At 36.5% G+C, this 72,089-nt stretch overlaps 1 protein-coding gene across 5 annotated transcripts; it reads right to left on the bottom strand.

Moving 5' to 3' along the window:
• Nucleotides 1-22,987: 22,987 nt before the first annotated feature.
• U2SURP (U2 snRNP associated SURP domain containing) lies at nt 22,988-68,355 on the bottom strand (the record flags this gene model as incomplete). 5 transcript variants are annotated; one of them, XM_084231176.1, is made up of 28 exons in its annotated part: nt 22,988-23,126; nt 24,273-24,449; nt 25,616-25,734; nt 27,642-27,752; nt 30,999-31,158; nt 34,635-34,701; nt 35,358-35,453; nt 36,664-36,820; nt 38,191-38,313; nt 39,301-39,388; nt 40,249-40,328; nt 40,715-40,877; nt 42,162-42,325; nt 42,434-42,500; nt 43,868-43,972; nt 47,076-47,119; nt 48,053-48,264; nt 48,445-48,610; nt 49,588-49,670; nt 49,759-49,794; nt 49,874-49,968; nt 50,843-50,910; nt 52,605-52,738; nt 53,169-53,283; nt 55,421-55,519; nt 57,890-58,021; nt 59,541-59,585; nt 68,296-68,355. In XM_084231176.1, the coding sequence occupies 28 exons, from the start codon at nt 68,338-68,340 to the stop codon at nt 22,988-22,990; spliced, it is 3,090 nt and encodes a 1,029-aa protein (XP_084087302.1). The 5 variants fall into 5 exon arrangements, with proteins under 5 accessions (XP_084087302.1, XP_084087299.1, XP_084087300.1 ...); XM_084231173.1 differs by having other exon boundaries at nt 49,762-49,794; nt 68,296-68,340; XM_084231174.1 differs by lacking the exon at nt 57,890-58,021 and having other exon boundaries at nt 68,296-68,340.
• Between the last annotated feature and the right edge of the window lie 3,734 nt (nt 68,356-72,089).

Here is a 72,089-nt window from a genome sequence, read left to right as displayed (position 1 = left end):
GAGGATACACACCTGACTGTTAAAAATAATTATTACCTTGGGGATAGAGGATCTCGAGATGAGATTGTCTTGGATTGGGTAGGCCCATTGCAATCACAGTGTCTTTTTTTTTTTTTTGATTTTTTAAAGATTTATTTATTTATGCATATAAGAACAGGGGTACAGGCCAGAGTTGTGGGGGGTGAGAGGAGTCACCAGAGACAGAGCAAGGAACAGAACAGGCAGACTGACTGAAATACACGCTGAGGGGAGCAGCGGGAAAGACAAGAGAGGTCTGCTCCTCCTTGTGCAATCACAGTGTCTTAATGACAGCACTGCATGAAAGTCAGTCAGAGAAGAAGATGTGAGGATAGAAGCAGAAGGTGTAGGCATGTGGGCCTCCCTGGTGGCGCAGGCGGTTGAGCCACACTGTGAAGCTGTCCGCAGCCTCTGGAGTGCAGGGTTCGATCCCGGCCAGCTGGTGAGAATGCCACATGACGAAGCCCGCTGCTCCTCTCTGTATTTTGTCAGTCTGCTTGTTGTGTTCCCCACTCTGTCTCTGGTGAATCCTCTCACCCTCCCACGAATCTGGCCTGTACCCCGGTTCTTGTATAAAAATAAATAAATCTTTAAAAAACAACAAAAAAGGTGGAGCCATGTGCTTGAATATGGAGGAAGAAGACCACACCAAGGAATGTAGGTGGCCCTTAGAAGCTGGTAAAGGCAGGAATTCAGAAGTCTCCCAGAAGCCCTCCCTAAGGAAAGAAGCCTTGCTAACACCTTAGATTTCTCACATCCGGAACAAATTTGTTGTTTTAAAGTCACTAAATTTGTGGCAATGTAGTACAGCAACAATGGAACTACTACAAGTGGCTCAGCCGTTTGCCATGGAGGAAAAGGCAACAGCATTTGGTAAATAGCAGCAGCCTTTTCCTCAGAGCCCACATCCAGCCCACCCTCTCTGCTGCTGCCATCTTTGTTCATGGTCCTGTGGCCTTTCACCTACCATGGCCTTGGCCATTTTCCCACTGATCTGATCTGATCTGATCTCCCAACACCTTTCCTACTGAGTTGCCTGAGAGGTTCCTCTAAATTAGAGGTCAGACTGTATCACTCCTTGTTTAAAATCCCCTGTAGTTCCTACAGAAGAAAATCCAGAATTCTCAGCCTGGTATCTAAAGTCTATATTAGTGGTTCTTATTTTTCCACCCTTACCCCTCACAAGGTTCTCTGTTCTTTGAGAGGAAGTGCTGGGGGCCTTGAGGGCCATTGAGTAAATGGCAAGAGATGTAGGTCAAGGAGGCGCAGTTAGGTGCTAGCAGATGGCCTGCACCTTACCCCTTCCTCACCTTCAGCTCCTTCTCAGGCACCACCTCCTCTCCCAAGAAAGCCAAGGAACAGCCTTCCAGATGTGAACAGGGAGCTGAGAAAAGATGCCTCACATCTCTATCACTTCAACCCAAAGGAGCTGATTCTAATTCAAGGGCAAAGGCCCAAACACATCTTCGCTGACTCCTTCAGTTACCTGAATATATTAAAGCCAAATTCCACAGCATGCCAGGCTACCCATCATCCCTGCCATCAGACCACATTCATTGGAGTCCTCAGAGTGAACAATGATCCACAGTTTTCAGTGATGAAAAACCTGTGGTGTTCAACAAGATGAAGGCGTCCATATGATGCCAAGCCCATGCTTGTAGCTGAACTGTTGTGAGCAAAATGAAGACAAAGTCCAGTTAAGATTAAGGGGAGCAGAGTCATGGTCACTGTCACTCCCTCACTCCAGACCTCACATCTCCTTGCCCTGCTCCTCCTCCCCAGCCTCTGGGTTGTGCTTGTGCTCTGGGCCCCTTTCCTCTAAACGCAAAGGGACTGCAAGTCAGTTAATCATGTATTATCACAAACTCACAGAATTTAAAAATACTGCTTAGGTAACTTGGGGGAAAAATTGGAAAAGGGAAGGGGTAGAGAGTCTACTCTTACCATTTTTATTGTTTCTGTTTTAAACATTTCATATATGTATTTTAACAAAATGTCATTAAGTGCAATGTTGCATCTGGCTGCATAGACCTCCCAGGCATTAAAGGCCTCATAATATTCCTTTCAGTAAATTCTTAACAATCTACCAGTCCCAGGTGCTCCCTGGTGGCGCAAGGGGTTAAGACTCAACCTATGAAGCTGTCCGCAGCCTCTGCAGCACGAGTTTGATCCCCGGCCAAGGAGTTACCCACATGGCGCCAGCGACCTCTCCTGCTGCACCAGCTGCTCCCCTCAGCAGTGTATTTCAGTGGATCTGCCTGTTCTGTTCCCCACTCTGTCTCTGGTGAATCCTCTCACCCCCCACACCTCTGGCCTGTACCCCAGTTCTTGTATGCAAATAAATCTTTAAAAAAATTCTACCAGTCCCCCACCTCCTTTGATAGATGTTCAAGCTGTATTTTTTTAAGCTTTCAAATAAAGCTTGATGTATGCATCTTTTTCCATATTTTTTCATTTCCTTATGCCATATTTCTAAAAGAGGTATTTCTGGATCAAAGTATATGAAAATATTTAGGGCTTAACAGTTGGTCAAACTGGGTTTTAAAAAACTGCATTTTAGGCAGCAGTCCCACTGCCCACCTGTGCCTACGCAGGTGCTACTTTTCACCAACTCTCTCCCTCTGCAGGGCAGCAGTCCCCCTGCCTGCTCATGACCTGTACCACGCCGGGGCTTCCCGTCGCTGACCTCCCTTGGCGGAGGCAGCTCTCCTCAAGGCCGCCCGCCTGCAACCATGCAGGCTTCTCTCAGCAAACCTGTCTGCTGTGTCTATGCAAGTGTCCTCTACTCTCCTGTCCCCTTTCCCTAAACCTGCTCTTTAAATATAAATAATAATAATAAAATAAAAAACTGCATTTTAAAAAGTTTTACCCATTTAAAGTGCAATGAGCAAAGAAAAGAAAGTCAGTTATTGAAATAAATTTTTATTTCATATAAATATTTAAAAATCACTTCAAATATATTTCTGGGGAGATGACATAAAGCTTAGCATTTTGGAGGCAGAAGGAACCTTCACTCCAACCCAGTGGTTCCCAAACCCAGCTGTACATCAGAGTTACCTGAGGAGTCTTTTGGTAATGAGTTTCACTAAAGTTTAAATAATGACTTTCAGGTCCAGAGTAAAAAATGTACAGAATGACCCTAGAGAATCTGTCATTTCAGACAACAAGGAAACTGAAAAACCAATGTTGCATGTCAAAGGGACTCAGGAGCCAATTTAAAGAAGCGCCCACTGGAAAAAGAGAGAAATTCCAAGGATAAGAATTATAATGAATTAAAATACATCAAATCTGTTAAAATCCACAAAGTTATAATCATAGAAAAATAGTAAAACTTCATCAGCCACTCTGGAGGGTGGTAGTGATATCACAGCATCAAAATGATTTTGAAAATTGGAAAATAAAGGAAAGAGACAGCATTTAGACTGTCTTTCCAATTTGAACTAAGCTTTAAACTATCAATAGACCAGTTGATGAAGTAAGGTTTCTTTCTGTCTGTTATCCCAGATAATAAGTGGAGGAAGAACGATAAGTTGAGGATAGCACCACTTATAACCATAGTGAATTATTAGAACACAGGCAATGACTATGGATGGCTACTAAATATCACAAAGAGACACGGCCAGATATTATGTGCACTTCCTCTTAATGTAGTATTGCCAACATTTTTGAATCCAAATCAGATCAGGCCTCTAGATCAGTTTACAGAAAATAAACATGGTGGGGATCCGGGGGACAGTCAGAAAAATCAGACTATAGCGAAATCTTCAGGACAAACACTTCAGTCTCTTCAACAAAATAAAGGGGAAAGAAAATGAAATTGAGGGAAACCAATGGACTTAATGCTACTTAAGAGATTTACTAACCAATTTTAATGTACGGGCCATATTTGGATTTCAATTTGAAGAAACTGGGAGAAAAGGTATTTTTTTTTTTTATATTCCCCATACAATTGCAACCCCCTTGTTTTGACTCCAATCCCTCCCCTCCCGCCCCCTAACCCCCCATAGAGTGTCTCTGGTTCATAGTTTTTGTTGATTTTGATTTTCACTTTCTTATAGTTATTCATTTTCCTGGTCCCTTATTTAAGTTTTCTAGATTCCTGCTATGAGTGAGACCATCCGGTATTTTTCTTTTTCTTTTTGGCTTATTTCGCTGAGCATGATCCCTTCCAGCGCCATCCATGTTGCTGCAAATGGCATGTGTTTATCTTTTTTGAATGCTGAGTAATATTCCATGGTGTATATGTACCACATCTTCTTGATCCAGTCATCTATTTTTGGGCATTTGGGTTGTTTCCAAAGCTTAGCTATTGTAAACAGTGCTGCTATAAACATAGGGGTGCAGGTGCTCTTTGGAATTGATGTTTCTGTGTCCTTTGGGTAAATACCTAGGAGTGGAATTGCTGGGTCATATGGAAGCTCTATGTTTAGTAGGTCCAGAAATCTCCACACAGCTCTCCACAGTGGTTGGACCAGTTTGCACTCCCACCAACAGTGCAGAAGAGTTCCTTTTTCTCCACACCCTCGCCAACATTTGTTGTTGCTAGTTTTTTTAATATGTGCCATTCTCACTGGTGTAAGGTGGTATCTCATGGTAGTTTTGATTTGCATTTCCCTGATTACAAGTATTGTTGAACATTTTTTCATATGCCTGTTGGCCATCTGCATGAGAAAAGGTATTTTTTAAAGACAATTATGGATATGCTAATATGGATAGGATTTTTGATGAGGGGATTATAGTGATTTTTTTCTGGTGTATAATGGTATTGTGGACATTCTTATAGAGAAACATACTAAAATATTTACAATGAAAATATTTTATCTGGGATGTATGGAGATTAAAGTGGCAGTGAAGTGTGATTGTGAAGCTAGGTGATACAAATACCAGGGGGCTCATTATACTATTTTCTCTACTTTTGTATATTTGGATTTTTCATAATTAAAAGTAAATACACAAATATCAGGTCCCAGGCAGCCCCTGACCTACACCACCCAGACCTGCTGAACCAGGATCTCAGTACAGCCTAGAATCTGAATTCTGAAGCTCCCATGTAAATCTGATGCAGCTTGCCTGTGGACTGGTGACTGGGAAATAGTGATTTGTTCACAAGAAAATTGAGGCTCATGGGCAGTACATTTCTGGCCTACGCTTACATAGCCCATTCGTGGAAGAACCAAAGCTGCCGAATTCTAGCCTGCTACTTTTCAAGATAACAGACCTCTTGCATATAAATGCCAAAGCTCCCAAATGTATTCCCCTCTTAGATAACATGATGTTTTGACCCAGTTTAAAAGCATCTGTCCAGAAGCTGCCCAGGGAGTTGTCTAGGATCTTATGTCACCCTGAAACCATAGTCCCATGGAGCTATCTGATCACAGAGGCCTTCAGTGTCTATTATGGAAAAGAAGGGGGTCTTTTGAGCCACACCTGTACACAGGAACTCAAATGTAAGACTTCCTGTATTATTTCCACATGAGGTTATTCACAGAGGTCACAAACTTCCTCAATTGTCCTCCAGAGTTCATAGCCCAACATAAGCAAAATCTCCCATATCCTCAATCTCTTTTCTGAATGTTCTTACTGCCTTCTGTTCTTTTGGAAATCTGAAATCAATAGCAACATTTGTTTTTCCCCTTCACCAAACCACCCGTGCCCATACCCCACCTGCCTCTGACCCATCCCCTTCACCATTTCCTCTATTCACTCTGGTAACCATCTGGTTACCATTATCTTTTTTTTTTTTTTTTTTTGGCCAAGTTCAAATTTGTATTTCTTCTATTATTTGTGTATAATTGTTTTTTAGACTTTTACATAGTATTTTTTTTTCACAACAGCTTTATTGAGGTCTAATGCACACACCATAAAATTCACTCTTTGTAAGTGTACAATGCAGTGACTTTTAGTATATTTACAGACTTGTACAACCATTACCATTACTATTTTTTATTTATTTATATATATTTTACATCATTTTTTTTTACAGCGTTTGCTTTCTTTTCTCAGGTGTAGTACCTTTATATAGCAATATTTTAATACCAAGTTACAATTGATTCAAATCAGGAGCCTTTGGCCTTAGCTGTCAGAGAAAATCAGTGTGGATCTAAGGACATGGCTGCCATTCAGTGTGGGTTTATGCTGCGGTGCTGCTTTATACAAGATGTTTCTTCAGATGACTAGACCAGTTCCCTCATTCATTTAGATAACCTGTTTAATAAATTTGAAATGTCTTCCCAGCTGGGAGCAAGTAATTTCACCCAATTTGAATTCCTTTTTAAAATAGCATGTCACAAATTCCCAAGATTGGCAAAGGTGTGATGAAATACCTAACCCCCAACATTATAGAAAATGGTACATTTTTGGAAACAAAGTTGGCAACATGTATCCTGAGTTTTAAATGTTTATATTCGTTGACCCAATAATTTTATATCTAGGAATAATTCAAAATTCTTCTTAAAAATCAAAACAAAATGTTATACACAGTGATAGTCATCACAGCATTACGTAGAATAGGAAAAACTGGTAACAACCAACTTACTAAGAACAGGGTGTTGGCAAACTACAGTAAATGACTGTAGCCATTAAAACTGTATTTGCATTTTTAAAAGTTTACAACCCGGAAGGCTAGGTCCATCAAGTGCCCACTTCCTGGAATCCAATACTCCAGCAGAAGAACAAAGAGGCTGAAGGAGAGAACTGCAATCCTTCCAGTTGGGAGATTGGCCTGACTGCCCACCACTTCTGAATGCTCCCTTAACCTGCTGCTCTCATGTCCTGCTGACACACACATCTGGCTTTCCAGCTGCATGTCAATACTTTGAGTACCCATAGGCTTTGAGTGAATTTCTTTTTGCTTAATTTAGCTAGAGAATGTCTCTGTTGTTTGTGCTAAAGGACCCTGATACATCTAACCAACTCTAACCAGATCATCAGACTCAGAAAATACTTTGGAAAGTGCTTTCCAAAGTAGGTTCAATGGAACTTTAGTCCTCTGAATTGGGACAGATCCTAGGAAATAAGATATAAGTTCTGCCAAACTCCTTTTTCAAAGTAACACCTATTAACACCCTGTAAGGATGAATGGGTGGCCAGGAACTGAAAATATGAAAGAATGCTTATTTATATAGTCTACACAATTTATAATGTCCTCATACACTAGTCCGGGAGCAACAGGAATGCTATGTCCAGATCAGGTAGGATTTATTTAAGAGTTCAAAGTGAAGTTAACCTTAGAATGGATATTTAGCCTGTTGGGGAGAAAGGAATCATACGATCCAAGGAAATGAGAGGAGGGGCTTAATTATTTATTAGGGAGCTGCTACGGGCCTGGAGAAATGCTAGGTACTTTACTTACGTAATCTGAACTAATCTTCAGGGCCAAGACCCTCCTAACTGGCTTAACCTTACTTCTCTTGCCCTCCAGCATTCTCTGTGCTAGAGTGATCCTCTGAAACTACATCGGGTCCCTCTCTAGCTCAAAATCATTCTACCTAATCTTGTAACGCCTCCCTTTCTTCTGCACACTTGAGCTGCACTGATTTTTATTCAACATACCTACATCTACACTTGCAGCTCCCTTGGCACGGAGCACCCAGTGCCCTCTCTTCACATAGCCAGCTCCACCTCTGGTCTCAGTTCACATATAAGTGAAACCCTTTGACAATTCTATCTGAAACAGGTATCTTTCACTCATTTCTGTCTCACCACCCTACTTTCTGTTTTTCGGTAACTTTTGATCCCCGAAAGGATCTGATTTGTTTTGTCTGGTTCCTCCCATTATGTAAATTGCATGATAAAGACCCTTGTCCGTCCTATTCATCAGCATATATCCCAGCACCTAGTGCCTAGCAGATGACAACTTTTTGGTGAATCCTGTAAAGTGGATGGCACACACATGTTGCAGAAGGGGAAATGGGCATCTTGAGCATCTTGACCAAGGCTACATAGCTGGAAAGTGATTAGAGCCCATGCTTTGCAATCGTGGAAGATTAAAGTGGTCTATTGGAGTCCGGGCATTATACTGTACTGTTGACCAAGACTTGTTGGGTCACAAAATAACTAGATTTTCAAGGAGACACTCAGCTTTGTAAACCTTCTGCCTACCAAGCCCTATAGGTGCCAATCTGGATTTACTAGAAATCAAGTTTAGAAATTTATCTTTAAAAATTACACTCCATCCAAAATATCCAGAGTTCTAAGGTTCTGAGTTTTGACTAGACTCATTCACACATGAGATTATGAAAGTGATTACATCTAATGTTTCATACCCTTGTCTCAGACTTTCTTCTTCATTGGACAGTGTTTTGATCAAAGGTGAGGATCTCTACAAATTAACCAGAGAGAAATACCATTTTAGACAAGATCAGATCATTTATCATACCCACCTTGTTGTCTACAATATATTCTGCAAGGAAAGAATTAAGTTTCAGAGAAAGTGGTGAAGGGAACAAGAAGAGGTAAGGAGGGCAAGGAAAGTTCTCTATTTCCTTCAAAATTTTATCAAAAGGTTGTTTTAACAGAGGTAGTAAACCATCTTCCATGCAGGCAAAGGAGCTTTACTATATTCTGAAGGGCCTCTGGATCCCCAGTGGGTGTATATAAAAATTTAAGATCAACTGACCAAAGGTCAAGGTTGGGATAAAGAGTGGGAGGCATTATTTATTATAGTTGGGCATAAGAAGAGATGGAAGGTTTTGCCCCCACACTCCAAGTTATATAAGGGTAGGTGAGGTAAAAGATATGAGGTGATCTCTGTAGCTAAGCATTACAAATTCCATTGTGGTAGGCTATGGCACTTGAAGAGAATCATTTGAGCTCTTCACTGGGTAGGACATATCAGTGTATGTGCTGAGATCATTTAATCATGAATATTAGAGGCTATTCCACAAATATTCCAAATAGATCTAGACAGTTGAATTCTGCAATTTATCATGAATGATACTATCTGTTCTGAAATACACAAGTCAGAGTAATTCTTATCTTAGCACCAAACCTCTTATTCTTCATACATTGACAGGTTAGGCTTTATTACATAATAAGCAAAATAAAGTACACTAGGTTTCATTGCAAAATAAATGCAAATAAAGAATATTCTCGGAGGTTTTGACAAGTTCCATGTCGGGAGAACAAACTAAAAACATCATTCTCTGCTTGGAGGCTTTCCTTAACATATGCCTGCTATTTAAGTCAAATTAAACATGTTGTTAGGGCCATCAATACATAATTAAACCAGTATTTTTGGATGTTGATATTTCTTGAAAAGTACTTAATAAGTGATACTTGTGTTTTGTGGCACTTACATACATACATATGGCACTTACATATTTGGCACAGAGTTGAATATGTTGCGCATTTTTCTAGGAAGATACATTCTTAAAATAAGACAGGCTTATTAGGAGTTCAGGACCAGTGCCCTAGCGCCACAGGAGGTATACTTATGATCTTGAAATTCACATTATCTAAGTGTTTTTGTGATTGGAGAATAAAGATTTTTTTTTTTTTTGGTAAAGCCTATTCAGAACATCTTTTAGGTTTTAATACACTTTAATTTGCCACACTTTGTGAGAAAGGCCTGTATTAGGCCCCAGACAGTTTACTTCCCTAAAAGTAAGTGAAGGGTTTGACGGATGCTTTATTAAACTGTTAGCATGTCCAAAAGCCATCTGAAAAGCATTTTCCTAAATGCTCTTAATAATCTGCTTACACCCAATAGCTACTGCAGTGCAATAAAACAAAACCTGCTGAAATAAGAAAAATCATCTAATAGCACTTCATGTAATAGGACTATTTAGAGGCTACAGTAGCCAAAGTATAGTGAGGTGCTTATTCTTTTCAATTTCAATGTTTCAGCTATATGGAGGACCAAATAGTGTTTTTAATCAATTTTTTGCTCTTCCAGATTCAGTTTGTACAGTTGCAAGAACTCAAAAGAGCTTTATAAATGTCCTGAGGACATTACTACAAAGTTATTATTTCTGAGGAGAATTTAAAGTGTAATTTCCTTTCAAAATTCAATGTCGTTTCAGCTCTCTATTCTAAAAGTACTTTAAGGGTACATTTCTTATTTCTGCATAATCTGAAAATACAATCTGTAATTTATAAATATACACACAATACAGTAGTTCACATTACTTTATAGCCTTCTCTCAGGATACTGCTGGCTGCCCACTCATTTTGTGAAAAATTTCACATTGCTGCTCAATTCAGATTATTTACTTTGAACTTCAACAAAGAATTCAGTTCATTATATTCATAGTGTTCTCCAGGCTCTTTCCACACATACCCTATTTCAGCTGTTTACATTTAGATTTTCCTTTATGGGCTTCCTTTCAGGAACTGTGGTTAGTTGATTTCTACAATGATAAATGATAATGGAAAGTAGTTTTAAAAATCTACTTAATAAAAAGAGCTTCTTCAAAGGAGATTAAGAATTAAATGTCATCTGTAAGAATGGGATAGCAGATTATGAAGTGATAGTGTACAATAAACCTACATATCCTCAAGTGTTATAAAATCTGTTAACTAAATACAAATCAAGAACAAAATTGTATACTTCAAAGTTACTGGTGAACAGAGGGGACAGGTGAGGGGGAAGAAGACCATAGGTGTCTTAGAGATGAGTGTGGTGTGGTAATACACACCTGAGGGGTATGATCCTGTACCTCTAAACCATATACAATGTTGCAAACCAATGTTACCTCAATGAAAAATTAAAGTTACTAGTGAAAAAATAAATAGTAAAGATTCTGGTGTTGCGTAATAGTACTACTACTACTTACCTTGTTTTTGTTCTCAGGAATACTGAATGTTTATTAAATAGCACCACATGCCAGTGATAGACACGTGACTTCATCCTTATATAAAACTACGCTCAAAGTTACTACCCCCTTTACACAGGTGAAAAGACAAGATTCCCAAAGACGATACAGCTGGTAGAGGGGAGGAGCATGTGTAGCCAAACTATCACTATTGCAGATAACAGAAAATATACATAGAAAACCCTAAAGACACCACTAAAAAACTATCAGAAACAAAAAATCAATACAGCGAAGTGGCAGCCTACAAAATCAATAAACCGAAGTCTGTTGTATTTCTATATGCAAATGATGAAATGAGAAAGTAATCAAGAAAACAATCCTATTTACAGTAACATCAAAAAGTATTAAATAACCTAACAAAAGATGTGAAACACCTATTCAATAAAAACTCCAAGACACCACTAAAAGCAATAAAAGACACAAGAAAATGGAAAGATATTTCATGTTCATAGATTAGAATTTACATTATTAAAATGGCCATTTTCCCAAATAGATTCAATGCAATGGCTTTCTTCAAAGAAATAAAGCAAGCATTACTGAAATTTATACAGAACCACAAAAGATCCCAATTAACCAAAGCAATCATGACCAAACAAAGGAATAGAGGTATCACACTCATTCCCAGACTTCAAACTACACTATAAGGTTATAGTTATCAAAACAGTATAATCTTGAAATAAAAGTTTACACAGACCAACAGAATGTAATTTAGAGCCCTGAAATAAACCTACAGTTCAACTATGACAATCTATGACAAAGGAGCCAAGAGCATACAATCAATGGAGAATGTCTCTTCAATGAATGTTGGGAAAACTGCACATCCACATGCAGAAAAATGAAACTAGGCTGCTCTCTCACACCATCCACAAAAAATCAACTCAAAATGGATAAAAGACTTCTAAGTCAGACACCATAAAATACATAAAAGAAAACATAGGCAGGGGCCTTTCTGGTGGCGCAAGGGGTTAAGCACCACACTATGAAGCAATCCACAGCCTCTGCAGCATGAGTTCAATTCCCGGCCGGCCAGGGAGAAACCCACATGGCGAGGCAGACCTCTCCTGTCTTGCCTGCTGCTCCCCTCGGCAGTGTGTTTTGGTCAACCTGCCTGTTCTGTTCCCCACTCTGTCTCTGGTGGATCCTCTCACCCCCGGCACCTCTGGCCTGTACCCCAGCTCTTGTACGCATAAATAAATAAATAAATAAATGTTTTGTTTTGTTTTTTTAAAAGAAAGCATAGGCAAATACTCTAGAACATTTGGTTTCAGGGATATGTTTAGGGACTCATCTCCAATAGCAAGAAAACAAAAGCAAAACCAAACAATTGGAACTGCATCAAACTGAAATGTTTCTGTACAGCTAAAGAAACTATCATTAAAATAAAGACAGCCTACTGAGTGAGAGAAAATACTTGCATGTCATTCATCCAACAAAGGAGTAATATTCAAGAACCACAAAGAACTCATACAACTAAGTAAAATGAAAACAAAGAACCCAATCAAAAAAGGGCAGATGAGCTAAATAGATACTTCTTCAAGGAGGACATAAAAATAGCCTGCAGTATTCAACATTACTGACAAGGGAAATGTAAATCAAAACCACAATGCAGAAGGACTCCAGGAAGAGACCTACAAATAGCCATTTCTGTGGACACTGAACTGGGCTACTGCCCTTATCCCGGATCTGGTGTGGGACATGCCATAACAGTGGGCACTGCACAGGGTGACAGCTGTCTTTTTGGGTCTGAGACCCTGAGATTGGAACTAGAGCACAGAATTCAGGACACAGGATCCACACAACAGCAGGCACAGCACCAGTGAACACAGAGCAGAGACAGCACCCAGGGTGAGCAACAGCCCCTGTGTGAAGGTGCTCCCTACCCTCCTCCATTTCTCAGAGTACTGGGGAAAAGCTCAGGTCAGCAAGTACAGGTCTCTAGCGCCACCTAGTGACCAGAGCAAAATCTCCAACTAACTGATTTCCTGCTGGAACTGAGTAAATAGAGGGAGGGAACTGTAAGACACAGTGCCCAGCAACACAGCCACAGCATCAACACCCTGGAGTAGTATTGGCCTACCAGTGCTGGTCTGTCTGGTAAACAGTTTCCAACACCCCTGAAAGAAGAATCCAAGAGATGCCCACCAACACCAGTGGCACAACATCCCACCAACACATTAGAAAGCAAACAGCAGGGAAAAGGAAAAATACAAATAACCAAGCCTGCAGGAAAGGACACACCACAAAAAGAAAATCTGTCACCAGAACTCAACAATGGCATGGAAGAACTTTCCTGTCTGTCAGATAAGAGAATTAATAATAATCATGATTAAAAAGTATAATGAGATGAGACAAATAATCAATGAACTGAAGAATAAAAATGAGACCTTAAGAAAGGAAATAAAAGGAGGAGACTAAAAGATTACTAGAGACAAAGAGCTCTTGGAAAAGCATTGAAAACAGAACTGAGGAAGTGGGAGAACGGATCAGTACTCTTGAAGATACAGAAATAAAAAGAACCAAAAGAGAGAGGAGAGAGAAAAGTGCCAAGGAAGAAGAATGAGAATACCCTTAGACAATTATCAGACTTCATAAGGAAATATAAGAGTTATAGGCATTCCAGAAGGTGAGGAGACAAAGGATCCGAGAAATTATTCAAGGAGATAATTAAAGAAAACTTCCCAAGTATGAAAAAGGAGACAAATGTAGACATGCAAGAAGCGAGAACACCCAATTACCACAATGAAAAGAAAACTTTAGCAAGACACATAATAGTAAAGTTTGCAAGAGTCCAAGACTAAGAAAAAATGAAACTGGCAAGGGGGAAGAAACAGGTAACTTATAAGGGAAAATCAATCAGGTTAACCTCAGACTTCTCCAAAGAAACACACTATAGGCAAGAAGAGAATAGAGTAATATATTCAACAAACATCAAGACAGCAAAGGCTAACCAAGAATACTTCACCCTGCAAAGCTCTCCTTCCTCTATAAAGAAAAAATATGGACCTTCTGAGACAAACAGAAACTCCAGAAATTCATTACAACTAAACCCCCACTCCAAAAAATTCTACAAGAAGTCCTAAAGCCAAAACCAACAGAGGAATGATCAAGAAGACCAGGCTTCTATGATCTTAAAGGCATCACTAGAAATAAATCATGAAAAGAAAACGAGGACCGTCTCACATCATGGACATTGAAATCCACATTACTGAAGACAACCGGACTAATGAGGAGATCAAAGAAGACAATAAAAAATACTTTGAGTTGAACTACAAAGAGGACACCCCACTTTCCAGAATATATGGGATGCAGCAAAAACAGTAATAAGAGGAAAATAAATAGCAATACAGGCTCACATCAAGAAACAAGAAATCTTGAACTCAAAGAAACAACCTAATCTCACATCTCAAAGAGCTAGAAAAAGAACAACAGAAAAACCCTAAAGCCAGTAGAAGGAAATAATAAAAATCAAAGCAGAAATAAATGAAATGGAAATTTAAAAAAAATTCAAAAGATCAATGAAACCAAAAGTTTGTTCTTTGAAAAAATAAACAAAATAGACAAACCTCTACCCAGGCTCACAAAGAAAAAACAGCAGAAAACACAAAAACATATGATTATAAATGAAAGAGGAGAAATCACAACAGACTCAGTAGACATCAAAAGAATAATCAGAAATAACTAAGAACACTTATATACAAACAAATTCAACAACCTAGAAGAGATGGACAAATGCTTAGAACAATATAATCATCCAAAGCTGGACAAAGAAGAAACAGAACACCTAAACAGACCAATTACAAGCAGTGAAATTGAGGCAGTAATCAAAGCACTCCCCCAAAACAAAAGCCCAGGCCCAGACAGCTTCATAAATAAATTCTACCAAACGTTCAGCAGTGCATTAGTGCCTAGCCTACACAAACTCTTTCAAAAAATTGAAAAAGAAGGAATACTACCAAATACATTATATGAAGCCAACATTACACTAATACCAAAACCAAACAAAGACAGAACAAAAAAAGAAAATTCCAGGCCAATCTCCCTAATGAACACTGATGCAAAAATTCTCAACAAAATCCTTGCCAACAGAATCCAACAGTGCATCAAAGGGATAATACACCATGATCAAGTGGGATTCCTCCCAGGGGCACAAGGATGGTTCAGCATACGAAAATCGATCAGTGTAATTCAACACATCAACAAAAAGAAAAATAAAAACCATATGATCTTATCAATAGATGCTGAGAAAGCATCTGACAAAGTCCAACATCCATTTATGATGAAGGCCCTTGAAATTCTCGGGATAGAAGGAACATACCTTAACATGATAAAAGCCATATACAACAAACCCACCGCCAATATTATTCTCAATGGCAAAATGCTGAAGGCCTTTCCTTTAAGATCAGGAACAAGACAAGGATGCCCCCTCTCACCACTGCTCTTCAGTATAAAACTAGAGGTCCTAGCCAGGGCAGTAAGACAAGAGAAAGACATACAAGAAATCCAGACAAGGGAAAAAGAACTATCACTATTTGCAGATGATATAATATACGTAGAGGACCCTAAAAACTCCACAGAAAAACTACTCGAAATAATCAACCAGTTCAGTAAAGTAGCAGGATACAAAATCAATACACAAAAATCAGTAGCCTTCCTATACACAATCAAACTGAAGAAGAAACCAAGAAAACCATCCCTTTTATAACTGAAACAAAAAAGATCAAATACTTGGGAATAAACTTAACGAAAGAGATGAAAGACCTATACAAAGAAAATTATAAAACACTGTTAAAAGAAAGAGAAGACACAAAGAAATGGAAAGACATCCACTACTCATGGATTGGAAGAATTAACATTATTAAAATGTCCATCCTACCAAACGCAATATACAGATTCAATGCTATTCCAATGAAAATCTCAATGACTTTCTTCAAAGAAATAGAACAAATACTGATGAAATTTATATGGAACCACAAAAAAAAATATGAATAGCCAAAGCCCTATTGATGAAAACAAAGGAGAAAGGAGGTATCACACTTCCAATCTTCAATCTATACTGCAAAGCCATAATAATTAAGTTTGGAATTGGAACAAAAACAGACACACAAACCAATGGAACCGAATAGAGCGCCCAGAAATAAAGCCACACTTATATGAACAACTAATCTTTGACAAAGGAGCAAAGAATATGCAATGGAACACAGACAATTTGTTCAATAAATGGTGCTGGGAAAACTGGACTTCCACATGCAAAAAAATGAAACTAGACCACTATCTTTCACTGTGCACAAAAATCAACTCAAAATGGATAAAAGAACTGGACATAAGACCTGAAACCATAAAATGTATAGAAGAAAATATAGGTAAAACACTACAAAACATACATCACAATACCATCTTTTTTTTTTTTAAGATTTATTTATTATTTATACAAGCACTGGGTACAGTCAGAAGTGTAGGAGGGTGAGAGAACTCACCAGAGCCAGAGCGGGGAGCAGAGCAGGCAGAAGGATCAAAGGAGAGCAGCTGAGGGGAGCAGCGGGCGGCAGGAGAGGTCTGCGCGCCATGTGGGATCCTCCTCCGGGTGGTCGGGGAGCAGCCGGGGATCAAACCGGCACTGCAGAGGCTGCGGGCAGCTTCGCAACCCAGTGCTCAACCGCTGCGCCACCAGGGAGGCCCCACAATAACATCTTTAAAGACTCATAACTCAAAGCAAAGAAAGTCAAGGAAAAGATAAATACCTGGGATTACATCAAACTGAAAAGCTTCTGCACAGCCAAAGAGACATTAACCAAAACAGAGAGACACCCCACTGAGTGGGAAAAAATTTTTGCACTCCAGTCAACTGATAAGAGACTTATCACAAAGATATACAAAGAATGCACACAAAAACCAAACAATCCAGTCAAAAAATGGGCAGAAGAACTTAACAGACATTTCTCCAAAGAGGAAATGCAAATGGCCAACTGGCATATGAACAAATATTCAACATCCCTTATCATCAGGGAAATGCAAATCAAAAACACATTGAGATACCCCCTTACACCAGTAAGAATGGCACATATCAAAAAACTAGCAACAACAAATGTTGGCAAGGATGTGGTAAAAAAGGAACTCTCTGACATTGCTGGTGGGAGTGCAAACTGGTCCAACCACTATGGAAAGCTGCTTGGAGGTTCCTCCGTCTACTAAAAATGGTGCTACCAATGGTGCTACCGTATGATCCGGCAATTCCACTACTAGGGATCTACCCAAAGGACACAAAAACATTCATTCAAAAGAACACCTGTACCCTTATGTTTATTGCAGCACTATTTACAATAGGCAAAACCTGGAAACAACCCAAATGCCCAAAAATAGATGACTGGATCAAGATGAGGCATATATACAATGGATGGAATATTATTCAGTAATCATAAAAGATAAACTCACACCATTCGCTGCAACGTGGATGGTACTAGAAGGAATTATGCTCCATGAAATAAGCCAGAAGGAAAAAGAAAAATATTGGATGGTTTCACTTATAGCAAGAATATAGGGGAACCAAATAAGACATCAATGTAAAAAAAATAGTAACAGTACAAAACACAACAAAGCAAAAACAGACAATTATAAATCAGGGACATACTAAAGGGGAGAAGGGAGAGTGATTAGAGGGAGGGAGGGAGGAGCACAAGGGACTGAGGTGATGGTGCACAGGTGCATTGGTGAAGGAAACTCTATGGGGACTATACCTGTGGGGGTGGGGGGAAGCAAATAGTTTAAAAATAAAAATGATGTAAAAAATAAAAAAAATAATACAATCAAAATTTAAAAAAACGGGCAAAAGGAAAAAAACCCACAATGCAATACCACCTCACTCCAGTGAGAATGCCCCATATCAAAAACCTAAAGACAACAAATGTTGACAAAGGTGTGGGAAAAAAGGAACCATCAGATACTATTGGTGGGAGTGCAAACTAGTTCAGCCATTATGGAAAACATTATGGGGGTTCTCAAAATTAAAAATAGATATATCATATGATCCAGTAATTGCATTTCTTGGCATGTAGTCAAAGAATGCAAAAAACCTTAATTTGAAGGCATATATACACTCCTCTTTTCATCACAGCACTATTTATAACAGCCAAATTGAGGAAACAACCTAGGTGCCCAAAGACAGATGACTGGATTAAGATGTGGTACATACAAACAATGCACTACTACTCTGCTATAAAGAGATGGCCTCTTACATTTGCAACAACATGGATGGAACTGGAGGGGATTATGCTGAGCGAAAAAGTCAGAAGAAGACAAATACAGGATGACTTCACTCATATTTACAATTTACAGAAACAAAGCAAATGAATTGATTAAACCAAAACAAACCCTAAAAATATGACTGCAGAATTGACTCTATTAAAGGGAAAGAGAACAAAGTGGGAGAGGTGTCCAGTGATCTATGGCAAAAGACTGGATGTTTTGGTGGGTTTGTGTGATGACATACATCTGAGGAATTGTGAACCTGTTCTAAATCATACACAATGTTGTAAATCAATGCTGCTTCCATAAATAAATTTTAATCAAAATTGTGGTGATGGGAAAGATTAGGGATGAAGGAATGGAGAGTTAATAAGTTTCAATTTTGAATGATGAAAAAACTCAGGAGACTGGCTGCACACCAAGGTGAATACTTAACTATAACCATAAAAGTAATTTAGATAATAAATTTTGCTATGAGTATTTTATAATTAAAAATAAAAATTTTTAAAAGAACCAATGAATTTTTTAATGTGCTAATGATACTATAGTTATGTTTGAAAATAAAATAATTAGAGATACATACTATTAAGTTGATACTTGCAGGTAGATGGGTACAGGGATATTGATTTCACTCTCCTACTTTTGTATATGTCTGAAATTTTCTAACAAAATAACTCTTTGAAACATAGGGAACCAATAACAAAATGGAGTTTCCTAATCAAGAGAATAATTACCCTGAAAATGTTTAACAAAATACAGCAATGTTTTGACTACAACTGCTAAATGCAGCGCATCATTTATTTTTCACATTTGGGAGAAAGCTGCTGAAACCTAGATAATGGTTTACTGGCTTGCATTAGAAAAACTACATGTAGAAAATTACATGAGTCTAAAGTTTGCTATGAAAACAATGTATTTTTATTAAAGTAATTAAAAGTCAAAAACAACAACAAAAGGCAAATTCCACAACCTTTGCAACTATATAATCTTTATGTAGAAAAACTATAAAGTGACAGTTTGGAAAGCAGCTCCACAATAAACTTAATCCTTACATTAAGAGTAACTAAATATGGAATCAGTTCACCCAAAAGAAATTGTCTTGCTGTAGAATATTTCAGCTGAGCTGATTTCAACTATATTATTCTCATTTCTGAAAAAAATGTTAAATTGTCTTTCCTGGTATTTCAAGCCACCAGAAATAGAACATACAAGAGCCTGTGGAAGTAAAACGATAAACACAAATACTCCAAGCACAATTACATGACAAATGAGGGCATTTTATCTATAGGTCTACAAAACTATATAAATAACCAATTATACATATAACCCATTTACACTGAAGCTCCATGAGGTGGTACTGAGTAAACACTGAGGCATTGAATTTTTAACAATGGACATGGCTCACCCTGAACAGCAGCACATTCCCACCTTTTAGTCTAGCATCACAACACTTCCCCTGGGATTTGTATATACCTAAGTCCTGGGAGTTCAATAACAAAAATAGGAAAAAAAAAAAAAAGGGAATAATGAATTAAGCATCTTCTAAAATCTATTCATGCATATGAAATCAGAAAACAAGCACTCTGTGTTTTTACAGTTACATGTTCCTTGAAACTTCATTAGTATCTGCACTGAATTTGCTTCAACCTCTTCCATTAAAATAGCAAAAAAAACAACAAAGAAATAAAAGTTCTCTTAAATGTACAATCTTCAAAATATGGTACTATTTAAAAACAAACTTCAGCAGAAATTACTGTTGTGGCCTTCATAACAGGTCAAGTGACTGACAATAGATTTGCTCTCATTTTTAATAATCATAATAAGCTATTATCATGCTCATATAATTTTTTGGAAATTGTACGATCACAAAGACAAATGTGTACAGAATATTTCCAATAACAAAAACTAGATCATGATTGAAATGTCTTAAAAAAAATGTTTATTTTTGAGCTGGAGAAAATAAAAAGTTTGGGAGGAAAAATACAGTTATCATAATCAAGTATTTCCTCTCTCTTAAGTCTCTTTAATAGGGATAAAAGTCTCAGGATATGCCCACAGGAATGGTCTGCAATAAAGAAAAATTAGGTCACTGTATAGTAATTTCTGCAAACTGTAGCAGAAAAGCCAAGAACATTCTGAGCCAAATAAAAGCTCTCTTTTAGGTCAGGGCTTTTTTTGTTTTAGTTCTTTAATCCCTTATTTCTTAACATATTACAGCTCAAAAATGCCTATACACTTTACTAAGGATAATAAGGAAACACAATGTCAAAAAAATTTCACAAACATAATCCTTTTTAATTACAGGTCTCTCTTTGGTAAGAAACAGACCGCCTCTTATTTACTTTCACCTACATAGGAGAGGGAGATTAAATGGTATTAACCTGGTAAAGAAACACTGTATATAAACGTTGGTGGAAGGGTAAAGAGTTTTAAGTCACACCCTTTTTAAGAAGAGTAGACAACAGAGGATTTCCTCTTACATGTAGCTATGGTAGAGGATATTAAGTATTGCAGAGCTAGAACAGGGTATTTCCTGTAGCCAGAAGGCCATGCCTATGAACATTTCAGTCAACTGGTAGAAAATTTGCTATCTAAGAGCGCTTTTTAGAAAGGAAACAGATGAACAATAGGCTATTATAAAAATATGGTAGAACTTCACCTTTAAATTCACCATTTTTTTATTCCATTGAACTTTCATAGAATCCATGGAGAATAGACAGGTTTATTCTATTTATTTTCTCATTAAAATTAGAAATAACCTATCTAATACCATTTGCAATTCCAGGGGAAAAACTCAATACAAACTAATACACACATTAACAAACTTCACAGAATATATATTCTATCAACCTTAAGCAACACCCACCCACCCACAAGGAAGCCAAGTCTGAACTGCTATAAAATAACCATTCTTCATTATAGCTGGATCCAGATTAAAAGAACCACTAAGATCCATTGCAATGGGAAAATATTACAAATAAGCACACAAAACTGACATAACAAACTTCTCTACTGACTCCTGCTTCTCCAACGTATTTAAGAGAGAAATAAGCATTTTTTGAAACTTGAATAGCAAAATTATTACCCAACCAAGTATTTCTAAGCCTATACTATTAAAGATAGCAAATGACAGATGCCCAAATCACCAGCAACTCAACGTTGTTATTTTTGAAAAGAAAGGTAACTATATAAAATTGCATTCTCCCAGGCAATGAACAGGGGAGAAAAAAAATGTTAGTTTTTAAATGGCTCTATTTGTAGGTTTTTTTAAAAAAAAAACCAGCACCAAATGTTCATATTTAATCATTCTGAGCAACACTCATGAGTTAACATTTCCTAACAATATGGACAAACAAGAGTGAACATTAAGGGAATTAACTTTCAAGTAATACTGTATGTTGATAAGAACCATTAAGTAAAATAATCTGATTGGCTTATTTGTAAAACTACTGTAGGTTTGCCCAATTTGGAAACAGCATGCCTCACTGCACAGCTAATATACCTACACCCCAAATCATGGGTACAGCATATTTTATTATGCTACTAGGCAAGATTTAGTAAAACAATGTGAAAAAAACATTTTTTTTTTTTTTAAAGCAAGATAACTCAAAACAATCCATTAATAGTTTTCTATTCTTCCTGTTAGGGGAGAAAAAACAACCCATCAAACCACTACATGAAGTATCTAAATGAAAAACTGAAAACAAGATTCACAAGTACTAGTGTCAGGTCAAGTCTACATAACCCTTTATTATACTATATTTACAGCAATAGTATGATCAACATTATACAAGTTTTCTTATTTCTTCCTCATACTGTGGCAATTTTATTCCCACTTGTAAAACAGATTTCAACTGTGCAAATGATCTAGATTAACTTTTTGCACTTTAAATTACAACCCACTGGATGTTAAGTTTCCTGAAATCTATTTTAAATTTTACTTAAGGCTAAACCTAAAAGTAAATTCTTTTAAAAATACGGTACTTTAAAACAGAACCTTGTAGAAATATACTGATACCAGTGTTTGAAAGCTAGCCTACAGAGGAGGGTAACTATCATACAAAAAACTATGGCTAACTCCTGTTAGAAGACTCATAAATAAATTTATCATGATAGATAAAATCAAAAGATGGAGATTTAGGTTTTCCTAAAATGAAGCAGTTGCTCAGGACACAAGTTGTGTGTATTTAAATCATATTGCTTCTTTGAAAAAAAGAAACATGTTTCAGCCAGGCATTCCATTAACAAGACGTCATGCCACTTTCACCTAGTACTTTGATCACTGGGTACTAGTATTACCCAAGAGAACCTTATCAAAGAAACTGGTTGGCAAACCTACTAAATGGTCTCAGGTCCCTTAATTTTGATAGTCATCTTAGTAAATATAAAACTTTAGTTACTTGAGCAATGGAGCTTGTAAAGTGCATTAGGTATAAGAAACAACAGAAATGCCAAACTCACTTAAGTAGGACTTCAAGGGACTTGATGTCACCAGCAGGGCAAAAAAACAACATATAGTTTTCTGTTGAGATTTTATTTGAAATCTAATTTAAATTGTCAAAGCTACAAAATGGGGGAAGACATCTGTATTATTTTTGCTAAGTCACAACATCCTAAAACAAAAAACTACTACTGCCAGCAGATCCATTATACACATTTCTGATGAAATTCATTAGCACAATAAAAATTTCATCTTGAAAAACAGCCACAATGAAAGTAATTTATACAATATAAAACAATGACATGTCTACAGATGCAGTACTCATGAGTTTACACATGCATTCACAAACAAATAAACAAAAACCCCAGGAATGCGCTTTCATTTGATTTTTTGTTTTTTTTTTTTTAAAAACAGACTGTTCAGGCACAAAACAAAATCGCATTTCCAATAAGTGACAGCATCTTAAAAACTTATGTCAGTGTTTGTTTTTCTTTGACTTTTTATGAGACCTGTGTGGAGACCGGGACTGAGATCTGGATTTCTTCCCTGATTTCTTAGGGGATCTAGACCGGGATCGCCTAGATCTTTTAGGTGTCCTTGAACCAGATGGTGATCTGAGGAAACAAACAAAAACAACTTATCAAAGAGTTCATGTGATCAACAATGACTGTCCTTAAATTATCTAAAAACAATCTTTAACAGAGGACAATAAAAACGGCTGCAAACTTCTCAATGTATACTTTGCCTACTATACACAAACATAACAGATTTTGTACTTACAATGCAACACGTCAGTGATCACCAGTGGTGTGTTTGCTTAAAAGGGCAAATTCTCCAGTCTATCACTGATTTACTGAACCAGAATTTCAAGAGGTAGAAACTGGGAGTATGCATTTTCAACACGCTCCTCCAGGATTTTGACATACCACAAAGTTACCACTAAATCCACACATTCAAAATGGTATTTAAGTCACAAAATTTTAAAAGAAGTTTTGCAGCCTTATCTTCTTGAGGGAAAAAGTACCAAGCACTGCAGCATCATTCAAGGGATTTATAAAAGACAGCTAATTTTGTAAGTGGTCTTTGTAAAGATTACCAAAACAAATATATTTCACATGTGTGAGTGTTTATATACACATACATACACATACATGTATACACCCAGATCCCATTTAGAAAACAGGAAAGTTATAAAAGATTTTACAAAAAAATAGTCACAGTAATTAGGTTTTAGAACATAAAGCAATTTTAGTGCTCAGGAAAATTCCTCAATATAACACCAGATAAATAAAACATGTCTAAATTACTTTTCCAGAACTACAAAAAAAAACTCTCTATATATAGATATATATAAAAAAGCATACTAAAATACACAGTGAAGAAATGGTATTTGAGGTATTTATTTTCACAAGTCTCTACCCAAGAACTTGCTAATAAGATTGCTGGGAGGAGCTTGGGGTATTTTTCTTTCAGCCTTGACAAAGTCAAAGAACACTATAGAAACGAAAGAACAGAAGGAAAAGTAAAGCAGCTAACCCTATTCCATACAAAACAATGAACGTGACGTTTGAAATTCTTGACTGATCTTTACTTTGTTATAAGCTTTCTGGGCTTTAGTCATTAGGAGACTGGGGTGGGGAGGTATCTCTTTGGTTTTCTAAAATTCTTTAAAATGACTGCCAAGCAAATTATTTTCAAAAGCTGTTAGAACAAGAAGGAAACTGGCATTTGAAATATGACAAAGAATGACTTTCATTTACCTTTTGGCCTTTTTGCTAACATCTCTAGGAGAATCTTTGTGAGATGACCTGGACCGTGAGCTCTCTTTATGAGATCGTTCTGAACGCTCTGATCGCTCCGATTTTGGTGATGGGGATTTCACTCGTCTACCACTGCTACTGCGAGATGGGCTAGGGGAGGTACTGTGTCGCCTTTTCCTATGGAACAAAGCCCCCAAAACATTCCATACATGAGCAAAGGATCAGGTATTCATTTTCCTTCTACTAAATTAGCTACCAATTTACACTAGCTTTATTTTCACTAACCTTATTAATGTGATTTTTCAGCAACATTCAAAGTCCTTTATACTAAGAACAAGTAAGTCTTAAAAATAGGTTGATGGAGATAGAAACTGAATTCAACCAAAATGGATTTACTTTTGCTTTAAGTGAGATTATTTGGACAATGGACAAAATTTCCTTAAGGTCTCCGATTAGATAATACTGGTTTTTTATGTTAATTTCCCAATCATGAAACTTTTATTATAGTTATGTAAGAAAACAGGGCATCATACGGACAAATTACTTTTAAAAGCTTGGTGGGGAAGGAGAAGGGTAAAAAAGCTTAAGTAGAACTATTTTAACATTTTGGGGATATGGGTGAAGGATTAACCTGAAAATTCTTTATACTACTCTTCCAACTTTTCTGTAGATTTGAAATTACAACAAATTAACTTAAGGAAAAAAAGTGATAATTTATTATTTAACCAGTTAGTATAACTATGTTATCTGTAATCAGAGTATTACCTCTATAATAGCTAAACCAGATGTTCTTTTCCTCATTCGCTTGCTTTTTATTAGGAAAACCTCAGTTCTGTTAACTGAATCCATTTTCTCTACTAAATCAGAGATTCAGAACTATGAAAGTAAGAAAAAAAATCTAGAAGAAATGATCCTGGCTAGAATGAAGACTTGAAGAAAGAAGCAAGTTCCAGCGGACTATGTATACAATCTTTAGACACAGGATTAGGAAACGCAAGTTTACAGGTAGTAGCCTCAGCACACAGAGTCTGGAAGAAATGCTGATGTAAGAGGCAACACGGAAGATCTAGCACGCTGTTTGTTATTTAATCCTTAGGTTTGATACCTAATACAGTAACTAAATTCTCACACTGAACTAAGGCTAAGGTACCATATTAACCATGCAAAAGGATGATGTCCCAGTTAAGTCAAGTATCAACTAAATACATCCCATTTTAAACTAACTCTGCCTCCTGCAGGTAGGAAAAATTCTCAGTTTGTTGGCATCAGTCATAAAATAGTTACAAAATAAACACTACTTCAAATTTTGAAATCAGTATAGGCATTGAATGACAATGTTATACCTTTCTTTCCGTGTTGGAGTACACTCATCTTTTTCCTTCTTATCTTTGGATCGAGATTCCATTTTTTCCTTATCTTTCTTATCTCTTTCTCGTTCTCTTTCTAATTCTTTTTCTTTCTCCTGTTTTTTTTTTTTAAAGAAAGATTAGTCATTAAAAATATACCAATCTGGGTTAGTCGCATTTATGTAACATTTTCTCTTCTAGCCAACTATCTTTTAAATCACAACTGCAGATGTTGTACCGTTTTAAAAAAAAATACCTACTCTTCCAGGAAAAAAAGTCTTTTCTTCTGCTTGTATTGAATAGTAACACTGACACAAGTGACAGTTAAATATTTACTAAGTGCTTATCATATGCCAAGGTATAACTAAATAATGTGTCATATACCAATTCATATAATTCTTCAAAATACTCTCAGGCACAGTACTATTATTCTCATTCTAGAGATGAAAATTAAGACTCAAATGTTAAACACCATACCCACAGTCTCACAGGATGGTTAAGTCAGAATTGAGTCCAAGCTTCAGAGCCAGAGTTCTCTACCACCTATAAAGCACTATCTTTACACTTTTAAAAAATTTGAAAATGTTAACTCCATTCTGACCCTTCCATCTCAGACTACAATAAAATGGTAGTGACTCTAACTCTATAGCAAGTTGATTTAATCAGAAGAGAGTGCTTTTACTAAAGCAATAGGATGAAAGGGGGAGATGGCTATTTGCAATAATCACCCATCAGAAAATCTTATTACTAAGAAGTCACCAATTGTATTAGAAACTTTAAATCTTAATTTATAAAGAATTAACTATATGATTATGACATAATATAAACCAGAAAAGTAACTTAGTTGCTTTATCCCCAGCTACTATAATTGCTACTTCTAATTAGAAACTATGATTTTTGTTGATAGTGTAATTAATGGAGTGGGCTACCAACAATGAACCCACAAACAAAACTTAACACTTCATTATCAGGAATTTAATTTCTCTGTAATTCTTATGCATCAAGAAAGCTACCTGATTAGCTGCTAAAAAGCCTATACTAGGCATTGGCAAACACTTTCTGTGAAGAGCCAGATAGCACATACTTGCTTTGTGGACTACTTAGAGTCTCTGTCACAAGTATTCAACTCTGCCACTTTAGTACAAAAACCACCACAGACAATATATTAAGTGAAGGGGCATGGGCTGTGCTCCAGAAAGTTTATTTACAAAAATCAGAAAACGACCATGGTTTACTGAACCCAAGCATATAGTTTCAAGAAATAGGTCCTTCCTTCCAATTATAATCATGGACTACAAGGAGACTAAAATGTTAATATATTCAGTGCTACCATTAAGACATCTCAAACTACATAATCTTCCCTGCAGATCAAACCCCATCTCCAAAGGACACATGGAGTACAAATACATAACATCTCCTTGAAAATCTCATTTGCATCTTTTCTACCAGTTCTGCATCACTGACAGTTTCACAGTGATTGTAAACTCCCCTCTAGTTTTATCCTGTTCCTCGCTCATCCTATATAATATTTCTGTAACGACAATAAACATAAAGGTAGAAGTAGCAGCAATCCCAATAAAATTCCTGGGTTCTCTCAACAATTATCTGTGGGGTTCCTTGTTCTAAAATTCTCTTTATATTACTCCACTTTTTTTTTTAAATGTACAAGAATATAATGTCCTTCAAAGGTTTAAAATTCATCAATGAGGCTTTTTACTTGCTGTTCCTCCTTGCAAACAATGGAAAAGTAGTGCTACGTGAACTCCCCAACCCCAGAACTGCCCAAACTCTAACACCATCTTTGTGTCTGTGCCATTTCTCAGAGTTGTTTGTTGTCTATAGGATCTCCCAGTTTTGAAGGTATGCTCTCAGCAGGATTTTCTAATAGCCTAGCAATACTTCTGCAATTATACATCAAAGGAAATATGTATACTTTTCTTTAAGTATACCAAATTCCAATATTCTAGTTAGTTAAACAACTAGACTGGAAAAAAACATATTAATGAGTAAACTTATTCCTTACTCGTTGAAGAAGTTTATCTCTATAGTGTTCTACTTGCTCCTGAAAGCTTTGGCCTGGTTTTTTAGGTCTTTTTCCAGATTCTAATTCATCTTGGAACTTCATAACTTTGAGCTGTGAAAAAAGACATTTTAAAAATGCATCTTTTCATCACTATAGCTTCTCAAGCAGTGCTTTACTCCTTGTTAAAAAATAAAAATCATTTCTCAGGAACAAGTGTGTAAAAAGGAAAAACATAATAAATACAGCAAAGTAGTACATAATTAGGACTCAGTCAAAATACAACCTCAAACACGCTTATCTGAGGGGCAACTTGTCAGACAAGGCCAACTAGGCAAAATTCAAGTGACAGGCATGGATTATAGGAAATGACTTGATAGTGTAATGATTCGAAAACCAAGAACTGTGGTGCATGCCTTTAAGAACTCACTCTCTCAACACCATGATCATCAATTTGGTATATGGTTCCCCAAATTACAAAGGTAATGATACTAAAGGCAAGCATAACTCCAGTATGACAACAGGCAATAGAACATAAGGACCTAAACGCAAATTAAAAAAAAAAAAAAAAAAAAAAAGGTTTAACTCTATTTACAGTACAGGGCAATCACTGGACATTAAAAAAAGGATTCAGGGCTCAGAGGTTGAGCGCTGGGTTGCGAAGCTGCCTGATGCCTTTGCGGCACCAGTTCGATCCCCGGCTGCTCCCAGGCCACCGGAGGAGGGTCCCACATGGCGTGCAGACCTGTCCTGCCGCCCGCTGCTCCCCTCAGGAGTGTACTTCGGTCCTTCTGCCTGCTCTGCTCCCCGCTCTGGCTCTGGTGAATTCTCTCACCCTCCCGTACCTCTGACTGTACCCAGTGCTTGTATAAATAAATAAGTAAGTCTAAAAAAAAAATTAAAAAAAAAAAAGATTCAGAAAGTACTTTTTTAGATAGTATTTACTGATTTAAAAAAAAGTCCCACAAAAAAGTTCCAATTCCATTTCTTAGTTATCCTTCAGAATGTTCATATATGAGCATAAAGCTACTTATACAAAAATATTCATGACAAGGCTGTTTGCAAAAGAATGTAGGTTGTTGGCTGATATATATTTTACACATATATAAAATATACACAACACACATACATACACTTACATCCTTACTGAACTAAGGGAGGACAAATAAGGTGAAAAATATGAAAATTCAGAGGATGTCCAAGACAAAAGTGGAAAGCACCCAAATCCTGGGTAATACCATCAGGCTGCAGATCAAACCTCAAAGAAAAGAGGTAAAAATACTCTTTATAGAATTACCGTAGATGCAAACCTCTTAAGTGATTTTATTCAGACATTGAGAAGTTCTTTAAATGCTATTTTATAGTTTAAAATACGACATCACTTGTACTTATTTCCCCCCCTTCATTACAAATGAGGCTTTCCAATTGCTTGCAACAAGCTACAAAAAAAATTCCTTTCCATTCTAAGTGGCAATTTCATTACTTCTGACTTCATTAACATTTCTAGTATGGTCTCTGATTTTTGCCCTTTTTCTAACTAATTCCACTTTCATAATCAAGGTCATTTCTTTTTCTTTTTAAGATTTATTTATTTTTATACAAGAGCTGGGGTACAGGTCAGAGGCGCAGGAGAGTAAGAAGATTCACCAGAGGCAGAACAGGGAGCAGAACAGGCAGAGTGACTGAAATACACTGCTGAGGGGAGCAGTGGGCGAGGCTGGAGAGGTCTGCCATGTGGGAGTCTTCCTGGCCAGCTGGGGATAGAACTCGTGCTGAAGAGGCTGTGGATTGCTTCACAGTGTGGTGGCTCAACCCACTGTGCCACCAGGGAGGCACCGCAAGATCATTTCTAATCAGAGCTTTGAGGTTCTCTCCTCTTCTTTCAAAACTCTTAGAAATTGTTAAGATTTTTTTTTTTTGGCTTTAACGATGATTTCAAGTACTAAGATAATGGTAAAAATGATGAGAAGGGGATTGGGGTAGAATGTAAACCTTTGAATTCACCACCACATGAAGATCCCCATAATTACAGTGACTCTTTTCTATAGACTGTAAACCAGTCTCATTGTGGTAAATCATTTTTTTAAGAGTTAAGCATTCACAAGTCAAACAACAGATCTGAATGTTATTTGGAGGGCAAAAGGCATTCCTAGAGAAACATTTAAAAATCCTTGGGCCTCCCTCTTGGCACAGGCAGCTGAGCGCAGCGCTGTGAAGCTGTCCGCAGCCTCTGCAGTGCCGGTTCGATCCCCACTGGCCGCGGAGATGCCCACCTGGCGGGCAGACCTCTCCTGTCTCACCCGCTGCTCCCCTCAGCAGTGTATTTCATCAGTTTGCCTGTTCTGTTCTCCACTCTGTCTCTGGTGAATTCTCTCACCCTCCCACACATCTGGCCTGTACCCCAGTTCTTGTATAAAAAAAAATCGTTAAAAAAAAAAAAATCCCTAAGTTATAGCTTCTGATGATACAGCTGAAGTCAGGTACAAATCCAGAGTACCCAGAACACAGGTAAAAAAGGGTCCCAACTCAAAAAAGAGCAGTGCATATAATGGCTGGTTAGTCTTTTTTATCTTTCTGTTGCTCTGGGACAGTGACCAGCTATCATTTTCTTACTCAACTATTCCCCCTTTTCACAGGATCAGGACAGAAACATCTACTGGGGATGCTTCATTTGGAACAAGAAAAAAGAAAGTTTGCATTACAATACCCTTCCCTCTCAGACATGTCTGAATACCTTTGGTAACCAAAAGAGACATTAAAAAAGGAGAGGGAACAGAGTGAGGGAGAGAAGTTTCCTTGAGATTATTGGATACTCCTGTGTGCTTTTCCCCCTTGTCTTATTAAGCCTCATTCACTGTCCACTCTCTCCCATCAATAAAGGGTTCAGACATTTAAAATGAGGCTACTATAATAAAATACGAAGATAATTTGGAGTGCCAGAAAATATCTCTCATCCTTGCTACATACTACATACACTCAAAATATTTCAAAGGCTCTCCCTATGAGCCATTCACTAGAAATACATGGATGATGGATGATACAAAGATATGGTCTTTTTTCATCTAGAATTCAGTATATCATATATAGAGCCTAGATATCAAACAATCAAGTCAGGAAAAAAATAATACATACATACACAATATACACACAAAATCACAAGACATAGAGAAGCAAGCAAATCCGGGGGATAAGGAAAGAATACCACAAAAGAAGGGATACTTCAACTTAAAAGGCCCAAACTGAGGGTTGTAGGCAAAAAGGAAAACAGTATGGACAACACATGATGCCAAAAGGGAATCTAGTTTGTTGAAAAAAGTGAAAGTCTCTGAAGTGTAGCTTAAACTTCAATGCCACACTGACCTCAATTTCACGAAGTTTAGCTCGCTTTTCCTCACTCATTTCAGGATACTTAGAGAACTTGGACTCAGTTATTTCTTCTTTGATGGGATTAGAGTACAGATGATGTTCTTCAGATTTGGAACTTTGAGTATCATCTTCATCTTCACTTTCTTCTTCCTGACTTTAAAAAGAAGTGAAATACATTGTCAAGTAAATAAAAGAAATGTCAATTTTTAAATCTGGTTATTTTCTTTTCCACTGCCTTAGACTCTAAATAATACTGTCACTATTTAACCTTATGTTTGTAAGAGGAAAATTTACCACTAAAACATATCCTATAAAATATTGCATAAAACAGACGAATGTTTAAAAATTATTTTCTTCAGAAAAATTGAGCTTCAACATATAATTTAAAATATCTTACTTCTGTGTTAATGTTATCTGTGTGCCTTTCATCCTGCAAGTTAAATGAAATGAATAATCAATGCTTTCTGGAAACTCCACAGTTCAGAGTGATTACATGAAACAATGCTTAAAAAACCAAATGTTCACCTTTCCTTTAGCAGAGCCTATAAACTAAAAATTACATGAGTTTGTATCACACAGAATTACTAGAAACAATCAATGCTGCACGTAAAGACTATCTGATCAACATGCAATCCTAGGAGCAATATATAAACTTTTAATGTTTAGCACACATTAGTACTCATGTCATAGCTCGATATGAAAATTGAGCAGGTTCTATGTCAGATAAGAAGAAAATGAAAAGCTGAGTGATTACCATGGGTAAGGATACAAGGAAAAAAAATTCTCCTGCCCTAGGGCCTCCCCGGTGGCGCAGCAGTTGAGCGCTGGGTTGCGAAGCTGCCCGCAGCCTCTGCAGCGCCAGTTCGATCCCTGGCTGCTCCCAGGCCACAGGAAGAGGGTCCCACATGGCGTGCAGACCTCTCCTGCCGCCCGCTGCTCCCCTCAGCAGTGTACTTCGGTCCTTCTGCCTGCTCTCTCCCCGCTCTGGCTCTGGTGAATTCTCTCACCCTCCCACGCTTCTGACTGTACCCAGTGCTTGTATAAATAAATAAAATAAATAAATAAAAGTAAAAATCTTTAAAAAAAAAAAATTCTCCTGCCCTTCTAGAAACAATTGAGTGGAAATTGGCAGGCAACTATGTGTAAAGTGGTGGTCACTGCAAGAAAAGAATTAATAATACATTTCTGCAGCACAAAGGATGAAGGGGCTTTAAAAAAAAATCTGTATTCTAGAACTGAGCTTTATGTGTGTATATGGGCAAAATCTGGTAAAATCAAGTCATCCATGTACAAACTAACTCAGAATATTTATGTATACACCAAATTTCTTTTAAACAATATTTTGGTAAAAATGTTACTAGCCTAAAAAACATACCATTTTCCCTTTAACATCTGAACCTGTTAAGTCTTTATATGTTGGTATTTGGGTACTTAATATTCTACCATAAGTAAAAGTCCTTACCAACTTCTTTGCAAATAAAATTAAATTTGAGAGTCTGCTAAGACTCACACACTGAATAACAAAAAATTAAGTAAAGGCAGGATAAAAATAAAGTGCCAGTAACACATATTCAAAAAAAACATGGTAAAAAGAGCACATTGCTAGCATTTTAATTTCTCATCCAAAGGTATTCTGCAAAACATTACTAAAATGTTCTACAAACTTTATACTCTCAGAGTCCCACAAATTATTAGTACCGTATACAGGTACAAACTAATATAAAACTGAAATAGTCAAAATCATTCATAAAAGATAAAACCATATTCTCTTTGGGAATAAGTCTTTTACTTAGTATTTTTTACCAATTTGCCAGTTACTTCCTAAATGGTTTTAATTATTTAAAACAAAAAAATGACTTGTTTTATGGTGCATAAAAGTTTTACAAAGTATTTCAGATGTTCTTAAATAAGCTGCATGTATAAATACAAATATTTACTGAAGTATTCTGGAAATGATCAATCACTAAGGATGTGTCACAGATAATTAAATTGTGGTATGAGTGCAATGGAAATTTCTTAACCTATTCCAGTCTGTTGTTTACAATTCCCCCCCATTTTTTTTTTTTTTTGCAGTATCAAATATGCCTTGGTAAACATCCTTGTGTACTTGTCTGAATACTTGCTTCCAACCATAGATTAGTATAGAGCAGATAAATATATGGAATGACATGGGTTAATACCCACAGAACTTGAGTGAAAAGCCTGGATCACAGAATAGTATATATATTATATAATTTATATTTAAAATAGATATGCATGTTTTTATATACAGAGACTTAAATGGCTGCACACTAAATAATCACATAATTTAAGGCTTTAAGTGAGCTATCCTTTGATAATTTAAAATATAAATATTTTGCAACTCTTATAATTTTTCAGGGTCTGAGCAGATAAACAGTTTTGACTTCAACTCTTAGTTACCAATTCTAAATTCAGTATCAATTTCATCTTGCTTGTCTAAAAAAATGGAAAGTTAAGATTTCAAATCCAAATTTCTTCACAGAAGAAATTAAATTACTACTTGGAAATTTTCTCCAAAGCATCTGTCATACAAGTACCTATATATTCAATCATATTTCTGCCACAAATGCAATTAAGTACTAGTTTCTGGGATTCAGTCACTAGAGAGCAGCAGTGAGGTATAAGAAAATATCAAGGGACAGAAAATTGTACATGAAAAGTATTTTTCGGTGGCTACATATGTTCATCAAGTTATTTTTATTATCAGAATTTATTTGGAGTTCCTGAGAAAACTGAAAATATAAATTTCTCGTAATCCAATGCTTCACTGTTAACATTAAAATGCATTCACATTCTAAATATTAACATAAATATCAAATGTATGCAAAAAGAAATTTAATACCTTTGGAAATAAAACCAATTGAACTTTGAGTTCTGCGATGGCTTTTGTACTTTTTCTTTCCTCTAAATTAAATAATTATCTTGTGAGTTCATATACTCATTTTAAAACTGATTCTATGATGGTAAGAGATGTTGTTAATGATGGGATTACAGACATTAAAAAAAAGTTAAGAAAAACACTATTTAAAGCAAACTATTCTCAATTCCTCTATTCCTAAACAGCCTTCCATAGCTATTTCCATCAGCACACCATAGTTTTATTTTGTAAATATTTTGTCACAATAATTGCTGACTTGGTCTGATCACACCATTTCTGGAAAGATATCACTGTTGCCAAGTGTGTCTCATTATATCAAAACTTAATAGCATCGTCATAAAGCAGAGTTTTTCTTGGTAAGGTATAAACAAAAAGAAAAGCATTAACTTCTCATTCCATTTAAAAAAACCACTTTTTTTTGTAGAACCAAAACAATATTAGATGACAAAGATTTGAAAAAAATGCAGCTGACCATTTAGTAACTACAAAGTGAAAATGCAAAACCTAGTGTAGAAAAATAAACTCAAAAGCAAAGTGAAACGAGATGCATCAAGACCAGAAACCAAAAGCTCTTTAATTCACTGGAAAAACAATGGCACACTGAAAGTGATCCTCTTCACAAAATTTTATAAAAAGTGAAGTTTTCTTCTTCACTATTATTTCAAGCATACCTCTTAACGCACAAGGGAACAGAGAAGCAAGAAACAGTATATTCAAACTTAGATTCTTACTTTTGATTTTCTTCTTCTTCTGATTCTTCATGCTGGTCAAATAACTCCCATTTAGAAGTTGTAACAGCTGAATGGAGGGGGAAAAAGGATGTAATTTTATAAGGTAAATTAGCATTTTTCCAGTAGCATGGTAGAGGTCCTGCTTTAGAATTAAGTGTTTCTATCACTAAAGTTTTTATCTATATTCATTTTTTCTTTGAATAGCCACTAAATCTATTTCTTCCCTTATACCTACAATAAAATTTTATTTTAATTCATGAACAAATTGTGTTGTCATCCTTATTTTTGTGTTGGATAGTTACAATTTATTTCATTGGAACCTTTAAATTTTCACAATTATAGATTGTATGGGCTACGTATCCAACTAAGTATAAAAGGAAGGTCCAAACACTTCCCATAAAGTCAAGCATTATGGGAAGGTAACGTTTGATGTCTTTGAAACTGACCTCTAAACAGATTTCCATAAGTTTCCATCTACATTGTCTACTGAAATCCCTTAATCTAAAACGTTCAGAGGTCTCTCCAATTACCCTTACAGGTTCCAAACTGAAGGATTTAAAAAATATAACTGTTAACAGCAACAACAAAAAGCCACTAAATGTAATACAGTAATGTTGGGTCTTAAGGTTGAAACATGTTATAAAACATAAAACACAAACACCAATGATTAATTTTAAACACCCAATTTCTTAAAAGCTCCGTATTTACTGTTCTTCTACTCACCCTGTGCTTCCAATTCAGATTCATCTACAGCTTCCCATTTTGATGGGGCAACTTTAAATATAGGTTCATTCTTCTTTGAGTCTTCAGTCGCATCCACTATTGGGAAAAAAATGAGCCATTAACCCTACTAGAGGATGAGTTAACTTGAAGAGTTCGTGGATATTCACTATTATTAAAAAGTAAAATAAAACAACACAGACTAATAATGCTAGTTCATGAACAAAGACTACGATTAACACAATGATGTGCACCCGAGGTACAATTTTTAAAAGTATATACACACGATTTTTATGTAGATATGGTATTCGTGTGTGTGTGTGTGTGTGTGTGTGTGTATAAAAAAATTCAGAACAGGTTATTATTTTAGTCAAAAGGAGAAGTTAAGGAAGTAAATAAAATCCTTAATACTCTTACTTATTTTTAAACTATTAAATTAATTTACTATTCAGTATTTTAACATATAATTAATTCAAATGTACTGAAGATTGTGTACATTTTCTATATCCAAAAATGAGTTTAGGAAGTTAGGAAAACTGAACCTATAATTAAGGAAAATAAAAACACAGAACCAGGCACCTGGGATTATAAATACAATTGAGCACAAGACTTTGCCTATAGTTTTTTTCTGACAAGTATGACAAAACTTGAAGCCCTCCCTGGTGACCTAGGGTTTGACTCTCAAGGCTATCACCTCTACGGCCTAAGTTCGATCCCCAGGCAGGGAGTTAACCCACATATGGTGCAGCAGATATCTCCTGTCTTGCCCGCTGCTCCCCTTAGCAGTTTATTTCAGTAATCTGTCTGGTCTGCTCCCCTCTCTGTCTCTAGTGAATCCTCTCACACACACCCCAACACCTCTGGCCTACACCCCAGTTCTTCTATGAAAAATTAAAAAAAAAATAAATAGAACTTGGTAATATTTGAAGAGGCTGACCAAACTAACTAGAAATCCTGAAAACCCTTTTCTTGACACAGTCATATATATTACAGGACAGTGAAAAGCCAAAAACAAGACAGAAAAAATTAACACCTGATACCATAATCAGTAATGACAACCCCTTTCCTTATTAGCATGTATAGCAATTAAGAGTTTTGGAATGCGGGGGGGAGGAGAGGAGGGATTAGGATCAAATAAAGGGGGGTGGGAATTGTTTGGGGAATATAACCAAAATGAAAATGCATACATTGTGCAAAAATGAAAAAAGATATAAGAATTATATATAAAATTAAATTAAATTAAAAAGCAAAACAAAGTTTTGGAATCAATTTATTAGCCAGATTTAATCAGATTGAAATCTGAACTTACAAGGCACTCCATCAAGATCATCATCAAGATTCTTTATAGGGACTCCATCAAGATCATCGATGGGAGTAGCATCAATAGGAATTCCATCCACATCCTCTAGAGGTGCACCATCAAGCTCTTCCTCAATGGGAGCACCATCCAGATCATCTGGTACATCCTATAAAAACACACATACTATTGTAACATTTTCTTTTGCTTGCTAAAGTCATATTGCTACAATTTTGCAATCCAGTACAAGCCAAACAGGTGGATATTCATATTCACAAATCCAATGTGAAGACACAGTAAGAATATATTTAATTATCTAGTCTGACAAAGAAGCAGTCATTTGTGCACTATTTACCAAATATTTACAAAGTGCTGATTGATGCTAGATAACATAAGCAGTGCTGCAGATACAATAACAAGCAAAAATGAACTTGGTTTCTTGGTGCTACTTCTTGTTATTGAATACAGTGTAACTGAGGGGTGTGGAGAGTAAGGGCCAGTTGGTAGCCAGGCAATCAGACAATCACAATGATATACACATATTATAATTACAGTGACTGCTATTAGACTATAAATTGGTTTTACCTGAAGTGGTCAGAGAAGGCTCTATGAAGTTATTGCTTAACCGGAGATCTGAAGGATCCCAAATAAAGACAAGTTCCAGAAAGAGGGAAGAACATGTACAAAAGTCTATGGTAGGAGGAAGCACTGTACACTTAAGAAATTGGAACAGGAGGCCTCCCCAGTGGCCTAGAGGTTTGAGCACAGCACTGTGAAGCTGTCTGCAGCCTCTGCAGCGCGAATTCGATTCCTGGCCAGCCAGGGAGATTCCCACAGAGAGGCAGACCTCTCCTGTCTTGCCTGCTGCTCCCCTCAGCAGTGCTTTCGGTCCGTCTGCCTGTTCTGCTCCCACTCTGTCTCTGGTAAATCCTCTCACCCTCCCGTGCCTCTGGCCTGTACCCCAGCTATTATATAAATAAAAAATAAATCTTAAAAAAAAAAAAAAAAAGAAAAGAAATCGGAACAGGGACTATGTGGTTGGACAAGAGAGGTCACTGAGGAGGAGCTTATAGGAATGAAAATGAAAATACAATAGCTGAATTAAGGTAGTAGAAATGAAGATGAAGGATTCAAGAACCACTGAGAAGGTAAAAAGCAACAGAATAGTGATGAACAGAATCTGCTGCTGTTGCAGTACATACTTTCATGTACATATTTACTTAAAGTGCTATCTCTAACAAAATGCAATCATACTATACGTATATATACTGCTCTATTACTTGGGTTTTTTTCCTACTAACATAAACTTTTCCGTGTCATCAAATAAAAAAAGTCATCAATTTTCACGTAAGGACACAACAGAGAATTCCTGTTATCGTGAACTTCAAGTTCTGGGCTCTGGAATTTCACCAACAAAAATCTGCTCTTTAGCGGTAATCAATCGTTTTTCCACAAAGAAATTTACTTGTATCTGTATCATATCGCATCCACAGTGCCCCAGAAATTTAAAATAATCAGACAAATACAACAAATGCCTACCTCTGTTTCCTTTTCTTCAATAATATTTACAAGTCCTAAGAAAATATTTTGTAGTTTGATCAAAAATGGCTCTGGATAAATTGCCCAATCTTCCCATGCTCTGAAGCAGGTCATTACTCGTTGCTAAATCAATTAAGAAAAAATAACCAATTATTATTTAGGGCTGTATGTCTCAAACTTCTCATGAGAATGACCATCACAGTCTGCTAATTTTCCTTTATAAACCAACATCTTTTTAAAATTTAAAGAAAATAACTTACTATTAACATATTTTAAAGAAATCAATGCCATCTTCCAATTAAAAAGTAAAAACTAAAATTAAAAGTAGTGAAAAATAATTAATAACTGATCAGACCACCTAAGATCAATGTCCCATGCCACTAGTAGATACATATGAAGCCATGTTCTGGGAAACACTAGCTTAGAAACTTAATGTAAACCTGTCTATATCAAGTAGCCAAATCAAGTAGCCAGGTTTTGATCCAAAGTCTTGAATGGTCCAAAGAAGGACTTTCTAATGCTGGCTAACACTACTCTCTATTACATCCCTAAACTCTTCCTTAAACCTGACTTTTTGTCAAAAATTTAAGGTTTAAAAAAAAAAAAAAAAAGGCAGTGGAATTGCTTGTTTGAATCCCCTAAATAGTGGGGAGCACTAGACATCTTCCAAATTGAAAAAATTTCCTTAGTAAATCTATTTATTAAATTTTAATTAAATATTTTGAGTGGTTTCTCTTAACAGTGATCCACAGCTTAAGAGGCTATTAAAAATTAGTACCTGGATATACTTCCTAAACATGAATAATGAAAATGTTCCTAATCCAGCCAAATTACATACAGCATTACAAAAAAGTGAGCTGCTGACTGTGTCTTATAAGATGACTAATATTTAAAATATTTAAATAAAACACTTCAAACTAAAGCAAATATACTAGGATATTATATTCTTAAATTTCAGACTGAAGATAAAATGGCAGTACATTTTCAAACAAGTTTCTCAAACATGCCAGTTGTCTTAGCTGATGTACTTTCCTAGTCCTCCATTGTGCTTCCCAGTTCCCATCCCATTTAAAACACTAAAGCAAAAAATAAATAAAACAGTGAACATACCTTAAAATTTTCAGACTGCAAATGGCCTTGAATCGTACGATAGGTAGCATTGAGGTCTGAAAATATCTGACATAACTTTGTTTCAAAACTGAAATTTAAATAATATACTCTTTACAATAAAATTTGTTTCAAAATCCCCATTCATTTCATTATGGTAGCCCTCTTAAGCTTAAAAAGAAAAAACTTAGAATTACTTAAAAAAAAAAATCAAGAAATGGGTAAACTCAAAAACTGTAACTGAATTATTTTAACACCTATTATTTTGTACTTTATGCCTGAAAATAACCTAAAGAGCCTTAAAAATGAGTTCTCTTGATTAGTAAGGAATTTCACACATCTAAGATACTTTGAGCCATCTTATCCAACCTCTTTGTTTTATAAAATTAGAAATGGGAAAGTGACCTGAGGCAAAAAAAAAAAAAAATACTCCAACAGCAGAGTACAGATTATTACCTGAAAAACATCAAGTATCACGGGGAACTCAGGAAGAATTCTATATTAATTACAGTACAGCAACATAACTTCCTATTGCCTTGGGAAACATTAACAATGAACTAAAATCAATACAGGGATGAGCAGAGAGAACACAGAGCCTATGAATAATTAATGTTCTGTCTTTGGTCTTTTTATGTTTTCCATTATTTTTATTATTTCACCTATTTATTATACTCATGAGTATATGCAACAAAAATAAAATGTTTTACATTTTCCCACTTTTTCTTTATCAATAGCTAAATCAGGAAACTTTTATGAAAACTTTCAAAACACTAATATAGCTTAAAGTGGTTTAGACCAATGAATATAATTCAATTTATTAGAAAATTCTATAAACTATGAAGAAATTTAAATTATTTCTTATTATTGAAGGGTGATAATTAAAACAATCCTTGAATTATTTACCTTTAAATATTTTATTTCAGGAATACCAACTTACATCATCATACTTACAATTTTCTATAATATGAAGCATTGGCAACTTTGGCTGAAGAATTGTACAAAACATCAGAAACCAAATATAATCTGGCAATCTAGAATATGAAAAGATTAACATAAAATAGATTAAAATTTAAAATTATCAGCAAATCCACCTAGAAAAGTCCCACAATGAATTTTTTTTAATTAGTGACACACAGTTGATGTTTCACTGTAATTTAATCATCACCACTAATTAGTAACAGTCATAAGAAATTCATCACCATAATGATGACTGTGGAAAGGATAAAATATGTAGCTCATTTATATTTCAACCTGTTGATTGATTTGTTAATTAACATAGCAAGTTTCCCAGGCAGAAGAAAAATAAGACTGCATGGGATGGAAAAGATTTCTTTAGTTTGTTTCTTCAAGCAAAAAAAGAAGTCAACTATTACCTCTCCTTTACTTAACTGTTTCATAAAGAGAAATGATGCCATACCTTTTTGGGAAGGGGAGTCTTTAAGATGGATAATGACTCAGTAATGCAATCCACTATTTCTTCAGCAGCTTCAGCATTATTAAGACAGAAAACCATTGCATCTCCAATATCATTTTTTCTTGGGGTCAACCCCCGCAAGATTTCTTCTAATTTATCCCTCTGTCTGAATACAAATTTTAATTTATAAATATATTTACAGATACAAATTTCAAATGCCATTAGTTTTTACTCAGAAACTAGTTTCTTGAAATCCCGCTCAGATTTCTGAAGGCTAAAATGTGTTAAATCTGATTTGTGCTAAAGTTTCCAAAATATATAACATTTTTTTGGGAAGAACTTACATAGAGAAAAATACTTTTCCTGTAATAAAGAGTTCCAGCAATTTTTAATTTACAAATTAAGTACATTTAAAATTACAGGCATTTTTTCCAAAAGTCTCCACGAGTGCCCTTGCCCTATAACCCATCACATCAAAAAGAATCTTCATATTCTTTACTGTTCTTTGATACAAGTCTATGTGCTCCTTTAACACTTCTGCACAGGACAGTCTAAAGCAGAGGTTGATAAACTTTTTCTGGAAAGGATCAGAAAATAAGTATTTTAGGCTCTGCAAGCATATGATCTCTGCTGCAGTTACTCAACTGTCACTCTAACGAAGCAGCCCTGGACATGTAAAGGAATGGGCGTGATGGTGTTCCAATTAAACTATGCAAAAATAAAAGTCACCAGATTTAGCTTGTAGACGGAGTTTGCAGAGCTCTAAAAGAATGTAACAAGGTCTATAAACCTTCAAAAGCAAATGTATTCTCAAATACTATAGGTTCACCATTAGAAAATGCTCACTAAAAAAGGGCAACAATGCAACTAGTATTGGTTCATAGATTATGCAGAGAAATATATAATCCTGTATGATAAAAATTCTTTCAACCCATTTTTCCTATCAAGTATACAGACTTCCTCTGAACATGCAATCATTAAATTTGTATTCACTTCTTAAACCAGGCTAAGTGCACTATTTCAGTGCTGACTGAGCACTAGCAGTAACAAACATTTAGAGTGGCCACATATTGCAAATTCTGCGGAGAGGGTTTACACAGTCAACCATCTCATGCACTAAACCACACAGTAACTTCTACTCTTCATGTTGCATTCAGAGGCAAGAATTCTATGAGTTCCTATATAATTTCTGTATTTCACAGCTAGAGAAAGAAGTCAACAACAGCTTTAGTGATACTAATTTTAATCAGTAAAGAGATCAAGGTCAGCAGAACATACATTAATACTTGCCAAGATGTTTAAAATTACATGGCATTTGATGAAAGCTGTTTCTAATTTACACACTCACAAGTTAAAAAAAAAATTTCACTTTAGATTTAATATCTTGATTATTAATTGAGGTAACCATTAAGGCAACTTTTCTGAATATGAGAAAGGAAAAGAATCTTACTCTTCCTTAAGTGCTCCCTTTTTACTAGGTTCCTCTACAAAAGCTTCTGTTTCTTGCTCTTCTGACATCCCATGCAGATATGGATTTAATGGTGGTGGTCTCCAAAAAGATCCATTTTTGAACATACGAAAATCTTCCGTCCGCCACTTAGTTGGAGAATCCCCCTATCAAACATATCCAGACTGTTGTTAGAAAGAGCTAAAATTACCTGCATTACAATGAAGGGTCTAAACCTCAGAATCAAAATAAACAAAGTAACTGATTCTACTTGCCTGCAGAATAGAATAAAGTTTCCACCTATAGTAAACATGGGCTGGTGTCTGGTTTTCAAATAAGAACCTAAAATAAAAAAATCAAACATTCTTTAGTGAAGCCCTGCCTTGAATATAAAACAAATGAGAACTATTATTTACCTACTTAGTTCTAAAGAAAACCAAAAACAAAGATCCCTGAAAAGAAATAGTCACCCACTGCCATCTACCCTCTTTCTCACCCCACTTCAAGTGGCTCTGTGACTGACTTTAACACTCAGGAGATCTGCACACATTTTGCTGAGTCTTACAATCAATTTTACCAAACACTTCTGTGATAGATACTGTGACTAGCAATGAAAAAATTTTCCCAAAATAAATTTGATAAGTACTGGCTTTAAACTACTGAAGAATGTTAAATGAATGTCAGCGATACCATGGCTATTCTGAAGATAAGCAATTTCCTATAATCATATGTTCTACTCTATCTCACTTATGAAAGATTCTTTCCTTAAAAAGCATAAGAAAAAGTAATTTCCTTCATAGAAATGCTAAGAACAATGCTATTTATTTAATTAAATCAAAGTCAGAGATAAAAGACCCAAGTCCATTCTACAGACATACCTCAGAGATAATACAGTTCAGTTTCAGATCACAATAAAGCTAATGTTATTATAAAGCGAGTCACACTAAATTTTTGGTTTCCCATGCATATATAAAAGTTCTGCTTACACTACACTATAATCTAAAATGTGTAACAGCATAATTTTTTTCAAAAAGTACATAACTTAATATAAAAATACTTTATTGCTAAAATATGAAAAAGCAAGCACACTGTTGGAAAATGGCACCAAGAGACTTTTTACAAACACTCAATTTGTAAAATGCGCCAGTATCTGTGAAGTGCAATGAAACAAAACACAATAAAACAAAATACCTGGCAGTCTTATTAAACCTGCCTCTCATCTCATTGAAAAGATAACCCATACTTTTAGCTTTCTTCTTAGAAATATCTTTAATTGCCAAAAATAAGTTAAAATATTTTTAAGTGCATACCTGAGAACAAAATGTGCTGTATACATGCAATGGGATATTATTCAGCATTAAAAAGTAATGACATCTGCTATAAAATGGATACACCTCGAAGACATTATGCTATGTGAAATAAATCAGTCTCAATAGTACAAGCACTAGCTACATGAGGTACCTAGAGTAGTCCAATTCAAAGAGACAGAAAGGAGAATCATGGCTGCCAGAAGCTGGGGCACAAGGAAATGGGGATTTTAAGGTGCACAAAGTTCCAGTTATGAAATATGGGAAAAGTTCTGAAGATGGATAATAGTAATGACTGCACAACAGTGTGAATGTACTTTATGCCAATGAAGTGCACGTGTAATAATGGTAAATTTCATGTTATTTTGTATCTATTATAATAAAAAAAAAAAAACCACACACCTGAACATAGGATTGTTGATTTCTCTGTTCATAATCATCGCTTCAAACATTGGCCCTTCACGTACAACAAACTCTATCATTCGATGTATCAGGGCGAGCAAATTCCTACAACAACAACACAGTTAAAGAAAATGGATTCAGACCTACCACTATATAAAACTACACTTCACCTAAGTTACTATAATTGTGCAGAAAAAGATTATTCTGCTGACTAATACAGACTTTTATACCAAAAATGTAACCTGGAGCATTTGTTAATGTCTTGTGCATTAAGGAGTGGGGCAGTGGGGGCAGGGGACTGGAAGGGGAAGGAAAGGTGAAGGGAGGGTGGAACACCACAACACAGATTCATAGTAATAAAGATTTAATTTTCTAAATACCACTTAATTTTATTTACCAAATGTAAAACATTAAATTATGAATCACAACTAACTGGAAAGCTGCAAATATATACAATCAGTAACTTGGAGCTTACATATTATCATAGCCATCTAAACACTTGCACACTATCTCAATTTAAAATATTCCTAAATCAAGTACTTTTGAGGTGGTACTGAAATATTTTAAACATAACTATAATTTATAAAAATGCAAAACTATTTAACAAGTGTAAGGCCTGATTTAATAAAAAAAAATCCATCCAACTCCTGTACTTTTCTTGTACACATATAGCAGATGGAGTTTTTATTGAATCTGACCTTTTATGAGGCAATATCCCTTTGGACCACAGTTCAAACTTGACATAATTCATGACATGAATAATTCTGTGTATGATCAATCAATGAAGGCAATTATATTTCCAAAGTCTTAAATAAATGGAGTCCTCTCTCCAAAGTATTAAAAAATAAGGGACATGGTGAGATGCCTTCTCCAATGTAAGTTAAAAATAAACATGTGAATAACTTTTTAGTGTAGTCATTTTATTGGCTGGGCTCATACAGAGTCTTTATTTTTTAAATCTAAAGCTGGGTTGTAAGTCATATTAGATACTTTATTAGATTCCAAATACAATTTTAGACACTGATAAGTCAGGCAAAAATGACTCAGCTGCTTTTGATTGCTCATTTCACCAGTCCCCCCTTCTACAGAGAGTTGGCAAACAACAATTGGGAAAAGCAAAAGGATATTGGCTCTTGGTACAAGGTACATACTAAATAAAACCTTTAGCATTCCCAGTTCAAATTAAATTCAGGTAAGTGCTAGAATGTAAATAAATATATAGTTATATAGAGTAAGACAGATTTTTTTTTAGCTCTATAAAGCTCTGTTTCAGAGTACATAAACAGTAAAATAATTTATCTCAATGTGATTATAATTTTTTTTCTCACATTTTTCAAACCAAGTTACTTAGGTGGACACTAATTCTCTACATAGTGAAAAAAGTGAATTTTTTGACCCTCCCCCAAGGAACCTAAGTGAGGTCAAAAAAATCATATGAAAGTTTGAATCTTTACAAAGGGGAACTATAGATATATTTAAAACTATTAATTCAACCTCATTTTGTTATAACAAAAAACCAAAAACATCACTTAATTTTAAATCTAAAAAATTTTTTCTGAGAATTATTAATTGTTCTGCAAATATGCAATTTTTGATATAGTAATCAGAATGTATTCTCAGCATCCATATAGTTACTTGACATTACTTTGAAGGAAGGGAGATAGTGTAAAGTTATCATTCAATTCCAAAACTCCCACTGATGAGTGTCAAACTAAAGTGAAGGGAAATTTTATGTATCATAATATATAGAATCAATTCCTAGATGGACAAATACTATACATCCAGAAACTTATATATGAATTAAGTCAAAAGCAACTTGACTTCAGTATTAAAGATAGATGAAAAATGGTTTAGCAAGTTTAAAACAATGGATTCATTGTAATGAGTCAAGACTTTTCAGCAAAATGTATACTCAAAATTTTATTTAGAATAAGCTGAGCCACTGTGAAGCTACTGCTGGATATGTGCCTTTTGAATGCTACAAAAATACTTTCCTGTGAATGCTTTATCAGTGGAAAAAAAAAACTCACTAGTTTTAAACAGGCTTGTAACTGGTAAATCTCTTTTTAGAAAATTTAAAGTTTAAAAGAAGTTTTAAATTGTTTTATCTGATTACTTAAAATCAAAATCTGACAATTATTTGCTGCTAACCTGAATTCAAAACTACTAAAGAATTGTAATTACTGTTTTTCCTTAAGGATTTTGTGTTTAATTTCTTATTTAAAAAAGGATGACTTTTCTATCAGAATGGAACAGTGTAGTACAAAAAGATGATATACTTTAAAGTGCATTATTTTATTTTTAAATGGTAATTATCTTATTCTGGGCAACAACAACAAAAAAAAAAAAACAAAAAAAAAAATGTCTCTCAGTTATAATAAAACCACATTTATTGGAGTCGATCGTACCAATGTCTGGTCAAAAACTGTATACTTTCCCAATCCATCCCATGATGTTTTCCTGGTCCCCCGCTGCCGCAGACAGTTCAGCTGGTGTTGCTCACCAAGGCCAATGTCAAAGAGAATTTGGTATTCTTTTGTGTTCATTTATTATTCAACCAGTGTTGTGTTCCTGTGTTTGGGAAAAGGCTTAGCTTGACTGAGCAAGAGCATACCTAGAGCATGAATTATCCTGCTTTAACTTTATGTTGAAAAAGAAAAAAGATGAAAAAAGGAAAATGAAAGAATTCCAAAGACTTCTGTTATTTAAAAAAAAGTTTCTAGTATGTTCAATGTTCATGAAAATAGGAATCTCTTCAAAAATTCAATTAGGAAAAAACAAAGCTATGTCTGCAAGTGAGATCTCAAACTAAGGTTGCATCATTAGACATAGATAATTCAAAAACCAAGATAAAGTAACAATTGGGTGAAATTGTAACATTATCTAAAATTTATGATACATTTAAAACACCTATATTCCTCATAGTAGTCTAAAACAATACTAACAACTCCAGGTTAAATCTATTAAACACATTCTAACTACTAATGACATAAAATTCCCTTCATTGTTAACAAAAACAAAAAAAAGATAATGACATAAAATTGCAAAGTATACTAAAGTTAAATTTCACATATCCCCCCAAAAAAAATAGTGGGAAGGAACCATTGCTCAGTCAAGATACCACCTTTTCCTCAACACCATTTTTTTTTAAATTCAGAAGGGGATATTGTCTATATTTAGATCAGTAATAATAAAGAAAAACATGTACCTTTCTGTTGGGATAACCACTTTGACTATGGCTTGCGACAGAGTCTGTATATGAAGTCACATCAGATAATAAACATAGAATATGTGAGTATTGTTAACAAGTAACAAGCAAAAATATACATATGCATTGAAAATACTAAACATCTAATCACAAGTTTTGCAGGCAATCACTGCATTTGAAGTAATTATACACTAAGCAATTACATAAATGCAAATGGATGTGTTCAGTGAACAATAAATGTTCACCAAATGCAAAGAATCAGAACATTCCTGCCAGAATGCACATCAATGCACTGGAATAAGTACTACACTGAGAATTATCAGATAAAGATTTTAATTTGTGAAATAATTACTGTTTGCCTCTGACCATACATTTTGCTACTTTGTTCCCAAGCCTTTAAAACCAGCCCTGCCATTTTAAGTGTAATTAATTCATAATAGAACCAACAAATTCTTATAGCTTGAAATTAAGTTGGTTTTATGTTTAATAAAAAGAAAATACTCACCCTTTGCTTTTACTAGAGTAGTTAACTGTTTTTTAAAAAAAACCACATATGCTCTCAAATAGTCTTAATATCTCAGATCTTGAGAACTAAGTTATCTAGCTGCCATCCAAACAGTTTTAACTATTTAGGAGGTCTTTCTAATTGAAAAGCCACTTAGCCAAATACAAAGTACCACTTTTTCAGAACAAAGTAAATTTAGATACTGCACTTAAGCAAACCTGGATACAACAATGGACAAAGGGAAAAAAAAACTTTTAAGTAGTCAAAAAAGGAATGATAGCCACAAATAAAAATATGACCTAGTATTTCAATATAGGGTCTCCATGGGCTAAGGCAGGGAACACATCTACTTATTTAAGAGTTGCCAAACAGAATTACACACATATTTTCTATGAAATTGTTGAAAAGAAATACTACCACAGATTTAGTATTTACAAATTAGATGCAGCCCTATGTACATTTTTTTAATTACCTTCTCAAAATCCTCCTTGTTTTTAGGTGGTGGTAACATGGGAGCATTAGGGTTTTTTAACCGTTCTCTAGGCTGCGCATTAAAAGGCAGTCCTGATGGAGGTGGGGGAAGCGTATGTTCCATCATAGAAGGCGGAATGTATATTGGATGTGGAGGAATAGGTACAGCTTTTCCCCAACCTAACTTCATTTCAAAAGACATAATCATCTTTCCTACAAGAAAGAAAAGAAAGGTCAGCTTATTACCTCTTGAAAGATTTCTGGTGATGTACATTAATTTTCACTTTCAACCTATTTCTGGTCCTTTTTTCCCCCTTAAGAGTTTTCATAAAAACTTTTCAGAGGCAAGAGAAAGACTGAATTCTCTATAAATGGACAATAAAAACTTCTCACCATTTAAGTTTTTTAAAGCTCTTTCAGCATCTCTTCTATTCATAAAGGCCACAAAACCACAATTTCTCTCTCGCGCTCTTTCTTCATCAGTTCTAGGCCACATAATTTTCACACTGGCTAATGGTCCAAATCTTCCAAATTCTTGGCACAGCATTTCTTCATTCATCTAGTACAAGATTTAAGAGTTTTTTAATATTCAAAAATGAAAGGGAAAAAATTCTAAATGACAGAACGCAAAGTCATTTTTGCAAAATGAAAATAGACACATTAAAACTACTTTCCACGTAAGTACCTATAAAGGTATTATCCTGTCCTCATTTACCTGCCCTCATGAAGTATTCACAAATTATCTTACTAGAATCATTATGTGTTACATAAACAAACAGGCAAGATGAAGAGGCTGGATAGCTGGAGAAATCAAAAGCACGCCTTTACCTCACCCTTCTCCATTTTCTCAAGTCTTTGCATCTAAAATAAGCTGTTCTAAAGCAAATGATGATCTGCTTAGGGATTTAACAGCTTTTTTCCAGGCAGCAATGATTACCACATTTAAAGCAAAAAGGAAAATATTTGTTGGTAATGAAAAAAGGGTTCTGATCACCTTCTCTTTTTCTATCACCTAGCTACCAGTTGAATCAAAAACAGAAAATGGGAAGCATGCAATGAGGTCCAATAAATGTGATTTTTAAAAAGAACATTAGTATGTATAACCACCACTATATTCCCAATAACACAAAAGCAGTGAAGCAGGAAAAATTAAAAGATAAAAGATAAAACCACAAAATACTAGTTTGCTATCATGAGAAGAAAAAGGAAAACCATAAGGAAGCAAGCTATGAGTCACAAAAGGGTAGTTTCAAATACTGTCTACCACTGGTTAACAGAATCAGCACCTAGTAAAACATTTAAAATTGACATTATAGTCCAATTTCAGAAAAAGGATATAAGCCCTTAACAATTACAGCAAGATAATTTGGACCAGACCATTAAGTCTCAATTTTACAAGATAATTTTAGGGACTATTTAGTTTCATGAAATTTGCTTTCTTCATTTTCTTGACTTTATTTTTTGACTGAATGAGTGTCATTTTCTTCCAAAAGTACAAAGTATTATCAAACAACACTTATCTTAATTTTATATTACCTGTGGATTAATGTTTCCAAGGTATAAATTAGTAGTGCTTGGGTCTCCTACATCATGTGAGCCTGGTGCATAATCATCAAGAACTAGAGCAAAGACAAAAACAGATTACAACCTGCAAAATACAAAGTCTGGATAATTTCTATTAATCAAAAAAGCAAAAAACTGTATTACCACCAGATGATCTATTTCTTCTTGAAGGTGCATCCACTTTAAAAGAAAGGAAAACAATTCTTATTTTTTAGAATAATTAACCACATATATCAACATTAAAATAAATGTCACTTACTAGAACGACGCTGACCATCAGAATCTGACTGAGGAGGCTCAAATCGACTTAACCTGCCTTTTGTTTTATGTCGCTCATCACGTTCTTCTTGAATTCTGTTGAAAATATTTATAATAACTAATAATGAGCCAAAATGTGTTTGTTCACATTTAGTTAAGAAGAGAACGTATCCAAATACCATTTAATAAGAATAAAACTTATCCAGGTACCATATTAAATAAACTGAAATACTTTTTATTAATTAAATGCCACTTCACAAGATTAGTGAGTCCCTCAGCTGTAATAGCAAAAAGCATGTCTATGACATATCATACAAGCAATGGCATGCAAAGTCCACTTTTAAGGTTAAAAGGAAATTCAACATTAAAACTATTTTTTTTTCTTTGCTAAATTCAATTACTCACCTCTCAGTGAGTATAATGTTTTCACTGCAAACAAGACTCCAGATATTAAATAAATCAAGTGAACTGCATCCACATACTACAGGCAATCCAGATGTTGGCCTAAATGCTAATCACTTAAAAACATACCACACAAGGGCCTCCCCTGGTGGCGCAGTGGTTGAGCACTGGGCTGCAAAGCTTGCCTGCAGCCTCTGCAGCGCAGTTTCGGTCCCCGGCCACCCAAGAGGGTCCCACATGGCGCGACAGACCTCTCCTGCCGTGCCTGCTACTCCCCTCAGCAGTGTATTTCTTTGTCAGTCTGCCTGTTCTGTTCCCCACTCTGGCTCTGGTGAATTCTCTCACCCTCCCCACGCTTCTGACTGTATCCAGTACTTGCATAAACAAATAAATAAATAAGTATCTTTTTTAAGAATTAAAAAAAAAACCACACAAAATATCACTGTAGTATCTAAACCTCACTGTAAGCCAGTTAGTAACAACTAATTGTACACAACATTCGTCATACCTGCAAGTGCCAGCACAATAAAAACCTTGTATCAGCCATTCTTGTCACTATAAAACTTACTGTTTCAATTCTTCTTTGAAGAGTTCCAAATTGCTTTTTTTCTTTTCTTTCTCCCCTTTCTTCAGTGGCTATGAAGATATGATAAGTTATACTTCAAACAAAAGAAAATTAAATAAAACCAATGATTCAATAATCGTATCACTAAATATTTTAGTGCCATTATGTTCTAATATTTAAATTAAAAAAAAATTTTAAATGCTTCTGTTATTACTGAGTTTCCCTTCCTCAAACTAAGCACTTCATAATTACATAAAAAACAAAATGACAACCAGAAATCCCAGAGTAAGAGTCACTGACTTTATAACCCAAAAACCTCCCATACTCAAGCCGGCTACTATAAGATGGAAGAGGGGACAAAAATCAATAATTGAACAGTAATTGAACTTCCATGTAAAACTACTGCCATGAACAACTACCAAAAATATGCACTCTTCAAATCACCTTAGGAGGATATGAATTATCGAAACAATCAATAACATGTTTGGAATTTCTCTTTTTAAATGACTTTCTAAAGTCTTGGGATCCTTCTTTTAAAAGACACTGAAATAATTTAATGGGGCAGAATAATCTTCAACAAATGGTGCTGGGACAAGTATCACATGGGAAAAAAAGGTAGCAGCAGTTGGAATTCTACTTCACACCATAAACAAAAATTAATTCAAATAGTTTGTAGATCTAAATGTAAGTGCTTATAACTATAAACCTCTCAGAGAAAAACACTGGATCTTCACGGCCTTGAATTAGACCAGTTTCTTAAAGAACAAATTTCAAGAGCACGGTGACAGAAAAAAAACGGATAGACTGACCATCATAATCAAAAACTTGCTCTTCAAGTATACTATTAAGAAAGTACAAAGTCAAACCACAGAATGGGGGGGAAACATTTGCAAACACAGATAAGAGATAAACCCAAAGAAACAGAAAGAAGATCATTGGTTGCAGGGGTATGGAGCAGGAAGAAATACAGATGACTGAAAATAGGTATAAAGCATTTTTCTGAAACAAGAAAATGCTGTGTCTAAAGAACACAAAACTGTTCTGAAATTAGAGATTAGTGACTAATGTACAACTGAATGTATTCAAAAAACACAACTGCATTACTTTATACTGTAAAACTGTAAGATTTTAAAGGGTGAATTTTATGGCATATTAATTAAATCTCAACAAAGTTGTTTTTTTAATTGCTTTCAGAGCTATTTTAAGTCTCATAAGAAAAGTCAGTTTTACTATTCACTTACTATTCCTTCATCAAATTTGGCTACAAATTTCATGACAGACAGCTACCATTCCCTATAAAAACCCCCAACTAAAATTTTTTCTAACACTGAGACTATTTAAAAGAATGTATCACTAATTCTCATACTTATTCCAAGTAAATTTCCAATAAGCAACAGACACATATTGGAGTACACAGTTTTCAAGGTAACTGAAACTCCACATGCTGATATAATTTAAATAGCTCAGTCCAGAATTGTTTTAAAAGACAATCCCAATATTTTACATTTACATCTAAAACACAGTCAACTTCTTACTTCTATACTCTGAGTATAGTAAGAGCAACTGTTCCCTGCTCAAAGAGCACCAAAAGCATGTCATCTACATGTCCTACTCTTATCATTTATCTGGGAAGAGTAGGCACCAAAATACAATATTTACCACCCCCATATTAAAAAGAAACCAATGTCCTGCTTACAGTCGAAGTACTGACAGTATCATTAACAGTGCCATTTTTACCATAAATGGTGAATTATTCATGACTTACAGGTTTTTTAGTTTCTATCACAAGAAGAGATGGTGGTCTTTCATTGGATGACTGGTTTGGAGGATTTTTTTGATCTGCAAATCTTGAAGATGGCTTATAAATTTTACCTCTTTTTTCATCTGTTTCATGTTCTTCTGAAATTTAAAAGTGTTTGAAAAATGGTTTCACATTATTTGGATTTTCACTACCAATTTTATTAATTAATAAAATGGTTTTATTAAGATTTATCACTACTGAGGAAATACGAAGTTAAATTCAAATACTGTTGACTAATTCTCCAAAATACTAATTTAATCACTATACAGTAAACTATAATATATTTAAGTTTTGCAAGGTACTCTGTTCTCTTAAAACCTGAAAGGTACTTAACATTTTTAAAACATATCTGGACCCAATTTCTCATTAATCACATGAGGTCATTAATTTTGCTAATTAATATCACCACTAGAGGGTGCTGACAGAAGGCAAATGTGAAATTAAAAGCAAATAAACATTCATAATTATCTGCAGTCATACAACTAAGACTTTTTGGTTTTACTCAAAGACTACATTATACACACTTACCTTTAGCTGCATTAACAACACCTCCACGCACAAATGTTTTCACCTTATTACCATCACTTCCTTCAAAAGCAGCAAGAAATTCTTCATAAATCTCAGCAGCTGCTTTTTCATCCTCCTAAATACATATGAAGATATTAGTGTCACTTACTGTAGCGATTATTATACATATGGTGAAATTCCTCAAGGAATAATGTAGATTATTGAAGGCACTCCCTTCCCTGAGGAAAGTCAGTTAAGCAATCCAAGTAGGTAGTAACTGATCTAGACATTAGATATTAATTAACACTGAAACTAAGAAAGGCTTTGTTCCTCCACTGGTGAATTTTATGGGACCAGAAAAGGACCAACTCAATAAACCTCTTTAGAGACAATTCAAGGATCAAACTGTATGACAACTGACCATATATAAAATATATTATTGTATCAATGTTTATAACATTCTCAAGACAAAAAATGTTTTAACTCGATAAAGATTTTTTACAAACCAACAAAGATACTAGTATTAATTAAAAGCTGATATCTCCTGACAGTTGATATTAAAAAGAATAGCTCAGAAGAAACTTGACAATTTCAATTACAACTATTCTAAATGTTCCCAGAACATACATGAATAGAAAAAGTCAATGGAATAAAATTTTTAAAAATACAGAAATAAATCCAACAGCATGTGAAAACTTAGAATGCAGTAAAAAGAGCACTTCAAATCAGTGGGGAATAGGCTCTTTCTGCCCACTTGTGTCTGTGCAAGTGTCTTTCACTTTCCCTTTTAATAACAAACCTACCCTTTTGGATATTAAAATAAATCAGTGAGGAATAGATTAATGACTTCAATGACTTCAATGAACCATGCCTGGAATACTATGACAGCTATTTGAAAAAGGTAAAAACGAACCAATTAATCCCATACCTGGAGTACCTGCAAATGAAATCAGGTTGCTTTTTGTTTTTTTTTTTTTTTAAATAAACTATGTTAAGTATTAGGAAAAACACGGGGAAATTTATAAACTGGGAATACGGAAAACTTGATTAGGGAAAAAAAACAGAAATCAAAAGGAAAGCCAGTAAATCTGATCACATAAGTTTCTATATGCAAAAACCACCAAAAGCAAAATTAAAAGATAATCAGCAAACTGGAAAAAAACTGCACCTTTTATCACTAAGGATCAATACACTAAAACAGTTCTAAAAAATGGAAATAATACTTATAGGAAGACTGGTTTAGATATAAGCACCCAAGCAGACAGTTCACAGAAACAAGTACAAGAAAAGCTGTTTAAACTTAGTTATAAAAGAAAGTAATTTTAAAACTATGCTGATACCATTTTTCAATTAGCAGATTGGCAAAACTCCTTCAATAACATCCTGTGTTGGCAAGGTTATGAGGAAACAACTGCTCATTACACTGCTGATAGATAAAAAATATCCCTGTCTTTATAGAAAATAGCTAAAAATAGCTAGCTGAATTAAAGTTATGCATTTATGATACAATCCAGTAATCTCATTTATGAGACTATATCCCAAAGCATAAACCTATTCATACTAGTACTATTTATTAAGGCAAAAACCCAAAACACATCTGCCCCTCAATAGGATTTTAGTTGCATAAACAACTGTACATCTATACAATTATAAAAAATAAAGACTATCATTATTTTTGCAGGAATATCTGCTATATAGTGGTAAGAGAAAAAAAAGTGGAAAAGTGTACTGTATACAGTACAGTACTAAAGTACTGTACTGTACTGTAAAGTACTAACAAGACTTTTAATTTTTTTTACAGAAGTAAAAATAAAACAGATTAACAAGGCTTTGAACTCATTCCACCTACTGCGTCACAGCAAGAAAAGTTACTAAGAGGGATAGACAAATGTTTCGGGGCAAACTCAAAGAGGAGACATACTGTACCATGGTTAGCAGCAATAAGATACTGTACCCACTTCTCCCTTTTTGTTCATTCAAGAAAGGAGAGTGGGTACAACAGATATGTATAAATATAGCTGCTCATACCAAAAAATAGACCAGAAAATAATCACAACTACTACACCGAAGAGCGGAAATCGTGAAAGGAACAGAAACAGAAGCTGGAATCCTCTGACTATAGCTTGTGTTAGACCTAACATAGGGGTAAGAGCTGAGAATACCCTGAAGGTCAAGAATCTTTTGAAACACATTTCCTTACTGCCCATACACTTATTGTCTCCTTAGCTACAGTTATGTCCAAGAATTAACTCAAAATACATTTTAAACATTACCTTTTTCTTCAGTTCTTCTTGCTCCTTCTTACTTAGAGTTCGCTTGGCTGTACTCATTTTTCCAATACTGAATGCTTTGAGTTTGTTTTCTAGAAGAGGCTAGAAAATAAAAAGCATTTCTTTACATATACGTTCTTATCTACAGCATACACACACATCAACTCACAATCAATTCTTCAGAATAGATGACTATTTTTTAAAATTTTCACTATGAAAGCTGAGGCTACACTATATAGATTAGACACCTACCTTGATGTTGAGTCTGATGTAAGCATTCATTATAGAATGTCTTCATTTTCTAGCTCAACGTTACTAACAAGACTTTTAATTTTTTTTACAGAAGTAAAAATAAAACAGATTAACAAGGCTTTGAACTCATTCCACCTACTGCGTCACAGCAAGAAAAGTTACTAAGAGGGATTGACAAATGTTTCGGGGCAAACTCAAAGAGGAGACATACTGTATCATGGTTAGCAGCAATAATCTAAATACCATCTATAACCTCATTTAATCACAGTTGCTGTTAAAATTCAGTAAATTATCTCATTCTTCATCAACAATGCTGAAGTCTATAAACATAATATTTTTCTTTGCTGGGAATACATCATATACAGTATTTAAGATTTCAGCAAAAGCATCGATTAATTTTGACTATGAGAAAATAGTATTTTAATGAAGTCTTTATGTAACTTAGAAGCAATTTCCTTCTGAAATAGGGCTTGAACAAGTTGTCTATAGACCTTCAATTGTTCAGTTATTCATCTGAATGTTAGATTTTGATTCATAAACTTAAGAAAAATATTTATTAAATATAACCCAAAATTTTAATCTGTAACTGAAATCTGAAGGCTTCTCTCACCAAAATGAAAAATTAAACAATTACAAAATTAGACTTTATTAACTGCCAGGTTATTAAACAGGTTTGCCCTGGAGATAAGCAGAATGGAAAAGTAATTTTGTTCCAAACTCTTACTTTTTCTTTACTGAAGTAACACTGGCTTACTTCAAACTATTTGAAAGTTACATTAAAATGTTACATTAAAGAATAAAATAGTTTATAACCCAAGTCAATACTGGGTTTCAGGAATAGATTCAAGTAAGTTTTTCCCCTAAAACAGAATGCCATCATTCATCCTTCAACTTCAAAAGTTTAAACAAATCATAAAATTACATATAAATTCAATGAAAACCATTTAATAAAGCAAAATTTTACTTATATGCTAAAAGCTAAAGTCAGACATGCAAGAGAGAAATAGTTGAAGAAATAAGAATGTTTACTCAAAGAAATATCACCTATTTTTGAAAATTTGCAGAATTTTTGCCAAAACTTTAAAAAATTAGAACCAATAACAGAATATTTAAAATGTGTTACTGGGCCTCCCTGGTGGCGCAAGGGGTTAAGATGCAACCTATAAAGCTATCCGCAGCCATTGCAGCACAAGTTCGAACCCTGGCCAGGCGCTACCCACATGGCGCAGATCTCTCCTGACTCACCCGCTGTTCCCCTCAGCAGTGTATTTCATCAATTTTCCTGTTCTGTTCCCCACTCTGTCTCTGCCGAATCCTCTCACCACCCCCCTGGCCTGTACCCCAGTTCTTGTGTGCATAAATAAATAAATCTTTAAAAAAAAAAGTGTTACTATAAAAAGAGCCATAGCAAAATAAACACACATTTATACTTAGAATTATTAAGAAACATTGTCAGCAATAACTACTAAAAGCTGGTGACAACTGTCTTTATTTTCCAATAGCACTTTGCAGATATGCACAGCAAAGATCCTTCTGTGGGTTCTTTTATTGCCCTGGGCATAGCACTAACCAGGGTGAATGGCACCTGCTTCTGTTTGCTTCCAAGGTGAGATCAAGATCTCTAAGAACCAGGACTGCGTATTTCCAGTGACCAGTCTTCGGCACTTGGTTTAGTAAAAGAAAGGACACTAAATCTGACCATTTGCCATTTTATATAACAGATGCTTTTTTTTTTAATTTTTTTTAATTTAATTTTATTTATACAAGCACTGGGTACAATCAGAAGCGGGGGGGGGGTGGTGGTGAGAGAATTCACCAGAGCCAGAGCGGGGAGCAGAACAGGCAGAAGGATAGAAGTACACTGCTGAGGGGAGCAGTGGGCGGCAGGAGAGGTATGCGAGCCATGTGGGATCCTCGCCCAGCGGCCAGGGATCGAACCAGCGCTGCAGAGGCTGCGGGCAGCTTCGCAACCCAGCACTCAACCGCTGCGGCACCGGGGAGGCCCCAATAGATGCTTTTTTTTTTTTAAAATAACTCACATGATATAAAAAAAAATCCTTAGATGAACTTCAATTTATCTTTAACTCAAAGACAAAACATAATGCTATTTTTCTAACTGTACACGATGAAACAAGTATAAAACTAAGATAGTCAACAAGGGAATATTCAAGGGCATATTAAAATCATTAACTATCCTTTCTTATCTTTACCAATACTTACTCTTGAAAGATTCTGATGAGGAGAATCACAAAGGGTCTCACGGTTACTTTCATTCCTATAATTATGTTTTCTTGGGCTCTTAGGTCGTGTCCGACTTGGCATGTCACTATCTGAGGGTCCAGATGCATCCATCTTCAGGAAAAGTAAAACAAGTTTTTTAAAAAAATCATATAGTCCTGAAAACTAGCAACAACCCAAATGTCCAAATACTGATAAATTTCATTATATGGTATCAAACGTCACATTCCTTAAGATCACCCGATTTCATCAATTACAATTCCTTAATTACAGGAAAGTTATCATTATTTCTAACTTTCACTTGAAATTTTCTGTCAATGACAAACAGCTGTTCTCCTTGACACAAACAATTCATTTCCTTAATTTTAAAGAATGACCTACCAAACATCAAACTTCGATTACGTTTGTCAAATATTCCTTCAAGTAAAATGCTCGTCCATGAAAAAAGCAACCAAGTTCATTTCTCAACTCAAACAATCCTTCATTTTTTTTAAAGATTTTATTTATTTATACAAGGACTGTGTGAGGCTGAGAGAATTCAACAGAGCCAGAGTGGAGAGTAGAACAGGCAGAGTGACAAAGTACACTGCTGAGGGGAGCAGCGGACACGGCAGGAGAGGTCTGCGCGCCATGTGGGAGCCTTGCCCTGAGGCCGGGGATCTAACCGGTGCTACAGAGGCTTCGGGACAGCCTCGCAACCCAGCGCTCAACCGCTGTGCCACCAGGGAGGCCCTCAAACAATCTTTTAAATACTTTTCCTCAAGAAAACCCCTATACCTTGGTAAGCAGAACTGCCTTACATGTACTTCCATTTCATCACACAGAACATTTAAGACACAAGTACAAGATTGAATATTACTAAATCTTTTAATGTTAATAATTTTTACTAGTTCATCTATCTATAATATTAAGTGAAACCAGCATGTCTTTACTGGGTCCAGTGGGGAAGAAAACAATTACTAGTAAATTCAGATGACAATGCCTTGATTCATGGTGCCAACAGCTTATGCACCATTAGTGCAAATGTCAACACGGTGAAAAGGGAAATGTCTTACTTACTATAAAATAATTAAGAACTCACAGACCACCTCCCCATTCCCAGCCCCCTCAAATTCTCAGCAACTCACAGGAAGCTAAAGACCACACCGGAACACTGTTCTAATAACATATGTAAAGGAATGCTTATTGCATTATTATTCAAAAAACTTTAAAGTTTATGTCCATCAGTAGAGAAATCTTAATAATCAATTGCACCGCCCCTGTGGAATATCATGATGTCATCAAAAAGACAAGATTAGAGCTAAGTCAACTGACTTGCAGGGATTTCCAATAGGTGCACTGTGCAGTGAAAAAAGAATGTGTGCATATAATGCAACCTCACAACTAATGTACAAGTACACACATTTATGTAGGTACAGAATTTTATAAGCACAATTTAAAAATAAGGAAACAAATATAGGTTTTAATATGATTGAAGGGGCCAACTTATGTGAATGGAACACACACAAAAAAAAGTTAGAGAAAACAGACATACAATAATCATATTCATTTATCAAGTAAAACTATAAATGTAGGTATATAAAGAGAAATTAAATTTTAAAGAAAAGATAAAAAGATAGACTTTTATACTCACGTGTGCATCTGAAGATCCAGATGAATGAACATCTGATGATCTGGTCTGCAAGTATTGAAAGTAAAAGTCAATATTTAAAAACCCACAGAAAATGTCTTATCATACTAGCAAAACAAGTGTTTTTCATGTTATACAGACAAAACCTTTCCAAATGTGTAGCAATTTCTTCTCAGAAGTAAAACCAAATAAGGGCATTCTCTGACTGAAAAGTTTGTGATACAAAATACATGAGCAAGTGTTCCTTCAAAATTTCAGAAGCATATTTCCCCAAAATATGACACAAATGATATACTGCAGAGTGGAAAAGCTCTTTCCAAGTCAAAAGACACCGTTTACTGCCAAAATACAGCAAAGAAACCTCCCCTCCTTTCTCCAGCCAAACATCATATAAGAAGCAGATTCTAATGACAAAAATACTCACATAAATCCTTAATACTTAGTAAGAGGTACAAATACTACTGCAGAAATGGTTAAAGGAATAGAAAATCCTAATATCAAATCCCCAGAGGGGCCACTATTTGCAAACTGTTTCCAAGGGATTGCTTCTATTCAGCATGCCACTGCTGCTGACTGTTGCTCAAGGGTTTTCTTCTAATAATGGCACTTCCCAACAATCTCAACTATTAATATTTCCTCTTACTTTTTTTTTTGATAGTTTTTTTTTCTTTTTTTTTTTTAATTTTTCCTAGAGGCATGTTTTATTTATTTATTTGTTTGTTTGTTTGTTTTGTTTATACATGCACTGGGTACAGTCAGAAGCACGGGAGGGTGAGAGAATTCACCAGAGCCAGAACAGGCAGAAGGACCGAAGTACACTGCTGAGGGGAGCAGCCAGCGGGCGGCAGGAGAGGTCTGCGCACCATGTGGGACCCTCCTCCGGTGGTCGGGGAGCAGCTGGGTATCGAACCGGCACTGCAGAGGCTGCGGGCAGCTTCGCAACCCAGCGCTCAACCGCTGCGCCACCGGGGAGGCCCTCCTCTTACTTTTTTAACTTACCTACATTTCAGGTTTTATAGATGCAGCATATAATAATTTGGTTTTTCTCTATGCGTTCAAAGACAAAGAAGCAAGCTGCAAGGCCATATCTAACATGTGGCATCTTTCTGAAATCTTTCATTTGGAGGCTCAGAATTTATGTCAAAGAGTTTATTTTTTTAAGGTATCAGTGAGCATCTTGAAATCACAAATATCTCACTTGACCCTAGTTTCCAGTTGTAGATTTCAAGTAAAATGCATTAAATATTTATTTTCAAGAGAAAACCAAAGAGATGAGTGTTACAGAAAACAACAAATATAAGAAGATTCACATGGATACACATGGTATTAATTTATCTTATCTAAACATAAACTAGTAAGAGCTGGTCAGATTTTCATATTGAATCAATTTAGTCCTCTGAACACCACCGTACTGTCTGGGCCATAGGCAAAATCAATTCAAGCATTGAAATAACCTCCCTATCCCTATTCTTTCTATCTATCTTTTTTCTGTTACCAACGTTTATTGTGTCCCTCCTCATTCTCTTTATTCTGGTCAACTTTTCTTAAAAGGCAATATTATATGGAAAAAGAAAATTTTTGATATTTAAATTTAAGTCTGTGAAACACACCTGGATAGCATGAACTGTGCCTTTATGCAAACACTTAGAGAATAAAAAATGAATAATCCCTCTTAGAAAAGGGGTGGGAAAAGTTCAATCATTGGCTCAATTGCCTGGAGAGGGAAAAAAAAAAAGCTCTTTCCAATATATAATAACCTAACCTTCTAGGTTAAAATATCCTGATAAACAGTAACAAAAACTGTAAAACACCTAGAAACTAAAGAAATGTATACAATTTTTTTTGTGTGGTAAGAAAATACAAACTTTACATACATAAAGATTCAGTTATTCAATTCACCTTTTGGGGGAAACACCTCTATTTCCTGGATAGCAAAGCTCATTAAGACAAATGTTAACAACAGGGCCTCCCTGGTGGCACAAGGGGTTAAGCACAGCACTAGGAAGCTATCCACAGCCAGTGCAATATGAGTTTGATGCCCCCACAGCCAGGGAGCTACCCACATGGCACAGCAGACCTCTCCTGTCTTGCCTGCTGCTCCCATCAGCAGTGTATTTCATTCAGTCTGCCTGTTCTGTTCCCCACTGTCTCTGCTGAATCCTCTCACCTCCCATACCTCTGGCCTGTACCCCAGTTCTTATATGCATAAATAAATCTTTTTAAAAAAGACAAATGTCGGGCCTCCCCTGGTGGCACAGGAGGTTGACCGCAACGCTGTGAAGCTGTCCACAGCCTCTGCAGCGCTGGCTCAATCCCGGCTAGCCAGCGAGAATCCCACATGGCATGGCATACCTCTCCTGTCTCGCCCGCTGCTCCCCTCAGCAGTGTATTTCATCAGTCTGCCTGTTCTTTTCCCTGCTCTGTCTCTGGTGAATCCTCTCACTCTCCTGCGCATCTGGCCTATACCCCGGTTCTTGTATAAAATAAATAAATCAGGCCTCCCCTGGTGGCACAGCGGTTGAGCACTGGGTTGCGAGGCTGCCTGCAGCCTCTGCAGCGCCAGTTTGATCTCCGGCCACCAGCGAGGGTCCCACAAAAAAATAAAATAAAATAAAATAATCTTTAAAAAAAAAAAAAAAAGACAAATGTCAACCCTGCCCAAATTTACTTACGTATTTAATGCAATTGCATACAACAGCTCAAAACCCCTAAGAGAAATCTTTGCAAGGGGACAAAGAAAGTTGCCAAAAACAATTCTAAAGTTTGCTCAGAGAAATAAATAGAATATCTATGCAAGAACAGATAAGAAAGTGCTAGGCTTTAAATTTCCATGCTGCTACACCAAATCATCATTTCTAGGGCTTAAAAGTAATGACATGGCTTAAAAATATACATCAAGTAACTCTCATCCCACAATTGCCCACCTATGTCTATGCAGGCATCTCTTTTAACAAACACATTTCTTTCAAATGCAGCTCTCTGCCCACCTATGTCTTTGCAGATGATTTCTTGTCCCTTCTTTTTCCTAATAAACCTGCCCTTCAGAATTGTGGGGTGGGGGGGTAGTGAAGGACTATGCATAAGTTGATTTCAATTAACCTAAAATGGCACTTACAAAACAAGTATTTCCCACTGATACACAGCTATTGCTACAACTCACTCAGAACTTTTTAAAAGGCTTAAGAATAATTACAGATGCAAACAGTAATTAGCGGAATGCAAATAGTAGTTAAGATTTTTAAAATAACCAACTTCTAAAGGTAGTGGTCCAGGTAAACAGTAAATATAACTTCAGAAGTTAAGCCTCTCACTCTTCTTAATCTGGAACTGCACTGTTATTTGTCTTGGTTTGGAGTGGTGGGTTTTTTTGTTTTTTAACTGAAGAACAACAAATTAACAATGCTTAATGATATTCTGAAGTCTTTTTTTTTTTTTAAAGATTCATTTATTTATTTATACAAGCACTGGGTACAGTCAGAAGCGCAGGAAGGTGAGAAAATTCACCAGAGCCAAAGCGGGGAATACAACAGGCAGACTGAGGAAATACACTGCTGAGGGGAGCAGCAGGCGTGGCAGGAGAGGTCTGCGTGCCATGTGGGACCCTCGCAGTGGCCAGGGATTGAACCAGCGCTGCAGAGGCTGCGGGCAGCCTCACAGCCCAGTGGTCAACCACTGCACCACCAGGGGAGGCCCGATATTCTGAAGTCTTAAGAACAATTTTTCATCCAAAGAAAAAGACTCAAAAACCAAGAAATGAAAGAGCAGAATAAGGGAGGCTTCAAGCAATAATCAGAAGCAGAAACATGAGAAATTTATCTCAGGACATAAATAGATATGGGGAAAGATAGTAAGAAAATCTAAAGAGAAAAAAAAAGGTCACTGATGGCTGTTGAGATAAAGGTTAAACCAACTTTACTATTACCATATAGCCCTGTATCTTGGTGGCTGAGAATAAAAACATTTCTCTGAATGCTCCTACTTTACCTCAAATGAAAAGTCCCACACCTTAATTTTTATTTTTTTAAAGATTTATTTATTTACACAAAAACTGGGGCACAGGCCAGAGGCAGGGGAGGGTGAGATGATTCACCAGAGACACAGCCAAGAGCAGAACAGGCAGAATGACTGGAAACACTGCTGAGGGGAGCAGCGGGCTAGACAGGAGTGGTCTGCCATGCCATGTGGTTATCTCCCTGGCCGGCCAGGAATCGAACCTGCACTGCAGAGGCTGCGGACAGCTTCACAGTGCTGCGCTCAACCTGCTGCACCACCAGGGAGGCCCCCCACCTTAATTTTTAAATTATCAAGCAGTTTATCCATAGCAACCTTCCTCCAACACCACCATTCTGCCTAGTCAACTCATTTCTGTTGAACGACTTCTTGTCCACTCACCCTCTAAAGCATTAACTTACCTCTCCACAAGCTTCACAATCTCTCCTAGAGTAAGCACACCAACACCTTTATTGTACTGAGTTGACACCCAATTCTTGGTCTTCAATCTTGGTGACAATCCATTCTCAAACTACCTCCTGGTTATCTTCACCTGAATGTCTGCAAGTTTATCAAATTCCACATAATCTGAAATTCCTCCCCAACTTACATTTCATCTTGATCTTATTTCTAACAATGGGTTTTAACTCTCAAGCACTCAAAATCTGTAAGTAGTAAAATGTTAAAAGCACAGATTCTGGAATCAGACTTCCTGGTTTACCACTTATCAGCTTTATAATCTGGGGTTTAATACCCCCTTCATTTGTAAAGTTGAATAGCACCTGCCTCATAGAATTATTTTGTGGGACAAATATGGAGAAGCCCTTAGAAGAGTGGCACATAATAATTGCCCAACAAGGACTAGCCATCAGCAACATTATAACATCACCCTGAACTCCTTCCTTATACTGCGTAATCAACTTAGTCAAATTCTGCCCATCTTACCGCTAACATAATTCATCTATGGGGAAACTTCTTTTTCTAAAGATGCTTCTTTTTCAGAGCTTCCCTTTATTCAACCGTTTACTGGTCCTGTACCTTGCATTTAAATTATAAAGAAAATTAAGACACAGATCTTGTCCTGAGGAGTTGACAAAACAATGTGGCTATGCCACAAGAACCCCAAAAACACAATCTTGGGCCTCCCCAGTGGCGCAGCAGGTTGAACACAACGCTGTGAAGCTGTCCGCAGGCTCAATTCCCGGCCGGCCAGGGAGATACCCAAACGGTGCAACAGACCTCTCCTGTCTCACCCACTGCTCCCCTCAGAAGCGTTTTCGATCCTCTGCCTGTTCTGTTCCCTGCTCTGTCTCTGATGAATTCTCTTACCCTCCCGCACCTCTGACCTGTTCTTGTATAAATAAATAAATCTTCAAAAAAAAAAACAAACACAATCTTCCACCCATGAAACCACCCTGTATTTTAAGATAAAAATTAGAATAAAGATTCAGTTTGAACTAAAACTGGCAAGCTATAAAGAGCCTAATTTTCAAGGTTTGTTTTTTATCTGGAGTTTTTCATCATATTTAAATTTAATGTACCTTCAGGTACCACACACACAAAAAAAATACACTGTCAATAACAAATATCTGAAGATTATACATTTTTAACAGGTCCTCATTACCCATACTTCTTACAAATGAAATACTCTGCCAATCACTAGTCGACGAAAATATTTCCCAAACCAATTCATTACTGGATGTCCAAGGAAGTAGCATTATTTTCTACTTTAATCATTCACCTCTCTAAACCAATTTTTTTGACAATATCGCAAAAAATAAACAATGTCTCAGAATGAAATAACAGAGCATGTTATTCCATTACAATAGCAGTATTACCCATACAGGAAGGGCAGAGAGAGAAAAACAGTCTCTTCGTATCCCCATTTTGCTGGGCAAACATACAAAACAAGTCTTAAAATCAAAATAGTCATGTTAAGGAAGTGTGTTTAACAATTTTCTAACCAAAGACTTCCCTTTGTCTCTCCTCCCAAAAAGCAAAGCTACAACATGACACCAATACCCTTCTCCCCAAGACAGTATTTTTAGTCAGGTGACAAGCAACAATATTCCAGTTCATTTCCAGCACATTTACTGAATTTCTACATCTGCCAAACTTTAAATAAAAATGGCAAATTACATAGAAAATAAAAGGACAAGGGGCCTTTTCATTTGGGACAACTACACATAAAGAAAGGTAAGTCATTTGACTAAGCATACATAAAATATAATTTTATATCTAGAAGGAAGTGTTGAGGTTATCTGAATCTATTTTAGAATTAAGACACATTCAATAATTCTGTCAGTCAAATGACAAAATTCTTACATCGTACATTTTAAAATTAACATTTTCCTCAAGGTGCAGAAACATAATCAACAAGCATTCCTACCCACATTAATAGGACCTTAACTACCAAAGAATAATGAGCTTAAAATAAAAGAATCTGTTCATTCCGTAAATAATGCAAAATGTGTCACTTAACTGTTCTCCCCAGTGGAAAGAAAATCAAACCTCAACACTAATGGCTAGAAATTCCAAATACTGTGGAATTAGCCAAAATTATCTTATCCTCTCTCCAATAAATTCTGACCTTGTATTAGAAATTAAAAGTTACCCGGGCTATGAGAGTAAATGATTTAGATTCTAAATCTCAGAATAAGAATTTATCCTGATACTTCTGGAAAGTACTTTTTATTTCGTCTAAAAGCAAAAAGAAGAGGGGTAAAGAGATTAAACTTACTGATATTAACACCACATATCAGCCCGTTTTTTAAAAAAGGGATTATACCCATATTATAAACAAGGGAGTAGAGAGTTCAAGCAATTTGCCTTAATTAATATAATTACCAACTGAGGATCTGACCCCAAATCTCCTTCGCTTATTAGCAAATTCCGTAATCTTTCCATTATTTGATATCATATTAATGGTGGCACAAAGGGTTAAAATGCAACCTATGAAGCGATGGGCACAAGTTCTATTCCCAGGCCAGGGAGCTACCCACGTGGCACAGCAGACCTCTCCTGACTTGCCCACTGTTCCCCTCAGCAGTATATTTCAGTGGATCTGCCTGTTCTGTTCCCCCCACTGTCTCTGGTGAATCCTCTCACCCCCACCACACCTCTGGCCTATACCCCAGTTCTTGTATGCATAAATAAATAAACCTTTTTAAAAAAACTCAATAGCATCAACTGATGATATACAATCTGAACAATTTTATTACTATAAGATGCAGTTTATTATTTACAGGGAATAGTCACAAACAACCATAATGGCAGTTATAAATAAAGCCAAGTCTGAACATACACTTCAAAATGTTTTCAATGTATCCAACGCCTCGAATAAGAGATACTTACAGTATTACTTTGAAAACAAAAATTGTGACGCTAGTATACGAATTATGAACGTAGCTAGCTATAGTAATAGATCGCCAATAGTAAGTGAAGGCTGTTTTTGTCCTAAGTGGACAGATACCCTACTATTCCCCTCCCCCACTCCGACGGCCCAACAGAGGAAATTTATATTGGAGAGGGGACAAGGAATAAAGGTAACCCATAATGTAGCTAAAATTGGTCCTTTACCACAGTTTCTACATAACTAAAGAATTACAGTCATCACTAATAAAGAACTAATTACGAACATCATTCAGGAAGAGACATAAAGACTACTACAACTTAATTAGAAACTGAACAAGGAAGTTTAAAACAGGTTACTTCTCAAGCAAACTGTTAAGACAGGCTCGGTAAAGTTAACTTTCTGAAAACCAGCGAATAACCGTATTATACACAATTCTCTAAGATGTAACAGTTTTTAGAACCTGTAAGTGTTACACAACTCCTTGCATCAGCATCAAGAAGCTTAACTATTTCGGCAGTACCTGTTATTTTTAGTATCACGTTCGAGTTGAGAAACTCAAAGCAAAAAGAAGAAAATTATCCACTCAACATGGCAACAAAGATCTAATGTTAACCACAACTTTACTAAAGCAAGACTACTGTATAGCTCACTAGTTTCACAGTACTTGCACAGGGTTCCCAGTAAACTCAAAAGCAATTAATCAGGTGGCTTCCAAGTCTACGGAAGTTTCAGTGGAACACACAACAAGGAGATTCAAGAGACCCGAAATCCTCGAAAATGAAGCCCCAAAAGAAGTGCTCATTTTATACTTCCTCTTAAGTGAGGTAAGACCACGTGGGGAGTGTAATATTAACCTTGCAAAGGAGAGCTGCTCCCGCCTCTGCACTTCCCACCCAGCGTTCCTCCACTACCGGCCTTTCCCTCACAACCAGCCATGCCGGAGGTTATTTATTTCCCGGGGAGCAAAAGGGGAATCGAGAGACACCAAAGCATGTGAAATCCAAAATCCAAAGAACGAGGAAAACGAGTAAGACACTTAAGCGACGGGAGACGATTCCCGCCTCTTCCAGGCACTGTCCCGCGGCCTCAGGGAGCAACAAGCGGAGATACAGGGGCGCGTGTTCACGGCTTCGGGCCTCAATTAAAACCCTTAACTTCACTCCAATGCAAGTGCGGACCGAACTGCTCTCGCCAGCGTCCCCGGGGCCGCCAGTCCGAGCCAAATCCAGGCTGGGACTACGAGGACATAGCAGGCCTCTCAACCTGCGCACCACGGTGCGTTGGCGTCCCGGCCTACCGTCGCCACCAGGACGCGGATTCCCACCCCAACCCCCTACCGCTGGCCAGAAGCGCCTGTAGGTCCCAGGCGACCGTGGCTGACTCACTGACTTACGGAGACCTCTAAGAAATTACCTTTGAACTGGTCTTCTGAGATCCGCCTGGCGTTTTGTCCGCCATCTTGCGCTTTGCCCCTCCTTCGGCGGCCGCAGCAGCACGGGGGAGTCAAGCGCCGAAAGAGCGGATCTCAGCGGAGCCCGCCAGAGGCGCCTGCGAGGCTGAATAGTCGATAGCCGAGAGAGTGGATTCGCGAGGGGCCACGCCACGTGACTTCCGGTGCCAGTCATTTCCCCAGCCCCGCCTACTGCCGGGTTGCTTGCGCTCTGGTAGTCTGCGGCCTTTGGCGTTATTGGGCCCCGGGAATTTAGAGAATCTCCTTGTCCTGACTTTCACGGCCGGCTGATGTTTCACTCTTTTCCCAGCGCCACCACTTGATAGGTCCGAGCCAGCTGTATTTGCTGGGCGAGGAGGGAACGGCTCCTTACGGGAGAAATGCCCGGGTGCGCTGGGCGGAAGCTTCTGTTTCAACTCTGAAAATGAGCGTGGAGCAGACTGGGGGGGTCCGCGCCCCAAGGACAAAGACGGTGTTCGCGCCACCTCAGGAACTCACACCCTAGTGGGAGAAGCAAACTTGTAATCTGCTTAAGATAGAATTGTTTCTGCGGGGCGGAGAAAGGAACATTTGACCAGAACCTGAGAATTGGGCTGTCAGTTCGTTAGACTCTGCTTAGGGTATAAACAAAGTGGGTACATGCAGAGTGAGTGAGAGAAAAAATTATTAATAGACGGTGTTCTAAATCTAGCTTACAAAAGTTGTGTGTGAGTTAAAACTTATATTTCATGGTTTAGTATTTTTCATTTTTAATCACAAATGAAGGGGAGCATTGTGAACTTTTCTGTATTTTTAAAAAAACTCTTACGGCGGATCTGTGTTCAAAGAGCTTGCTTGAGAAGGCTATAGCTGAGTCGAGTTAGGCAAAATATGGAAAGGACATTTCAGGCAGAAAGAGTAGTTCAAATAAAACCTGCGGGTGACCTTTTCCCCCCTAACATCACTACAGTGCATTGTGCGGGTCATCACGTTTTATTAGATCAGGTTTTTGAGTGGGACGTGACTGGAGAGGTGAATGGAAGCAATTTTGCACAACAAATGTTCTCAGGGGTAAGAATTACTTCTATTCTGAGGATAAAGCACGCCTTCAACAATGTTAAATAGAGCTATGATGTGTCAGATTTTTTAAATGTTGCTGTGAGGACTGGGAGAAAAGAGGCAGAAGGAAAAAAAATCATGATCTCTTTCTAGTTTATTCCAAATATTTTTAAGCCCATTTTCTTGTATAAAGGCCTGCCCAAAGTGTTGAGGTTTCTAAAAACAAATGAAAATGCATTGTCTTCATTTAAAACTTAATGAGGATTGGAGGGGACCAGAGAATAGCAAGTGTAGGATAAGAAAAATGTCAGGCTTTTCTGCCCTCCTGCCATCAGGATAGATGATGGATCCTTGCGGTCCTGAATGCATGCTTGATGGCAGACACCTGGAATAGGGTGTGGGCATAGGTAGATGGGATTCATCTGGGCTAAGAGTGCTTTTAAGGGCAGCGTCAGGTGGAAGCCAGCAGAAGCCTAGAGAGAAGCTCAGAAGCAGAACCACGATACAGCAGAGCTGCAGAGAGCCCAGACAGTGAAGACTTGCTAGGGGCTGGGAGGCCTGCCAGCCTCCTGCCGCCCCCCCCCCCCCAGCATCCCTGCCTGCTGTGTACCCGGTAACCCCAATGAAAGCCTGAAAACCAGCTGAGGGCTCTAGGACTCTGACTCCTCCTTTACCCAATCTGCTGGATTAGAAAACCTGCTCCATGTCCTGACCTGCCCTTAACACAAGCTAATACTATGCAGAATCAAACTAATGCAATAGAGAAGGCTCAATAGCTGTGGGAATTGTGTGCCCTGTAACAAAAGAAGTAATAAATTCTGAAGGTAGGGAGGGAGTCGGGTAGAAGGTAGGAACCATATGACCCAGCTTAGAAGTAGAATTTTGTCTGTTGGGTGTTATAGGCAAAGAGGGAGGGAAGGTCCCTGTGCTGGTAAGGGAAGCACTTAGAACAAGATCAGGTCTGACACATGGCCTGGTCTAGGAAAGGAAAATTGTCATATATGCCAGGCACTGAGGAGGAATCAGGTTAACACTCCTGTGTGGATTGGGATTAGTATAGAACAACAGACAAATAAACAAATCAGTGCTATACATAAAAATCAAAATGTAATGGTGCTTTGCAGCCTCTTAATCCAATTGAATTTATTTCCAATCTCAGATCTTGTCACACCTTTTCAATTTTGGACTTCTTACCCGCTTTGGCCTGAGAGTTTACTCTTATTGAAGATTCCACTTCCTCCAGGAAGCCTTACATCCTCCCTCCACCAAACCCAAGTTTAAAATTCTTCCTCTGTTTCCATTGGAATCTATATTTTCCCACCCAAGGAGCTCATCACACTAGCTCTTAATTGTTTACAATTTAGGTTCCAAGGTGAAATGGCTGAGAAGAGAGAAGTGGAATCAGCTGTGCTAATCAAGTTCTGGCCCTGCTGCAGGCTAACTTTGTTCCTATAAAGTAATTGTATGCATGCTTTTCCTCCAACTCCCTGAAGTCTCGCATCTCATAGAGTTTTCAGTAAATGTTTATCCCTAACCAGGTAAAAAGAAAGGAACACAGACTTCTTTCTTTTAAATACAGTAATGCCCCAAAGGAAGTCAGACAAATGTGAGCTGAAGTAATACATAGGTCTTTATTAAAGGGTAATTAAGTACAATTTTAAAAGTCTCAATCACAGTGTAGGGTAAGGAAAAATGTCAGGCTTTTCTGCCCTCCTGCCATCAGGATAGATGATGGATCCTTGCGGTCCTGAATGCATGCTTGACTGCTGTGTACAGGGCATATCCCAATAAAAGACCTGCAAAAAGCCACTGAGGACTCTGACTCCTCCTTTACCCGGTCTGCTGGATCAGAAAACCTGCACCGTGTCCATTCCTGCCACTACACACAGGTATAAGCCAAGTTTTGTTTTTTGTTTTTTTAACACATATGAATTATAAAATCTTGGTGTAGTGGACAGGAAGGGGCACTTAGCAGGTTTTCTGATCCAGCAGACCAGGTAAAGGAGGAGAGAGTCCTGGAGCCCTCGGTGTCTTTTCAGGCTTTTATTGGGATTTACCAGGTACACAACAGGTAGGGGTGCTGGGGGGCCGGGAAGCTGGCAGGCCTCCCAGCTCCCAGCAAGTCTTCACTCTTTCTGGGCTCTCCGGTGTTCTCTGGTGGTCTCTGCTGCTCTGCTCTCTGCTTCTACTCAGTGGTTCGTCTTTCATTCTGTTTCTCTTCTGCTGGCATCCCCAGGATGCCGCCCTTAAAAGCTCAGTCTTAGCCCAGGTGAATCCCATCTACCTATGCCCACACCCTGTTCGAGGTGCCCACTATCAGGCATGAATTCAGGACCGCGGGGTTCAGTCATCTATCCTAATGGCGGGAAGGCAGAAAAGCCTAATACTTTTTACTTTACCCTACACTTGGCCTAGTTACTCAAACTACATATTAGGAGGGTGAGATAGCATGAGTATAATCCAAGTATTGTATAGGTCTAAAATTTTTCATTATATTGTCAAAAGACTACACATAAATATTAAAAATACAATTAGTGCATTAGTATTTTTTACAATTATACTAAAATCATGCCATCTCTCTTCTGAATATGTTGGGTCTCTAGTCCTCACACCTGTCAGCTGTTTTTAGGGTTTTCCCCACAGCTATAATAAATACAAAAGTAGTGCCAGTTACAGTCCAAGGACAGTTTTGTTTGGTATAAGCAAGTAGACTTTTTTC

This window comes from Talpa europaea (assembly GCF_964194135.1).
Source record: "Talpa europaea genome assembly, chromosome: 4".
Lineage (NCBI taxonomy): Eukaryota > Metazoa > Chordata > Mammalia > Eulipotyphla > Talpidae > Talpa > Talpa europaea.
This window is presented reverse-complemented; position numbering and strand designations above follow the sequence as displayed.